The following is a 72,089-nucleotide window of genomic DNA, read 5'->3' as shown; positions in this document are numbered from 1 at the left end:
CAAATTTAAACAAAAAGTTACAGCGGAAATGCTTAAACGACACGAAAGAGTTCCAATAGACAGAAGGGTTGCAGGATTCAAACATTTTTATATTAAATAATTTTAAGAAAACCGAACCTTAGTTTGTTATGAATTAGAAAAAAATAATAGTTGAATAATAAAATTCTAACATGTAACATTAACCAAGTGGTTATTTTAATTTACATGTTTCAGATTTCAAAAAAAAATAAATAATTTTATTTTATTCAATTGATTTTGCAAATATTTATTATTCTTTTGCAAAGCTTTTCAAACGTATCCTGGTAATTTGTAATTTTTTGCAAACTATTTCAACGATTTGAAAATTTTGTACAATTGAAATGCGTAATTTGCATATCTTTTATAAATTTGGGTAATACAGTGCAAACGGAAGAAAACTTTTAACGTTGTTTTATACGATAAGCAAGAGGATTTCTCTCTGTCGAAAGACGCAACTTCTCAATCTGTGTCAAAAGCTAAGAATTGAAAAATTAAATTAAAATAAAGAATGGAATTATGCATAAAATTGAATAAAACTCAATTATTAGCAAAGGAGTGTAAAGCAGCACTATCAAAAAGTTCAAAATATTCCCTTCTCCTCGGCGCCTCAGCTTCTCCAAAAATATGTGAAAACAAATTTGACAATTCGATCGAATTTCTAAAAAGAAAGTTTGAACAAGTATCTTTTCCCAAAAAAAAAATGAAATAGAAAAACAACGCAAAGATTTAAAATTTATTCCTTTGTAATAAACAATTAGAGGACAATAGATTAAACACTACAGTTTAAAAAGTCCCAAAAAAGATCAACACAATTTAGTCTGAAACATACGATGCATATTTTCTTACAAGAAAAAAAACTAAGCTGAAAAGATACGAAAGACATAAAAATTACAAACAAAAGACGAGAAATTTCAATTCGAAAAAATAGATTAATTTGGTGAAACTTCTAATCAATTTCAAAAATATCCACCCTTAAGCAATTATTAATTTAAGATGACCCGCCCTTTTGGTTGAAAGAATTTTGTGGAATTAAATTTTAGATTTAGATTTCTCGGAACGAAGTAAGGCCTGATCAAACAAAATAGAGAAACATGCTCTGAAACGATTGAAAATTGCGTGAAAGTTTTGTCTAGTTTGAGAGTTTGAAATGAAACAGCATTTTCATAAGGGACGCTTTTCGGGCACGGAAGTTGTGTAACAGAATATTTCTTTATTTTGGATAGGAAGTCCTGACTTTCCAACTTTGTTAGTCGACACTGTCTGAATTGCAGAATTAACTTCTGGTTCGAAGGTCAAAAAAATGTAGTTGAATTTGAACTGTTGCATAGAAATGTTGTTTTCAGTTGAGAGTTTTGTCGTCGTTGCAGAAGTAACAGAGAATGGTGTTACTGTTTCAGGACCGATACAGATTACTGTGGCTGTTTCAGGATCGAGAGAGAATATTGTCGCTGTTTCAGGACCCGTGGAGATTACTGTTGCTGTTGCATGGCGGTTTGCAATTGTTGTCGCGCTTTCAGTAATGATAGTGATTGTTGTCACTGTTTGAGGACCGATTGCACTTTTTGCTTCTGTTTCATGACCGACCGATGTTCGTGTTGCAGTTTCAGCCCCAGTGGTGAGCGGTGCCAATATTTCGTGAGAAATTTGGAAAAGAGAAACGGAGCGAACTCTTTATGTTTGGGCAGAAATCATCTCGGTCAATTGAGGTTTAATTGACTGACGAAAAAAGAAATTGGTATCTGAAAAAAAGTAGAGTCAGCACGATCTTGAGATTAAAGAACAATGGGCGATATATTTTTCATATTCATCATTGAGTATCAGCTGTACCTCATTTGCAACTGTTAAATACTTTAGTTCGCCTTCAATGAGCCTATTTTGTGTTTCAATCAATTCGATAAAGCACTTCTATGTTACTGTTACTGGAATAGAACCCACAAAGTCCGATTTTGAAAGAAATTTTTTTCAATTTTTTATTGGGTACATTTTTATTGGGGGAAAAGTTCATTATCGTGCTTCAGGAAAACTTTGTATTTAATAATTACTTCAATTCTGTCAAAAAAAAGTTGGAGAGAAGCATTCAGTATTCAAGAGCTTTCAGTTGACTTCTTTATGTGCAGTAACGAACTTAAAGTTCCCTTAATGTTTTCGGCTAAGCTTAAAAACTTTTTGGTTGTGCAAACGTCCCACCTTAGATTTCGGTCAAGCTGAAATCCCGCAACAGAAGGAACGCTAAGGTCGAGATAGTCTAAAGTCAATCTAAAGGTTTTTCATGGATAGTTTGAGTTGAGCCTTTGATAATTTCAGGCACAGACAACGATCTTATACGTTTGTCTCTGTCATAAAAAAACTTATTGGATAAACTGCCCAGGTTTAGACCTCGACCTATGAAAAAACTTTATAATGCTATTAGGGGGGTCCAATATTGACAATAAATACACAGTCCAGCTCCTAGTTAAAGTCGATGTAAAGTCTTTTCATGGGTCCAGAGATGGTCTTCTCATAACAAAATAGGGTCGAGCATGGTCTTTTCATGAGCCGAGGATTGGATTTTTGTGGGATTGTCAATAGTTAACTTCTCTATATTTCTTTTTGTAAATGTGTAACATCTACCAGCAACACCAAACTAAGGTTGCAACAGGTAGTCTGCCTTTAAAAAACAGGTGGAATTTTGCCAAAAAAATCTTAAGAAAAGTTGAATTCTTAAGATAAACAAGTATGCTCGTTAATGTGCATTCGCATATGATGTTCCGACCCGAGCTCATCTACATATTTGAATAAATTGTCAACCAAATAAAGAGATAAAAAAAATAGAGGTTTGAGTTTTAAAAAACTGTTACAAAGCCTAACTACTAATTGATTTACATGATACAATGCCTCATTACAGCGCTCAAGAGATCTGCCATTAAAGAGACTACGAGAAGAAAAAACCAAAACAAGGATAAACAAGATTTTCACAGCAAAAAACTCAATCTAAAATTAAAATCACCTGTTAACAACGTAAAATGCAATTAAAAAGCCATAACTTTACAAAGTTACTTTTTACTAACTATACAGCAGATTGAATTTTTTTCTAATGAGACAAGATAACAATTCGACATAAAAAAAATAATGATGCAAAATTCAAATATCAATCTTCAATTTTTAAACCAAATAATTTTAACTGTTTAAAAATCATTAGCTTCTAACAAAAAAAATCATGATAAATTTGCTAAAACGTAAAAAAAACCCAGTAGTAACCGTCTTTTAACTAAGTAATAGGAATGGACAAAAGACCCAGAAAAACTAAAAAAAATACCAACAACAAATTACAAACATTGCTAAATCACAAATTACTGAGGCCATTGAAATCATTAGCTGTTATATGTATATTATATTATTATTTAAATGTTCATCAATAAAAATTGAGCCTGTATTATACTGAAACTATAGATAAGTTCAATTGGACCACATTTGAAAATCATTGGGATCTGTTATAACGCAAATGTGCTTCAAGAAGAGAAAAAGACACACAAAGACACAAGTCACAAAAAATTTTTGATGAAAGCGCATATTGTCCAATAATCAAAACATCAGTTTCGTTGTGACATCACTAAAAATGTTAATTTTTTTTAAAAAAAGAAGGAATTGTACGGGACCTCTAAATGATGAGAATAAAATACAAGTTGACGAGAAGAACAGCAAACTGAAAAAAATGAAAAATCTTGAAAAATCTTAAAAATGTATTATGTCCTAATCTTTGAGTATATTTGCTATAAACCGACTACTTCGGGTAAAATCTTCCATTCAATCCTCAATTGCAAGCTAGTGAGACTAGTCAGTTTTTTATGACTACCTGAAGAATGGAAAAAAAAGGGAAAAACAGCAAAATAAAGAAAAAATTGATCGAGAAATTTGTCGAAGCCAATAAAAAATTAACTTTTCAGTTAAAAACTATTCTACTTTAATTTAATTTATAACGACAATGAGATCGTTTTTTTAACAATTTGACTTTAATAAATCAACAAACATGAGCAAATACATTAAAACCACTAAATTTTGGAGAAAGTCTTAGCCTCAACGCCATTAAATTCAATGGCTCTCAAAGGAACATAATGACTACCCTAAGTTACTCCTCGATGAGAGGACAAAGATGTTTGTCATTCGCAAGTCATCGATGAGAATTTACGATAAGTCATTGACTAAGAGAACAACAACAACAAGTACCGACAAAAATCCAAAAATTATGATGAAAAGTTTGAGAAGACAGAGTCGACGCCATTTAAACCATAAACTTCTCTCTGAAAACTTTATCTATGATCCACTCAACGTCTTCTCTAAACCAATGCGAGCTATAAATATCAAGTTAGTGCGATAAGGTTTCAGTGGGAACGATTAATACCAAATTAGTCAAATATTAAAAAACAGTTTTATTAAATCTTGTGGCATTGAAGTCACATAACCATTAGTTCGACAACGAAACAGCCAACTAGATTAATTTTGGTTGAAGTGAAAATGAATGAAAATGTTCCCGTCATTGCTGAGACTGGCATACAATTAATGAACATAGGTTTTTGATCGGGTAATAATGAAAAATTTTCCAAAAATTCATTTTTAAAATTTTAACAGCCATTAGTTGTCCTCTCAAAGAACTATATAGGTTCATTTAATGCTCTTTTTTCGAAACCTATCGCAAATTTAATCACTGAATGCATGCCATAGGACTCAGAAAACTTAGTAAAATTTCAAAAAGAAAATCAAAAATTCATTTAAAATTACGAAAACTCATGAGTCGAAGCCAAAAAAATATGAGCGATTCCTTGAAAGCAAATTTTTTGCTCGTTGGGCTTCATTTGTCCCTAAATGAGGTTTGTCATTAACGTAAACTCGTTATGAAAAGTGACTAGTCTCTAGGTGCCTTAAAAAAGACAAAAGAAATGCGAAACGTTTTCTAAAAAGCTCTCAAACAGAATTCGATTTTTTTTTATAGTGAACTTCCCTATGAGACCAGAACTAGTTTTTTTATAGCCTTTCTTCTATTAGAAACCCAATACTGGTTCAATTTGTGGCGTGAAATGTAACTTTGAATTAATATATTTTTTAAATCGTAATTTGAGGAAAAAATTACACTAAAAGGGAACAAAATCATGCCAAATATCCCTTGTTCACACAAAATTTCAATCCTCGTAACTCCTCGAAAAGTAAAACAAATTTCAAAAAAAAAATTAGTTTTGATTTTTTCGCTACACGAGCTTCTTATTGATCCCAATCACATTTCTCTACGACGAATAAATCGATCGGCCAAAATTGTCCGAACAAAAAAAAACCAGTTGAGTATATAGTTCCTCCCCCACAAATGGGGTCAAAACAATTAGTTTTTGCAAGTAAACTATATTGAAACTTTTGTCGGCTGAATTCAACTAGCTAACAAAGCTCCAACAATCGACTTTTCATTGAGTTTAGTATGTTATAATTTTGTTCATTTGATTCTAAAATTTGTTTGATATGAGGTACAATACGAGAATAACTTATGAGAAACAATCAAAAATTTAAACGCTCAAACATGTTGACTACGTTATAAGCATTAGCCAATATTCAGCGCAAAGGTCAATTCTCTGGGTCCAGTAGGGAAAGTTTAGGTCGAGCTAAAGTCGAGCATCATATTTGGGTCAATCTGAAGTCCAACATAAAAAAGTTTTGGGTCGAGCCAAAGTCTAGTTGCACGATCAAGTCCAGCTAAAGTATTTTTATGTTTAGTTCGCATCGAGCATGACCTTTTCATAATTAGAAGTCTGAACCTGGGGGCGGCTTATCAAATTTTTAAAGATTTAAACCTTTGGCAAGAATCAGGCAAAATCTTATGTGGCGTGGACTGCTAAATGTCATTCTTAACTAAAATAGTTACATCACGAGGTTAGGAATCGTTTTTCACACATACCGGAGGGAAGCTTCCTCCCATTCCATAGAAGTGTCGCTTTCATAATCGAAGGAAATGTTTTTCACAAGCATGACTACCCATATTTAGTTTTGAAACATTTTTACAATGCTATATATAAACTTTACTAAATACTCCGAGACATTTTGGTGATGCATGTTAATATCAGTGCAAACACAAAAACTATATAGTTCGGATATGCAAATAAAAAGGATTATCATTTCTTTCTAAAACTTTATTTAGTTGATTCGTCGAAAAATTCGAATTTTTTGAATAAAATTTTCTGTTTTTTCAAAAAAAAGATTATGACTTATCTGTGTTTGGGCAACAAAATGTTTTCTGCGTCTTTTTTCTTTGATGAGCACATAATAGTTCGGAAAACTACCCAAAGAGAGAAGAGTTGGGGGACTGTGAAAGCTCTGTTCTCAGCCAGAAGCTCTAAAATGAGAAGCGCTGAAATTGAGCAACTCTGAATAGAATGAATTCTGATGGTGAAAGAACCGTCGATTTCCCAACAAAAAATTCACCCATTATTTGTTTCAGGATTTTTTCTTCAGCAAAAACTAAAATGAATGTTTTTGCGCACTGGAAAAACATAGTAATAGAAAAGATTTTTAAAATCTGCGGAAAACCCTAGAAACATACTCACAATTTTTCTTTGACATATATTTCGGTTATTGAGTATTGGTTTTCCTGAGACAAAATCGAAGACAGTTCTTTAATAAATAGCAAAACCACATTGGGTGACGCCTGCTAATCGGAATAAAAAGAGAGCTTTTAGCAGTTATTTTGGCTTACCCGGCAAAAAATGACGGGACTTGAATGAATTCAATTCTTTTTATTTTTTGATTAACAAAGAATAGGAAAACCATTAAGACAACGTGCAAAAATCATGGAGGTTTTTCCAATGAATTCAATTTACTCAATCAGAGCATTTAAAAACCCTCAAATTAAAAGTGGAAACATTGTAAAACCTGAAACGATAGCGCATGATAAATTCAGAAAACTTTAGATCTAAACCACTAGCTTTATTTTCTTCTTCTTCAATTTTGTAAGTAGTGTCTTCAGTTCTTTTACTCTGATCTTTGGCTAATTGTGAACGGACTTTTTCCATGAAAAACCCGGCAACTTTACTGATAGCTCTTTGCACTAAACGTCTCACAACTTTAGCTCCACTACTCCTAGTATCTCTTTTTAGCTTGTGCTTAATACATAAACAAATGAAAAACAAGGAAAAATTTAAATGCACAAACCTGTTGACTATTTTATAAGCATGAGCCAATATTCAGCGCAACAGTAAATTTTTTGGGTCCAGTAGGGAAAGTTTAGGTCGAGCTAAAGTCGAGCATCATATTTGGGTCAATCTGAAGTCCAGCATAAAAAGTTTTGGGTCGAGCCAAAGTCTAGTTGCACGATTAAGTCCAGCTAAAGTATTTTTATGGACAGTTTGCATCGAGAATGATCTTTTCATAATTCAAGGTCTGAACCTGGGTGCGGCTTATCAAATTTTTAAAGATTTAAACCTTTGGCAGGAATCAGGTAAAATATTATGTGGCATGGACTGCTAAATGTCTAGGGAACTAAAGTAGTACACCACGAGGTTAGGAATAATCTTTCACAAAAACAGGAAGGAATTTTCATCCCTTTCCATAGAAGTGTCGCTTTCATATTCGAAGGAAATGTCCTTCACAAGCATGACTACCCATAATTAGTTTTGAAACATTTTTAAAATGCTATATATAACCTTTACTGAATACTCCGAGACTTTTTGGAGATGCATGTCATTATCACTGCATAAACAAAAACTATATAAATTTGATATGCAAACCAAAAGTTTTATCATTTACCTCTAAAATTTTAACTCCGTTGATACGTCAAAACACTCGAATTTTTCAGATAAACTGTTCTGTTTTTCAAAAAAAAAATTACATCTTATCTGTTTTTGGGCAACAATTAGTTTTTCGGCGTTTTTTTTTCTTTGATGAGCACATAATAGTTCAAAAAACTACCTAAAGTGAGAAGAGTTGGGGGACCCCGAAAGCTTTGTCCTCATCCAGAGCCTCTGACATGACAAGCGCAGAAATTGAGCAACTCTGAATAGAATGAATTCTGATGGTGAAAGAACCGTCGAGTTCACAAAAAAAAATTCGCTGATATTCGTTTCACGACTCTTTCTTCAGCAGAAACTAAAATGAAAATATTTGCGCACTGGAAAAACATAACAATAGAAAAGAATACTAAAAGCTGCAGAAAACCCTAGAAACACGCTCACAATTTTTCTTTGACGTTTATTTCGGTTATTGAAGATTGGTTTTCCTGAGACAAATCAAAAAGAGAGCTTTAATCATTAACAAAACCACATTGGGTGAGGCCAGCTTATCGGAACAAATAGAGATCTTTTAGCAGTTATTTTGGCATACCCGGCAAAAAAAGACGAGACTTGATTGAATTCAATTATTTTTATTTTTTGATTAACAAAGAATAGGAAATTGATTAGGACAACATGCAAAACTTATGGATGTTTCTCTAAAGAGGACAATTGAACCAATCAGAGCATTTAAAAATCTCAAAATGAAAATGGAAACTTTATAAAAAAGTAAAACGGTAGCCCATGATAAGTTCAGAAACTTTAGATCTAAACCACTAGCTTTATTTTCTTCTTCTTCAATTTTGTAAGTAGTGCCTTCCCTTCTTTTACTATGATCTTCTACTAATTGAAAACGGACTTTGTCCGAGAAAACCTCAGCAGTTTTACTGATAGCTCTTTGCATTAAACTTCTCACAATGTTCGCTCTACTACTCCTAGTATCTCTTTTTTGCCTGAGTTTAATGTCACTCAGAAATCTTTTAAAACTTTCTTCTTTTTCTGTTACATTTCATTCAGTTACACCTTTAATAGCTAAAATCATTGCGAAACTTTTAATGAAGTTATAGATATTATCTTTCACTCTTATACCGTCGGGTTCTAGAGATACATCCTCATCACTCATTTTGGTTTTGTATGAAGATGCATCAACTTAATTTAACTGTAAGTGAATCACCTCGGTAATCAATTAATGTTAAGGGTAATTTGATTTTTGGCTTTTCTAATGCTTTTAGTGTGTATTTTTGATAAGCTATGCCTTCAATCATTTGAGTTGATTGTTCATCTAGTTTCTGATTTTGCAAATTATCAGTTTAAGTTATAGGATCAAATATTTCTTCTATGTAACCAAAATGTTCTTCCTGTTTTAACTTGTCTTGTAATCTACTCCCTCTGTTTTCTCATTCTAGATTTTTTAGTGCAGTTAGTGTTCATAGTATATTCATAGACACTGCAATAACTTCGCTTATTTTTTTGTGAAAAACGAAAATGTTAACTCATTTTCATTACTACTAACATTAAAATACCTTCGATAAAAACTAATTTATGAATGATTTATGTAACATTAGAAAAAGATAACCTTAAGCTGAATATTGAATCAAGGTCACCTTTCTACGAAGCAGTCTCACTGATAATCGAAAAGACCTTATTGAAATTTTTTGAGAAAAACTACAAAATTAGGCTATTTTATATCTCTTATAACAATAATACTTCTTTCTGTATGAATGTTCATGAGTGTGAATTTTATTATTAGAGAAAAAAAGTAATCTAATTCTTAATACCACATCACCTTTCTGCAAAGCAGTTTCACTGATAACAAAGTTTTTACAATTTTTGATTTACTAAAAAATATCACAAAAGAGCGTTTTAAAAAGTTCGTTTTTATCACTTCAAATAGTAGCAAATCTGTCTGGAGGAAATTTCACTGAGTGTGAAAGATAATATCAGAAAGATAAAATTCTAAGCTTAGCTCTGATACCACATCGAGGACAATAATTTATTAAAATATTTTGAATGAAAAAATAAATACTACAACTTATTGTCCATTCGTATTCTTTATACATTTCTCCCAATATTTCAAACTATTACTGTTATTACCGCTCTATTCCTAACCTTGGTACAAAATTCTTGAGAGATAAGTGAAAAATGGCCATTGGTGAAGTTGGTAGAGTTCATCTTTACCTTTAGTTTGTGAATGTTCTGACATGATTGATAACTTAAAATAAAAATATTACCGAATGATTACTTGTTTTAGAACACGCTAATAACTATATTTTTCTATTTAATTAATCCAACTAGTTGTTTGTTATATTCAACTAATTTAAGGGAATTAAATAACCTTTTATTTGCAAAAATTTATTTTTAAAGACGTTTCAACCTCGCAATTTTCACAAGTGTGAAGTTATGTGAAGCAGGTTCCTTGATCTGTGGAGTTGATATTCACAACTTGGTTGACCCCAGTGTAAACCAATTTCTCACTAAGCCATCCTGGCGTGAAAACATCTCATGACCAATTTCCCATTTCTGTAGTGCAGAACATAACTTGGATTACTCATTGGTTAATGAATATCCTAAAAAAATCTTCATAGTCACTTTGATGGGACGATAATCCAGGATTTGCCCCTAATCTAATTTATCGAGAAATAAGGATTTGTTATTTTATTTCATTTTCTATATTATGAAGACTTTAAGATTTCTAAAATATTTTTGCCCTTTTTTGTAAGTTTTAGTTGCTATTATACTTAGAGCAAAAAGAAAACTATATGAATTTCAATCACTTTCAATTTTGATTAATCGAGTTTGTTCAGTTTCTTCGTTGACATAGATAAACAATTGCGAATAACAGTTTTTACTGCTGTGATGGTAAAATTCACTGCGGTAATGTTCAATTTCTCGTTGTTTTAGATGCAACAAGTGTAGATTTAGTTTTCTTTCTGTTTGTAACAAAGTTTTATGTGGGTTATGTGCATCTTCGTTATCTTAGATTATCAAAACCTTGTGTGTCTCGTATTAACACGGTAAGTTTTCGTTTGTATATTTTTTCAATAGTTAGAACTATGTTTTTATTACTTTATTTAGCCGGAGTAGTGCTTAGAAAGTGCTATTCATAATAACTAGACGAGGTGTTTTGGATGAATTGTTGTCTGCCAGAGTTAAGAAAAAAGTGAATTCCAAAAAATACGCCGAATAGGCGGTTTTTGTTATTTATTTTTTCTTTTTAAAAAGGCCTTAAACGAGACATTTTTCCAGGAAATTTCATTTATTGTTTGAATAGCACTTTCTATACAATACTAACAGTTTATAAGCGAGTCATAAAAGTAATTCAGAAGGTACATGCGTCTTGTTTTGCCCCCCCCCCCTCCTCCCTCTCACCACCACCACCACCACCACCACCACCACCACCACCACCACCACCACCACCACCAACAACAACAACACCACCACCACCACCACCACCATCACCCATCTTCCACCACCACCATCACCATCACCACCACCACCACCATCGCCATCACCCACTTACATCTTTGCAATTTCTTGTGAATTTAAATCAGATTGAGTAACTTTTGGAAATCATATGCGGTGAATTTTTGTAGGAAATGCGGTTAATTTCGCGTTGAATTTTTGTAAGAAATGCGGTGTAATGTGGTGAATTATTTTTTTTCACCGCATTTCTTACATTAATTTGCCATAATAGTCTATGCGGTGATTTTTAAGAAATGCGGTGAATTTGGTGGTGAATTTTTGTAAGAAATGCGGTGAAAAACGGTGAACTATTTATTTTCACCGCATTCAACGCAATCACCGCATTTCTTCCGAAATTTCACCGCATTCACCGCATTTCTTACGAAAATTCACCAAAAAAAGCTCGACCCGGGAAGTCTTTTCATGGGTCCAGCTGAGGTCTTTTCATAGCAAATTAGGGTCGAGCATGGTCTTTTAATAGGTCGAGCAGGGTCTTTTCTTGAGTCGATGACAGATTTTGTGAGATTCGTAAAAGGTAGCTTTTCTATAATTCTTTTTGTAGATGTGTAACACCTACCAACAAACCCATACTAGCGTTGCAAGAGGCAGTCCACCTTTAAAAAACAGGTGGAATTTTGACAAAAAATCTTAAGAAAAGGTAAATTCTTAAGATAAATTAGCTTTCGCAAGTAACCTATATTGCAAATTTGGTCTCGGCTGAATTCAAAAAAACAGGTGGAATTTCGCCGAAAAGTCTTAAGAAATATTGAATTCTTAAGATAAATTTGTTTTCGCAACTAACCAATATAGCGATTTTGTTCGGCTGAATTCAATTAGTTAACAAAGCTATATTTAGTTCATTTGGCTCTAATTTTCTTTTTTTTTTCAAATATATTTATAATAGCAGAGTTCGTTTTCTGAAAAAATATGACAAATATTGAAAAATTTGAACAGTAAAACCGTTGACTGCGTAATAAGCAAAGGCCAAATTTCAGTGCAAATATAAATTTTTTTGGTCCATCTTGAACATTTTAGATTGAGGTAAAGTCGAGCATCATATTTGGGTCAAGCTAAAGTCCACCAAGAAAAAATTTGGGCGAGCCAAAATCTAGCTGAACGATCAGGAGTCAATGATACCAGTCATTAGTTATACTAAGTGATAGGATATGATTAATATTTAAAAAAGGGGCAGAATTCAAATATTCGCTAATTTTTTAGGACTACAAAAAGTGTCAGTCAAAAAAGCTATAGCCGCCCTTTAATGAAGTCAGGCAATTGCATATCGGCGCAATTATGACACAAGTACATCAATTCATTAGCACTCAATGGATGAAAACTGAAAACAAAAGTCAAATTGACGCACGTGAAAAAAAATCCCTCAGAAAAGCTGAAAAGTTGTTCAAACACTTCAATTTCTCACTTCACTTTAAATGTAATTTTTCAAAACATCAAGCCTCAGACCAACTCGTTTTTTGGCACGTTTAGTTTTTCAACTTGACTAAATTCACCACTTTGATTTGCACAAAAATAGGAGCGCAATAAGAGCCTCCTGAGAAGCTGAGAGGCTGAGTTCTGACCTACATCTCCAGCCACGACGGGTTTCTCGACTAATGTCGTTTCTTCATTGATTTCAGAGTCACGTATCCTATACTTTGAAGAAACAAAGCGACGTTAAAAAGTCAAAAAGATTTGCTGTTGAGACTAGTATCTGTTCTAAAAAAGCGGGAAAGATGGAAGAGTCAAGGCAGTTCTCGTTGAAGTTGTGGCACAACGTTTGCATCTTCCTGCACTGATTAACTAACAAGTCATCCAACTCATGAGTCCATCTATCACCCATCACAGAGTACCATAGCACACAGCTCAAACAATTGAGGAAATCAATTGTTTGAGCTGTCAAACAATTGTTTGAGCTGTCACCCATCACAGAGTACCATAGCACACAGCTCAAACAATTGAGGAAATCAATTGTTTGAGCAGCTCAAACAATGTAAAAAAAATCACAATGAATGCTGCGTTATATAAAATTAGTGTCAGTATATACTGATAGATGAATATTTAAAATCTACCCCCAACCCAACCCCCCCCCCCCCTCCAATGCGCCACTGTGACGTTTGTTGGCTTGAGCTCCAGATCATTGGCCTCTCTTTCATGAGATGTAAGAATGCTTTATCACAACAAAGGCAGACACATAAAATACCCAAGTTTAGACCTCGTCTTATGAAAAGACTTTGTAATTTTAGTGGGGGGGGGGGGTAAAATTTTGACTAAAGTTACACAGTCCAGCACCTAACTAAAGTCGAGATAAAGTCTTTTTATGGTCCAGATAAGGATTTTTTATAGCAAATTAATGCAAGCACCGTCTTTTAAGAGGTCGAGCATGGTCTTTTCATGAGTCGAGGATCGCATTTTTGTGGGATTAAAAACAGTTAACTTTTCAATAATTCTTTTTGTAGATATGTAACACCTACCAGCAACACCAAACCAGCGTTGAAACAAGCAGTCCAGGTGGAATTTTGCCAAAAAATTTTAAGAAAAGTTAAAGTCTTAAGATAAATTAGCTTTCGCAAGTAACCTATATTGCAAATTTGGTATCGGCTGAATTCAACTGGTTAAAAACCTCTAACAATCAACTTTTCATTGAGTTTAGTAAGTTATAGTTTTGTTCAATTGATTCTAAAACTCGTTTGATATGAGGAACAATATGAGAATAACTTTTTAGGTTTGTCTTAAGTTGAGCATCATATTTGGGTCGAGGTAAAGTCCAGCATTAAAAGTTTTGGGTCGAGCCAAATTCTAGTTGCACCATTAGGTCCAGCTAAAGTATTTTCATGGGCTATTTGCATCGAGCATGGTCTTTTCATAAATCGAGGTCTGAACCTGGGTGCGGCTTATCAAATTTTTAAAGATTTAAACCTTTAGTATAAATCACGTAAAATCTTTTGAGGCAAGGATTGCTAAATGTCTAGGGAACTAAAATAGTTACATAACGAGGTTATGAATAATCTTTCACACATTCAGGAAGGAGGTTTCATCCCTTTCCATAGAAGTGTCGCTTTCATAATCGAGGGAAATGTCCTTCACAAGCATGACTACCAATAATTAGCATTGAAGCATTTTTACAATGCTATATATAACGTTTAATGAATACTCCGAGACTTTTTGGAGATGCATGTCAATATCACTGCATAAGCAAAAATTATATAGTTTTGATATGCACACCAAACGTATTATCATTTATTTCTAGAGCTTAACTCAGTCGATACGTCGAAAAATTCGAATTTTTCGGTTAAACTGTTCTGTTTTTCAAAAAAACATTATATCTTATTCTGTTTTTGGGCAACAAAAAGGATTTCTGCGTCTTTTTTCATTGATGAGCACATAATAGTTCGGAAAACTACCTAAAGTGAGAAGAGTTTGGGGACTGTGAAAGCATTGTTCTCATTCAGAGCCGCTGACATGACAAGCGCTGAAATTGAGCAACTCTGAGTAGAATGAATTCTGATGATGAAGAAACCGTCGAGTTCCCCGTCGTGTTCTTCAGCAAAATCTAAAATGAAAATATTTGCGCACTGGAAAAACATAGTAATAGAAAAGATTTCTAAAATCTGCGGAAAACACTAGAAGCACGCTCACAATTTTTCTTTGAACTTTATTTCGGTTATTGAGTATTGATTTTCCTGAGCCAAAATCGAAAAGAGAGCTTGAATCATTAGCAAAGCCAGATTGGGTGACGCCAGCTAGTCGAAAAAAATAGAGGGCTTTTAGCAATCATTTTGGCATACGCGGCAAAAAATGACGAGACTTGATTGAGTTCAATTATTTTTATTTTTCGATTAAAAAAGAATAGGAAAACGATTAACACAACATGCAAAACTTATGGATGTTCTTCTAAAGAGTACAATTTAACCAATCAGAGCATTTCAAAATCTAAAATTAAAAAAGGAAACTTTATAAAAAGTAAAACGGTAGCGCATGATAAATTCAGCAGACTTTAGATCTAAACCACTAGCTTTATTTTCTTCTCCTTCAATTTTCCAAGTAGTGCCTTTACTTCTTTTACTATTATCTTCTGCTAATTGCAAACGGACTTTGTCCGAGAAAACCCAGCAGTTTCACTGATAAATCTTTGCATTAAACTTCTCACAACGTTCGCTCTACTACACCTAGTAACTCTTTTTTGCCTGTGTTTAATGTCACTTAGAAATCTTTTAACTCTTTCTTTTTTTCTGTTATGTTTCATTCAGTTACATCTTTATTAGCCAAAATCATTGAGAAATATTTAATGAAGTTATAGATATTATCTTTCACTCTTATACCGTCGGGTCATAGAGATATATCCTCATTATTCATTTTAGTTTTATTTGAAGATGCATCAATTTATTTTAACTGTAAATGAATCACCTCGGTGATCAATTAATGTTAAGGGTAATTGGACTTTTATCTTTTCTAATGCTTTTAGTATGTTTTTTTGATAAGATATGCCTTCCAACGTTTGAATTGACTGTTCATCCAGTTTCTGATTTTAGGCAAATTATCAGTTTAAGTTATAGGACAAAATATTTCTTCTATGTTACAAAAAAGTTCTTGCTGTTTTAATGTGTCTTGTAATCTGCTCCTTCTGTTTTCTCCATCTAGATTGTTTAGTGCAGTTAGTGTTCTTAATATATTCATAGACACTGCCATAGCTTCGCTTATTTTTTGCGAAAAACAAAAATATAAACTCATTTTCATTACTACTAACATTAAAATATCTTCGATAAATATTATTTTATGAATGCCTTTTGTAAGATTAGAAAAAGATAACACTAAGTTGAAAATTATGCTCTTTGATTTCACTTTTAACAATAAAACTTTTTTCTGTATGAATGTTCATGAGTGTGAATTTTATCATTAGAGAAAAAAAGGTAATCTAATTCTTAATACCACATCACCTTTCTGCAAAGCAGTTTCACTGATAACAAAGTTTCTATAATTCTTGGTTTACTAATAAAACATCACAAAAGAGCGTCTAAAAATGTTCATTTGTATCACTTCAAACAGTAGCAAATCTGTCTGGAGGAAATTTCACCGGGTGTGAAAGATATTATCAGAAAGATAAAATCCTAAGCTTAGTTCTGATACCACATCAAGGACAATAAATTATTAATATATTTTGAATGAAAAAAAACTACAACTTATTATCCATTCCTAATCTTAGTACATTACTCCTGATTTTTATAACTATTAATATTTTTACCGCTCTATTCCTAACCTTTATACAATATTCCTATACTCAGTTGATATTCACACCTTGGTTGACCCCAGTGTAAACCAATTTCTCACTGAGTCATCCTGGCGTGAAAACATCTCATGACCAATTACCCATTTCTGTAGTGCTGAACATAGCTTGGTTTACTCGTTGATTAATGAATATCCTAAAAAATCTTCATAGTCACTTTGATGTGACAATAATATAGGATTTGCTCCTAATCTATTTTATCGAGAAATTAGGATTTGTTAACTTATTTCATTTTCTTTATTATGAAGACTTTCAGATTTCTAATAACTTTTTGCCCTTTTTGTTAGTTTTACTTGCTATTACACTTAGAGCAAAGAGAAAAAACTATATGCATTTCAATCAGTTTCAATTTTGCTTAATCGAATTCGTTCAGTTTCTTCGTTGACATAGATAAACAATTGCGAAAAACAGTTTTTAATGCTGTGATGTTAAAATTCACTGCTGTAAAGTTCAATTTGTCGTTGTTTTTGATGCAACAAGTGTATATTTAGTTTTCTTTCTGTTTGTAACAAAGCTCTATGTGGGTTATGTGCATCTTTTGTTATCTTAGATTATCAAAACCTTGTGTGTCTCGTATTAACACGGTAAGTTTTCGTTTGTATATTTTTTCAATAGTTAGAACTATGTTTTTATTACTTTATTTAGCCGGAGTAGTGCTTAGAAAGTGCTATTCATAATAACTAGACGAGGTGTTTTGGAGGAATTGTTGTCTGCCAGAGTTAAGAAAATACGTCTAATAGGCGGTTTATGTTATTTATTTTTTTTTAAAAAAAAAGGCCTTAAAGGAGACAATTTTTGGAGGAACTTTCATTTATGGTTTGAATAGCACTTTCAATACAATATTAACAGTTTACAAGCGAGTCATAAAAATAATAAAGAAGGTACCTGCGTCTTGTTTTGCCCCCCCCTCCCCCCCCCCCCTCACCACCACCACCACCACCACCATCACCCCTCTTCACACATCCTAGCAAGTAAAAACCTGTCTAAGAAGAAACAAATTTATATTTTAGAAGAGATAAAACTATCTCGCTTTCTCAAATTTTTCGTTTTTGAGAAATTTTATTGAGAGTTAACAAGTTGCTCCAGTGGAGAAAAACTTCCGCAAATCAAGTTAGGTTACTCGTCGATAAGTAAACTTTCTAATAAATTTTGCCTAAAAAAACTAAAATCTGATCATAACAAGATTCACATTCTCTAGCATATAGAACAATTGAAATTTTTTTTCCTAAAAACTGTGGAATACCCTAGAAACACTTTCACAACTTTTTGACATCTTATACGTTTATTGAATATTGATTTTCCTCAGACAAAATTGAAAACAAAGCCTTAAGCAAAACCACATTGCGATATTTCAGCTACTCGGAATAATCAAAGAGCTTTAGCTATAATTTTGGATTATCCAGCAAAAAAAGACGAGGTTTGATTTAATTCATCTTTTATTTTTTGTTTACAAAAAGGAATAGGAAAAGGATTAGGACAACAAGCAAAACTTATTTAGATTATTCCAATGAGTTCAACTTAACCAATCAGAGCATTTACAACTCTCAAAATAAAGCAAAATAAAAGCGAAAACAATATAAAAGGATAGCGCATGAAAAGTTCAAAAAAACTAGATCTGTAGGCGCTTAGATATTTAAAAAAACATAATTGATAACCTTTTGCTTCGGAGATTTACCATGGTTGCATTTTAAAAAACGAAGATGCCCATAGTATTGGTTTTTTGTTCTTTTAAATAGTTTCAATTGATCATTAACTAGATGAAGCGCTTCCTTGCAAAATTTTAGCAAACTGAAAAGAGGAAAATTGAAAAGAAAAAAAATCGCACTGAAAATAATAAAAAATAATTTTTATATAGTTTTTAATATAATAAACAAAAAAGGAGGCTAATCAGTTCACAGAGAATTATAGTAAACAGTAAATGCTTTGCAAAAATAACGCAAAAGCACATTTTTACGAGGAAACTTTTCCTCTGAAAGAATGTCCTCAGAATTCAGCAAGCTCTTTAACATTTGCTTAGCTTTTTATTTTTTGACTATGTCAATTACGTCAAATATCCGGGTCAAAAACAGATCGTTGAATTTGCTTTTGAAAAACTGAAGCAAGATTATAAATTGCAGCTAACTTTCGAAACGTTTTCAGGGAGTGTGTTTACCTATGACGTATCTACAAATTTTATACATACGTTCTGTTCTTTCATTTATGAAAATCGTTTCACAGGAATTAATTCTTAATAGTATTTTTGACGATGCTCTGTAGGTAGCGGAAAATCTTAGCTGGAGTAAGTTGAAATTGAAATGCGCGACTGAAACCCGGACTGTACTCACAGACAAAATCAGTACTGAACCATAATATTTCAGTTCTGTATTTTTACCCTGACCACCCGGGTTAACGATCATACAACTTTCTTTGATTTCGTACTAGGTCATATATGATTCTTAGTAATCATACTAGGTCATATATGATTTGTATGAATTCTTGGTAGTCATACAAGGACCATATATGATTTCCTAGAAATCATACAAGGATCATACAAAAAAAAATTCAAAGACTAAAAACTGTATAATTTTGATTTTCCATTGAAGTTGAAAAAATTTCTTGGATTTCATACAAGGTCATATATGACACATAATACATTGACTGGTGCCACAAATTCCCGTATAATGTAGTCAGAGGTCTTATTAAATTATTATATTGCATTTGCAATCCACATATGATTCTTTGTGTGCGCTAAAAGAATAACCTTGTGGTTTAAACGTATTCAGAAAACGAATATGACGGGATAAGCATTTTTTCCTGATTAATTGTTTTTTATAAATGAGCATTTATATGTATAAACTGGCTTCAGAGTATGTCAAAACTTTTGTTATTTGTTTGGACTTACTCTTTTATTTTGTGCCCAACATGCAATGGATATTGTACGTTAGGATCTTTTGGCCGGATCACAATGTGATGCCGGGGTATCATATCTGTGATGCCCTACCGAATAAAAACAAAAAATATAAATGGTTAAAGATTTTCAAAAAATAGATGTATGATTCTTGGTATTCGTACTAGGATCATATATGATTTCTTGGTAATCATACAAGGATCATATATGATTTCTTTGGTTTCATACAAGGATCGTACTAAGAAATCAAGTATGGACAGTATGAAATCATATATGATCCTTGTATGAAATCAAAGAAACTTCAACCCGGGCAGTACTGTGATTTTGTCTTATTTTATACTTTTCAAAGTAATGAACACGAAAATAAAGGTTCTTTGAATTTAGTCTGCTAGCTTGTAAATTTGCAACCGCACAATACTCTGATGAAAATACATCATTATGAAAATTCATTCTGAGCTTATACTGCCAATAATATATTCCATACAATTGTAAGGCAGTGTTTTTGCAACCACCTGTGTGTGTACATAATCACTACCTAAGGCATGGGAGGTAGGCGTGTTTACTATGTATGGCATGGTGTGTACACGAGTTTACAACATTGGACGTCGTGTGTACAGATGTTTAATTACTACGTATAGAATGGGTTGTAACTGTGTTTTTTTACGCATGGCAAAAGATGTATACGTGTTTACTAAGTATGGCTTGGAATGTACACGTATTTACTATTATCTGGTAAATACTTCAAGACATATGTCATTAAAAAGGATAAATGTCATCAAGATTTAACTAAAAATTTGCTCTAATTTTTCTTCGATTATGTGAATATTGTTGATAATTTGTCTAAATTTAGCTAGAAACCTTGACGGTTTAATTTTCGGTGTTTGGAGGATGTTTCAAGTAACGAAATTAAAAGACGTTTAATGTTGAAAGATGTCAAGTTCAAATGGTGAAAGATGATATGTCTCATCAAGGTGTATCATGGTTCGATTCACTGACCCCTGATGTTGGTTATATGACTCATTTAGGGCATTTTGAGCTGCTTTCTGGAACCCAGGATAAATATTCATTGACACTTTTATCTCAAATATTTTCCTCTCTTCTCTAAATTTTAATTGCATCAAAAACAACTGCTTTCAAGGCTATTCTTCTTTTCCCACTATCGGGTTCACTAAGTTTTTTTTCATGGTATGGCTAGTTTTGTCATTGTTTTAGACCTTATTTAGCTACCCAACTTCTTAAGAGCTATGTTATCCGTCATTTTAAATCGGCAACTTGTCTTTTTATTCCGCTATTAGTAAGACGTGGGGACTTTTAAATAATGAAACACAACTTCAAGCAAGACTTCCAATGAAAAAGTTTTCGTTCATTTCTGTTAATTTGGCCCGTCATTGAAATATATGGAAGAGATCTGCGAGCGTAAATACACACAACAAACGCAGCTGTTTGTCACGTATGATCAAATAGATTCATAGGATCTTGCAAGTTTTGATTCATCTTGTAAGAATCTCGCAAGAATTGAATCCGCCTATCACTAAGGCTATCATTGGAATCCCATTCTGATTCAAACTATATCTTATAGAGCTTGAAACACAAGCTTTAGCCCTAGTTGAGAAGACCGAACAAAAACGACGCAAGAAATGTTCGGTATGTTCGGTTTTCTACGTAAGAAATGGTGGGCATGTTCGGTTTGTTCGGTATGATCGGTTTCAAATGAAAGAAATTGTCGGTATGTTCGGTCTAGAAAGTAAGAAAGCTTCGGTATGTTCGGTATTTAAACATAAGAAATCGTTGGTATGTTCGGTTTTGGACCCAAGAAATTGTCGGATTTTTCCATTGGGAAAATTGATATTTCTGTTTATAATGTAGTCAAACGTTACGACAGCGTTCTTTTTGCAGGATTTTCAAACCTACGTTTCAAAGAAAAATTCTGGAAAAGTGTGCAAAACTCCTGAAAATTTTTCTTTAGCTCGTTGGCCAAACTAGTTATGTTCTTAGTTACTAGTTCTTAATGTTTCTCTCAACGATACCGAATCTCTCTTACGTTAAAAAACGACAATACCGAACCTTTGTTATATTAAATACCGAACAAAAACGACAATACCGACGAAAAAATCGTAAGGGCTTTCGTCGTTTATGGCTAGAAAAAACCGACAATACAGACAATTTCTTACGTTTAAAAACCGAAGATTTCTCAACTAGGGATGCTATTTAAAATCAAAGCTCACTTGGGTTTAAGTTTGATTATTGTTTGTTGTTTACAAATCCAGTTTTGATGAAATATCGAACTTGTCAAGGCCAAGAATAGTTTGGGGTTCTAAATGTTTGCGAATGACATATTTGAACAACAGCTGTGTGAGCTGGTTTGGTTTAATGAATATAGCTTTTGACTGAGCAAAATGACATCTTCACAATTCAATTTCACTGTAGTTCTTGCCAGCAGCTGTAAGTTTCCATCTCATTTACAAAGCCATCCCAAGAAAACTTGGAATCATTACCGTGTAACATCTTATAGAACTTTACAAGAGGATACATAACTTTACGTGACTTTTTGACAGAATCTTCAAAGATAAACATTTGTCTCACAAGATCTTACAATAATTAATTTTTGCAAGAGTTCTGTACAAGGAAATTGCGAAATAATACCCAAGCTGATGTCCCAGACCAAAATGACCCGTGATCAAAAAGCTCAGCGCACACCTGTGAATTCTGTGCCCGTTAGTCTGGGTGACCTCAAGAACAAATGATACTCTGACTAGAAGCATAATCATTGACGGTCTGAGCGCACTTAAGCCTGATCAGATGTTGATTCGAGAGCTTGAGATAGATCAGAGTTAATTTTGGTCCGTGAAGGTCTGATCCGAGGCCTTTTCGGTCAGGGAACTCAGCCTGGGTAATCATTCCATTTCGCCCTGGTCCCACTGGTAATCAAAATGATTTCTTTGTAGAAACAATTTCTGTTTAAAAAGAAATATAATGAGCACCCAATTATGATTTGCTAATTCTTAAACAATTTCATACCTAAAACAGATCAAAAATTCCTGTCTTGTGTGAATTTGTGCTGCCGATTATAAAAAATCTGGTATTTCGAGTTTTCCCATCACAAAAAAGCGTTGCATCTCGTTATATTTATTGTTTTCATTGAAGAGTTTATCGATATTTCGCTGAAGAGTGTTACTTGCTTTTGACTTCCTAATGTTCAATTGAAACTATTGTCCTCTTTAAAAACCTGTTACTTTTAACCCACAAACTTTGTTTATATTTTTGTTTTTAAAGTTTAAGGATGAGAAGTAGTGGAAGATCATGCAGCCGCATAATATCGAACCTCCTTGTTGTGTAGATTGTCTTTTTTGCACAGCATCAACCAGTATCTACAAATTTTTTCGAGAAAGAACATTTGTCCTGCATTAAGAAAAAAAAGCCGCAAAAGTTTTTGCAATAGTGAGGTTTAGTGATGAAATTGTCGATAACACATTCAAAAATAGTTAAGGCCGCTCTAGTATTCAGCTCAAACAAAAATATTAAGAATAAATTCTGAGGAGCAATTAAATGCAGGATTCTTTTTGATGGAACCATAATAGAGAAACCGTTATCAAAGAAAGTCTTTGAAACTTGGCTAAATGTTTGGCCACAATTATTAAATAATTTGAGACTTTTTAACCCTCAAAAACCTGCGGTGTTCACTCAAGCTCTATAATTAGTTGACAAAGATTTTTCTCCTAAAGTTGGATTTCCTCAATTATTTGCAGCAAAAGGCTCCCAAAAATGGTCCAATGATTCCAATTTCTTTGATTGAAAAAAAAAATAGTCAGCCAAAAATCTCCAATCAGAACAGAGCACGGCCGAAAAGAGATTGTTTTAGATTAGAAATCTGCTTTCCACTTTTGCTTTTTGTAGCGCCAAGAGAGAAACTGAGGTCATTCATCCGGCTTATACCGATATAAGTTTATCTAAACTTTGGGATTATTGTACATCTTAATAAGATAATGGTAGGGTGCCTTCAATCGGTAGCAAAGGAAGGATTGTTGAAAGTTTCCGGATGTTACTCTAATAATATGAAGGATTTTTTTTTTGGATTTTTTCAAATCATATTTTCACTGGTAATCGGACTTTAGTTTGCTCATGATTGCTCATAATTTCACTCAGTTGTAGCTCTCGTTGCATTTTTCTTCGTTCTAATTGGACATTTAGTTTCTGTTCCGACTAATAAAACTTGATAGTTGACCATTTTCTTTGGAGGTCAGTTGAAATCCTCATTCAGAATAACTTATGAAATAATATTCAGGTCAATTTTGCGCATGAAAATAACCTGGCACACTGCAGTCACCTATTATGCAAATTTTAGCACGAGCAGAATTGTAGCCGCCATATTTTCCAAAGACACTGCATATCATACCAAGATCTCGCCAAGATCTGAGAAACTTTGTTGTGGGTCTGAATTAAAACAAAGAGATACAGCAGTACAGCTGTTTATAGCTCTTGTTGATTTTGGCTGCAATTTGAGTGTAATTTGCACTTTATAACTCTTAAAACCACGTAATATTCAAAAATCAGACTGGCCTGTGTAAATAGTGACATTAACAGAGTACTGGCCATCCTAAAAAACAGAATGTCTTTAGACTGCTTCAGCGCTGATTTGCTCTGCCACCAACCTCCGGGAGTTGACTTCCCAAAACTGTAACAAAAAATCATGCGCACCAAAGCAAAAAGAATTTCATTATTAAAGACAGACAGACCGGTCAAAAATCATATGATCCAATTAATCACCTCCCCTAACAATTTAATATTTTATCTATATTTTACTATCTATTTTAACCTGTCATCAGCAGGAAAATTCACTAAAACACTCACACTGAAGCAGTGTCTCTCCAACTCCTGTAAAACTGTGTGCCTTCTTCTCTTCATAAAAGTTGACTGCCACAAAACATTTGAGTTGTTCGCAAGCTGTATGAAACACATTAGGTAAAAAAACCATTAACTTGCTCTATAGAGCTAATGAACAACACAAAAAGACTTTCCTATTACAGAGGACACTTGGTGACCTCTGAAAACTGATTTGCAGACCTATAATCACACCACTCACAGTTGAGCCTCTCAGTATTAGCCTTCAGTAATAATGATCTTTTCATGGAAATGTATTTTGTCTATTGATCTTCATTTCAGGTGTTTTGATTGTACTGGGCTCATACAGTCTTGTACTAAACAGGGAACATCATATCAGCTTCGTTTTACCCAGTTATTTTGAGTCACTCGGAATACAATGCAACCAATTCAGGTTCAGTTGATTAAACTTCAACTGTTTCTATTTGTTTTTTAGTCTTTAACAAATCTTAATTCTTTTGCATCACAGCTGCGTGCATTTTTTTACAATGCAGAAGTTTGAGAAAGAACAACTAAATGGAAATATTTCACAAGATAATGTTGACCAGTACTTCTAGTTTTTGAACATTAAATTGAGATGGAACACTGCATGAAGACATGCAACACCAAGAGATTTCCAAATTCGAGAGATTAAGACAGTTGGTGTAATGTTTAGATCCTTAGGATTGCTAATGACAGTTGCAGGTTCGAATCCAGTGCCAGTCAATTATCACAGTTGTTGCGCCTGCGTAGATCCAACTCTTCAAAAAGAAAAAAAAACAAACATTGGATCGTTTTCTCCCCCCCCCCCCAGCTAAGTGGGTGCATATTTTTTGAACCTCCGGACGCACGATCCATATCTTTACATAACGATTTACTATGTAGTGACACATGATTTTTACCCGGGGGTGCATAAAGTATTTGGGGGGGGGGGGGGCAACAACGGAACAGATCCCAAACATTTTATTTACAAAAATTAATCAGAAAACAAACAAGGAAGAGTTGTACTGCTCTTTTCGAATGCAGGCTCATTGGTAGAGGATTTTAACCAAAAAAGAAACAGAATAAAATGTGGAAGTGGTGTATAAAAAAGACTATCACCTGATCGTTAGTTCTGCACTTATTAAGGTTGAAGACGTATAATTCTAAAAGTGATGCAATTGTTTCTTTCAGTCGCTACTTTTGCATGTTGGGCTACAAGACCACACTGAACAACACACTGCGGATACGAAAGGACAACGATCTCACCTTTTTCAGAAGTCTCATTGAGTTCACATACCAAGATATCAATTTCTTCTCATTTCAACCTCACGAATATATCAACGGTATGTTCGCACTCTCCTTTCAAGCCGGAAGACTTTTGATGAGCAATGATTAATGGAAAACTCATTAATAATTGAAACAGGGCATATTCTATTCAAGGAACTTACAAAAAAAACCGAACAATGAATAGAAAAAAATCAATTGATTTTCCCAAAAATAACAGAAATCGCCAAACGGACAGATGAAAATTAACGAAAATTGTAGTACAAGTGTGGCTGATGTTCAAAATGACCGTAAGTTGTTGAGAACTCAAACTGACCAAAATCTTTGTTCAAAAATGGACCGAGACAACGTTCCTCTAACAAGATCGCTATGATAAGACCCAATCTGGCCGAAATGTCACATGATCATACAAACCAACCCATTCAGGCCAAAATTCAGATTCTGACCATTCAAATTTCCTGGGATTTTTCAAAGTACGCAGAAATAAGGCTTTATTAGTAAATTTTTCAGGAAAAAAAGAATTACGAATCAAAAAGCGACTATCAGAAAAACAATTAAAAATTTTATTTGGTTTTTTGGCGCTGAAACTAAAAATATTATTTAAACAAAAGGAGCACTTCACGCATCCGCGTCATTCTCAACAATGATTGATTAATCAAAAACACAAGGAGGCTCGCTAAGGTGCGATTCCATAATATAATGTGACCTCTGTGATCCAATATTAGCTCCATTGTCTATAATTTAGGCAAAGATAGACTTCATTAAAAAAAACTCATATTATGTTACTCAAACTCTGATAGATTCTTAACCCAGACGCACGTCTATACAAAAAAAATCATACCAGTGAGGTTTTGTTTTCAATGAATTCAACACTAAAGCAATTTATCCTAAAGAGAAAAGTATCAATTCATCAAGTGAAAAACTTATTTTGACGAAAAGAAAACAAAAAATGAGATCCAAATAATCAGCATCTATCCCATTTTCTAACTGATTCTCAAACTGAAAAGTAACCAGTAAGTAACTGTAAGAAAAAACTGGCTTCATTCAATTTCGACTAGATTTTCAATTCGCAATTAAGAATTATAAGTAAGTACAGAAACAAAAAATAAGCCTCTCCATTCAATTAGAAATTTAAACTGAGAATGCAAACTCTAAAAGAATTTAAGTAGATATAACCACGAGGTAAAAAAGAATTGAAATTAGTCATGTTTGCCCTCGAAACCTAGCGACCGTTCTAGCAAATTGGTTAACAACTCCTAGTGACACACACTCGAAAACTAAAAAAAAGAGGAAGAAATAAAGATCGAAAATCCGATTTCATTGAAAATTTTTGGGGCTTTTTAGAGCAAGCACAGAGGTGTGAGTGAGAAAATCAGCGAAGACATCTTGCTCGTGAGTTAATTTTAAAATTCGCCAAAACAAAGTTTGAGGGCAAACAACCTTTGTTCAATAATTGTTATTTTTTTGAATCAAAAATCAAAAAGAAATCGTCGTCAAATTAACAGTTTCAAAAATTTCTTTAGCGCTCTTAAAGAAAACCATATTTATTTTCTCCAGCCAACAGTAATTGATAAGTACAATTGTACAACAAAATTTTAAATACAGAGTTGAAAAAAAGCCGAAAAGAAACAAAATTTTTCCAACTGTTAACGTAATGAGGGGCGTCACATTTATATGGATTATTAACTATCAAGGAGAAAAAAACAAGATTCAAAGTGTCTCATCTCCGTCCAACAAAAACTGTAAAAGAATGAAAATGATGGGAAAGGCAACAATAAAAACATAAAAATTGAAAACTTAATTTTCACGTTTAAATTTTGAAAAAACTTAGTGCAACCGTAAAAAATACTTTGTTATGAAATCCAGGCAAAAAATTCCTAAACGCTACTACAGCAACCAATGACATCTTTTATTACTCAGAATGCAACAAACCTAGAGATAAATAAATCTGCACACAAATCTTTACAAATAAATCTGTAAAGCTTTGCAAAATTTTTACTCAAACAAATAGTTTCAGAGTAATCAATATCGTATTCCTCAAAAAAAGATATTTGTATATTTTTTAGATCTTGTTCTCGTTAGAACCTTAACGAGACCTTGCACTTTGGGACTTAGTGACAATACAAAATAAAATAAAAACATGCACAACTTTAATATACACATATTATGCCAAAGTTAACGAAATCAGTGGTGCCGACGTACCAATTTAGGCATTAACATTTATGCACCAGTAGAAAAAATAAATTGAATTTGTTAATCTCGGTAAGGCTGTTTCAGTAGATTAAATTTTGGCACATTCTTTTAAAAAGGACAAACGTGTATGTAAAAAAGGTTAGAACTTGTTGAGTTGAGTTTTGTTTCATTCACGAGATTAAGCATTAGAACAAATGGAAGAACAGATTTTCAGTCAATTCTAACGCACTTTTGAAATATGTAAATTGATGAGTTTTTGGTGAGTAATCAAAAACGAGATACTACAAACAACATGTATACCGTACTCGGAAAAATTTCGAAATGAGAAGTTTCTGAAGCAACAATTTCATTAAAATTCAACTTTCTGTGCCTCTAATTATTTTGATAAAGTTCTGGGATTAACATAAGGGAAAAAATTTTAATTTTTAGTGTCAAAAGCAACAAAATCTCTAGCTTTGCACAGACCGACGCAAACAAACGCTCATAACCGAAGAACGTCAAACAAATACCTTTTTCAGAAGTCTCATTGAGTTCACATACCAAGATATCAATTTCTTCTCATATCAACCTCACGAATATATCAACGGTATGTTTGCATTCTCGTTTCAAACCAGAAAAAGTTTCTTGATTAGCAAATGATTAATCGGAAACACAACAATAATTTAAACAGGGCATATTCTAATCAAAGAATTTACAAAAAACGAACTATGAATAGAAAATAATTAAAAGATTTTCCCATTAATACCAGAAATCGCCAAAGGGTCAGATGACAATTAACCAAAATTGTAGTACAAGTGTACCTGATGTTCAGAATAACCGTAAATTGTTGAGAACCCAAAATTTTTGTACGAAAATGGACCCACACAACGTTCTTCTAGCAAGATTGCTATGATAAGACCCAACCTGGCCGAAATGTCATTTGATCATACAAACCGACCCATTCAGGCCAAAATCCAGATTATGACTCACTCAAATTTCCTGGAATTTTTACAGTACGCAGAATTAAGGCTTAATTGGTATTTTTTTCAAAAAAACTTAGAATTTCCTACGTTTCAAAAAACGACTATCAGAAAAGGATTAAAACTTTATTTGGTTTTTTGGCAATAGAACTAAAAATTTATTTGAACAAAAGGAGTGCTTCACGCATGCGCGTCATTCTGAAGCATAATTGATTATTTAAAAACAAAAGAAGCCTCGCAAAAAGGTGCAATTTCCTATTATAATGTGACCTCTGTGGTCCACAATATTGTCTCCATTGTCAATAATTTAAGCACAGATAGACTGCATTTAAAAAATAAGCTCCTATTTTGTTTTTCAAACTTTGATAGATTCTTAAAAAAAACTCACGTTATAAAAAAAATGTTTTCATACCAGTAAGATCTTTTTAATAAAGTCAACGCTAAAGTAAGTTATCCAAATAAAAAGGTATCAATTTATCAAGTGAGGAACTTATTTTGACAAAAAGAGAACAAAAAAAGTGAGATCTAAATAATCAACATCTATCCCATTTTCAAACTGTTTCTCAATCTGAAAAGTAACCAGTACGTTACTTTAAGACAAAACTGACCTCACTCATATTCGACCAGATTTTCAATTCACAATTAAAAAACTATAAATAAGTGCAGAAACAAAAATATAGCATCTGCACTCAATTAGAAATTTAAACTGAGAATGCAAAATCTGGAAAGAAAATCAAAAGTAGATATTATCCTAGGTATATTCAGGAGATAAAACACAGATTGCAATTATTCATGTTTGCCATAGATATTTATACAGTGACTCTCCTAGCAAATTGGATAACAACTCCTAGCGACACACACTCGGAAATTCAAAAAAAGGAAGAATGAATGACATTCCAATTTCATTGAAAAATTTTCGGCCGAATTGGAGCAAGCACAGAGGGTTGAGTGAGAAAATCAGAAAGATATTTTGCCCGTGAGTAGATTTTAAAAGTCGCCAAAACAAAATTTGAGGGAAAACAATCTTTGTTCAAAAATCGTCATAATTTCTGAATCAAAAACCAAAAGCAAATACTCGTCAATTTGACACTTTCAGAATTCTCAATAACGCTCTTACAGAAAGCCATATCTATTTTGCAGCCAACAGCAATAGTAAGTAATAGTAACGATATGTACAATTGTAAACAACAGAATTTTGGAAAAAATGAGTTAAAAAATCCAAAAAAAAACGAAATTTCAAAAAGTTAACGTTTTGAAGGGGCGCGAAAATTATATGGATTAATGAACATCAAGGGGGGAAAAGCAGATCAGATATGTCGCAGCAAAATTTTTAAACTAATGAAAATGATTGGAAAGGCAACAAAAGAAATAAAAGAAGAAAAGTAGTCAATTTTCACGTTTAAGTTTCGAAAAAGTTCGAGTACAACCGTAAAAAAAATTTGGTGCGAAAACCAGGTAAAAAAACGCCCGAATGCTACAATAGCAACCAATGAAATCATTTGTTAATCAGAATGCAACGCGCCTAGAGATAAATAAATGTGTAAGCAAAACTCAAAGTTTTGCCAAATTGCAACATAAAAATTAGTTTCAGAGTAATCAAGACCACATTCCTCAAAGAAAAGATAATTTGTAGATTTTTTTAATCTTGTTTTCATTAGAACTTCAGCGAAACGTTACGCTATGGGGACAGTTGTTGTTGGCGCCACTAAAGAACAGAAACATGAGCCATCAGACCAACCAAAATGAAATCAAAACTCAAAAACTTAAAATTTTTGCCAAAACTCAAAAAAATTGGGACTGAAAATTTGTCCACCCCCCCCCCGATTTTGGGAAGGGAAAACCTGAGCAACCCAAGGTTTAAGAACACGGTTAGGGTAACCCCTAAGCTATCCATGGACCCAACGAACGTTATTGCATCATACCTACAAGTGTGGCTATTAGCACTTATATGGTGCAAAAAGTGCATTTTTGGATATTTTTCATTTATTGTTAAATTTCTTGAATTGTTAATTCTATGATCCCTTAGGTGTTTATTAAAGGTCATTTATCATACATTTGAGGCATCTAGTGTTTTTTACGTACCATCAGTGCTTATGTCCACAAAAGCAAATAGTGCGGTAATTTGACATTTACTATGTAAACATTCACTTAAATCACTTTACTCGATTAACCAATCAGAGTTCAGTGACAGTGATGTTATAAATGATATTTAGCGGATTATTTACATTAACTCAATTGTTTGAATAGTGCAACTATATTGTATTTCGAACCATTAGAAACTGCTACCAAGAGCAGTTGGCTCTCAGATTGATTATAATTTGATTCTTCATCAACTTTAGTCTTTATTCTAAGTTTTGCTAGATCTTGAGATCTCGCGCGTTATATGTTAGTTGAGCTTTCTTATCACAATATTAGCAACAGTACTAGCTTTGGGCTGAAGCCTTACAACCTTCAGCACGAGATTGGACACGGATTATCACTAAGTATTTTCTTAACTTCAATCGCAAAAATTTAAAGTTACAGTCCTTTATTACAACTGAGCGACTAATAGTTATTACGCGAGTGTTAGTCGATTGCAACAGAGTGAAGAACCAGGCCGGCGTAAAACTCGAGAACCAGGCCGTGAAGATTGGGTTCCGCTGAGATTCTTGAGCAGCCGTAACATTTGGTCCGCTGACCCCGACAACAACGACAACCCGAACAGATACCCGGACAACAGTGACCCGGAGAGCAGTAATCTGGATAACAGTGATCCAGACAACAAAGACACAAAAAGAGACGAATCGATTCAATTTGGTGGACCAGAACAAAATCCTTACGATGGCTGGAAAGAGCCCCGATAGACATTGGAAAACGACTGACTACAAGATGTCAGGCCAACTCAAGAAGCTAGAAAAGGAGCAAACCGAATTGCTGAAGACGTTTGACCGGCATGACGCTGATGTAAAAGCACAACTAGCCCAGAATAAAACAGTGACAGCTGAAAGAGTAAATCGATGCTTCTTTGAGACATATGATGAACTGACAGACAGCAACAGAGGCAATTACTGAAGCCGAAATATTTGGAAAATTTCGACGCCGACACTGAGCGAAAGTTGGGCGAAAGGAAAAACGTACTGCAATGGCTCGTCGAGAAGGTACCACAACTGAAAAAACTTGAAGAGTGTCGCATTGAAGTCATTCATTAATTGTAAAGACGCGATCCGACTTGTCTAGCTAAAACAAAAATTCACGTCATTTTATAGAAATGTCCAAACTGGAAGAAGAGTTTTAAAAGGGAAATCTAAGTGACTCCCTCAAACAATCTTTGTGTAACAAATTGGAGGAGCTACTGACGACCCTAGATATAAACTCTGCAGAAGCTATTCAACTTGTGAAGCCTGGCGTACGAGTTGGATGGTTTAAGGTGATCAGTAACAACAGGAATTACTATACAGATCTACTTAAAAAGTACCAGCAAACCGCAGAGAATGGAAATCAAACATCGTTGGTGTCACCCACATCGGTGATACTGGCCCAAACGAGACTGTAGTTGACACAGGAATTGCGGTAACAGAAAATGTCAAAGAGAACGTTGAAGTCTCCTCTAGGCATTCTGAAACACACCGAAGCAGAAAAGAACCCAGTACTGCCAACTCACGTTCATCAAGGAGGCGCGAGATTGACCACTTAGAGCTCGAAAACATGAGAGCTAAAAGGGAAGCCGATCAACGGCTGCGAGAGCGTCAAAGTCAGCTAGAGAAGGAACGTGAGGAAATAGAATTGCGTCGACGGCAAGAGGAATTATGCTTAAACTTGCAACAGCAACAACAAGAACAAGAGTTACGTTTACAACTGCAACAACAAGAAGACGACTTGCGCCTGCGGCAGCATGAGCGAGAGCTAGAAAATGAGAGAAAGAAGGCGGAGGCTGACGAGGAACAAAGAGTTCTAAAACTGGAGCGGACTAAGGGAAGCTCAAGAGCATCTGGATCAGAAGCAGGTGACCTCGAAAGTGTCAGATCCAGACGAAAGCCAGCAATATCGCAGGACTGGCTCAAGTCAGTAGCCGAGCGGTCCGGTCCTAGCCGGCCACTATTACCAAGCGTTGTGGTCGAACCTCCTAAGAATGTCACACAGGACAGAAGTGACAAACGGTTCAGTGCATACCCGAAAACTACCACGCTCTTCCAACCGGGTGTAGGAGTCTTGTCACCCCCACGACAGGAACCAAGCTTTCTAACGAGATCAGAAATCCCTAAATCAATTAGCGTGACAGATCACCCCGTGCATTTGTCCAGGACGACGATTCAACAGCAAGGAACGTCAACAACACAAAACAAGCAGAGAAGCCAAAGTCCCAAACACAACTCTCGCAACAGATCCTTGGAGAGTCGTAACCAAACGACGTTGGGCTAACCCACCCCGCAAGTTATTTATCAGCAAATTCCGAGTGATGGCCCACGAGGATTACCAAACTCAAGTTAACAGAGTTTTCAAGAGATCCTCTAGAGTGGCTTGAGTGGTGTGATCGCTTCGATGTAATTGTTCATCAGAAGAAGCTAAGTGATACTGAAAAGATGCAGTATCTGAAGACCAGCCTCACGGGTCAAGCGAAAGCAGCAATATCTGGATTGGGCTTCAGCTCACAGTCATATTACCAAGCCTGGGATGTTCTCTGCAAAAGGTTTGGCAGACCGAGAGGCATAGTCGAAGCTCAACTGAAGAAGATATACAGTCATCCTCCAGCTAGACACGATGTCTCCAGCAGCATGGTTCGATTTGCAAACTTAGTCACAAAAACACAGTAAACGTTTTGACCGGGCTTGGGATTCAACCTGACCTGGAATTGGAGGGAGTCCTGAGTTCAGCTACCAGAAAACTTTCACTTAAGCTTAAAGAGCAGTGGCTACGTTAACTACAGGATCACCAACTACTGGCAGCAAACTTGATAGTCTTCAAAGACTGGTTAGAATCAACAGCTTTTATACATGAGGACTTGTTAGCTAAGACAAGCTACAAGTTTCAAAGTCGGGAAAAACCAAAAACAAGTACATTCGCATCAATTGCTGAAGATTCTACAAAACCAAAAAATTTGGAATGTCCTTTCAAAGATGGACAGCACGCGATCTGGAATTGTGAGAAAGGAAATCAAATCAATGAAACTGAATGAACGACGAGAGCAAGTTCAGAATCTCAGACTGTGTTTCAATTGTCTGAGACCTGGTCATCGGTCAAGAGATTGCAGAAGTAGAACTTGCAGTGTGCCCAACTGTGGATGACGACACAACAAACTCTTGCACAGTGACTTCTCAAAGAAGGAGACTACAACAAATGTCTCAGACGCTACAACGGCATTAGCGACTAACATCACACAAGGGGGACTACCTGTAGTGCGAATTAAGCTCGTCAAGGGAAACCACAGCTTGAACGTGCTGGCGATGTGTGATACAGGATCTTCAATCTCATTTGTAGGCAAGTCAATCATATCTACCCTGCAACTGCAAGGTAGAAAAGCGTCCTTGTCAGTAGCAGGAATCCACGGATCTGAAAATGTCAAGACTGAAATAGTGCCGATAGCTGTTTCAACACACGAGAAGTCGCGGCCATTGACAACAGTGCAGTTCTATGTGCACGAGAAACTGAAGTTGGTTGACCAGATGGTGGATCTTCACGAATTGAAAGACCGCTACCCACATTTGAAGAACTTGCCGAATCAGAGCTACAATCTAAACGAAGTTCAAGTTATTCTTGGACAAGACTTCTATGACATCCTTCACCCATTAGAGTTTAAGAGGTCAGACAACATGGCTGCACGGTGGGCAGTGAAATCGAAAATAGGATGGGCCTTAAATGGACCCCTACCAGCGAAGCGAGCAGCAACTCTTGCTACTACAGCAACCTCAGTGTCAGAAGACAAACTAGCAAGCCAGTTGAGTAAGTGGTGGGATATCGAGTCCTACGCCTCCAACTGCGATGTCACTGGCCATTCAAAAGACGAACAACGAGCAATCAAGACGTTAGAACAAACTACGCGATTCACGGGTGAAAGATACGAAGTTGGACTTCTGTGGCGAGAGGACGAAGTGAAGTTGCCGAACAACTTCTACTCTGCAATGGGGCAACTCAGGTCCCTAGAAAAACGTCTACAGAAAGTTGATACGTTACGACAACGCTATCAGGAAACAATTGACACCGATATCAAAGCTGGTTACGTTCGCAAAATCGACCAAACTGAAGTGAACGAAACCAGAGACGAACTACAATGGTATTCGCCACGTCATCCCGTCATCAACCCCCATAAGCCAGAGAAATTCAGAAGAGTGTGCAATGCGGCAGCCTAGTAACAAGGTCTGGCACTCAACGATAAACTTCTCGCTGGACCAGACCTGCTACAGAGTCTGGTCGGAATAATTTTTCGATTCCGAGAACAACAAATAGCGCTATCAGCCGACATAGAAGCAATGTTTCTTCAAATTGGTGTCCCAAGCGCTGACAGCCGATGTCTGCGCTTTCTCTGGAGAGACAATCCAGAACAGCGAATAGAAGTTTACGAGTATACACGACACGTTTTTGGGGCGAAGAGCTCGCCAACTTGTGCAAACTACGCTCTGCATCAAAAGGCGAAAGATAACGGCTAATTGAGCAACCGAAGTTATTCGGCTAATTGAGCACCCAAAGTTATTCGGCTAACTGAGCACCCGAAGTTATTCGGCTAATTGAGCACTCAAAGTTATTCAGCTAACTGAGCACCCGAAGTTATTCGGCTAATTGAGCACTCAAAGTTATTCGGTTAATTGAGCACCCGAAGTTATTCGGCTAATTGAGCACTCAAAGTTATTCGGCTAAGTATGTGCCGCCAGTGTAAAATATTAGCACCAAGTTTAAGAGTCTGACAGCGTCTGATCAACTACTAAAGTAGTCCCAACAGTTGAGCTTACAGTTTTGGAGCTCTATGCTCCTCACGTCACTATGAAGTCACCCGACCACGCCTCTGACTGTCAAAGTCACTCCACAGGACACTGACCAACTAGCAATGCTCCACGGACCACTATCACCAACGTTGACCCGGCCTCTGACTATCAAAGTCACTCAACGGGACACTGAACCACTAGCAGTGCTCCACAGAACACTATCACCAATGTTGACCCGGCCTCTGACTGCCAAAGTCACTCTACGGGACACTGAACCACTAGCAGTGCTCCACGGAACACTATCACCAACGTTGACCCGGCCTCTGACTGCCAAAGTCACACTCCGCAACACTGAACCACTAGCAGTGCTCCACAGAACACTATCACCAACGTTGACCCGGCCTCTGACTGCCAAAGTCACTCTACGGGACACTGAACCACTAGCAGTGCTCCACGGACCACTATCACCAACGTTGACCCGGCCTCTGACTGCCAAATTCACACTACGCAACACTGAACCACTAGCAGTGCTCCACGGAACACTATCACCAACGTTGACCCGGCCTCTGACTGCCAAAGTCACTCTACTGGACACTTAACCACTAGCAGTGCTCCACAGAACACTATCACCAACGTTGAGCCGGCCCCTGACCGATAGAAGTCGATGTAAGAACGTAAAATTCTCGTCCTGGTTTTTTCTCACGTGGTGGACCAAATATTCGAGTCCGGGTCGGCGGACCAAATATTCGAGCCTTGTATCCGACAATAAACTCGAATGTAACAAAACGGAAGACGGGAAATCTTTATTCAACAATTACGAATCGAATAAGATTCAAGAAACGGCTTTTTATGCCAACTATAGCTTGTGTACATAACATACGACACATAAGAAGTTCACTTAACAACGTTAACAAAAGTTATTCAAAGAAACACTGGCGGCAAAAAGGCTAGACACTACCTGTTAGCCTTTTGCTAGCCAATATCGGTCGATTCAGTTCATGTATGACGTAATTTGGCCTTGCATTGGCCTTAAAATTGAACCATTCAAAGCGTTTTGATACTCTAATAATTTTATATCTAAGTCATCTTAGTCTAAATCGGGCTGGTTCGGCCCAAAACCGCTCTCTAACAGTTCGTTGCTCAAGGTACATGTATTAGAATACTGATTTTGCTTTGCCAATTTGGTCGTAGTCGGGGGCTCGAACCAGCGACCCTTCGATTCGGAGTCCAGTGCGTTACCGTCTGCGCTATGCCGCCTTGATTGCTTGCTATTCAATTCAATTATATACTCTTACACGCTTACAAACATACGCTGCTTAGTTTATATATATATACGCTTACTTTGCATTCGCAACAGTGACCTAATATTCATCTCTGCAAATGCAGATTTTTTTTCCGCTGAAAGTACTGTATAAATGAATTCCACTTTTGTTGCAAAATTGTCTGAAAGCTCCAAGAAACTCTTTACCATCGTCAACCCAAACTTTTTCAGGCTGCTTATTTCTGATCATTTTTTGGAATGCTTCAGCTGTTTCCGTCGGATACTTTCTTTTCAAGGGTTCCACACGTAAATATCTTGATAGACAGTCAACCGCTACCAAGAGAGGTTTTATGTTACGGTTTTTTTCGCTAGTTTGTCAACGTGCGCCAAATCCAATGACCAAATTTCATTTATGTCTTTTACAAAAACTTTAAGCCTGGGAAATTTTAATCGAATTGAACGGAACTTTGTGAAAGACGGTTTTGTCTCCAAATAGGACTGCAATTTGCCTAATGGCAGCTTGCTCTGAGTAAGTAAGCGTTTTTTGCTTTCATGGGAAGCTGGTCTTTTTAAATAAAGCTGTTCCAAACGTTTTACTTCAGAAGAAAGACCATTTCTTTTGACTGGTCTCTTTTTTGTCTGTCGTTTCGTCACTTGCTTCTCCGTAATCTCTTGTTGGGGTTGATTTGGATCCACTACTGCGGGGTTTTTCTCGGCTTGGGTACAATTCTTGATCACTTTCCGACGAGTTTTCCAAGATTTGCTTGGCATAAGTGTTTGCAACTAACTGTGGTGATAAACCCAGAGCAGTCAAAATTTTTGAGTACTTTTTAATGTCAATTTTTTTTGTGGTTTGCTGTAAATTATACAAAAAAGTAGAAACTTTAACTCCCAGTGGTTTTTATTGATTTCAATTACATCGTTTCATCCATTGGAAAGGACGTCAGATTGCATAATGTGTTCAAGTAAGATTTCAGATCGCTTAATTTTAATTTTTCTCCATTGGTTCAAGTTCAGATATATAGACTCAAACTGAGAAATTTTTCGTTTCTTTAATATTGATTCTATCTCACTGTCTTCGCTGATTGGTTCTGATATTTCTTCCTTAGTAGCCTCTTTGTTTTCGTAAACACTGCTCATAGTTTCAATAGGCGTTTCTTCTTTTTGTGCTTTTTCAGACTGATTTCTTTGAAATAGTGATAGCTGAGCTGCCTTCTGTTAATAATTAGGGTTTTCCAAATTTTTTTTATACGGGTTGATGTGATATAAACAATCGTTTTGGAATTAAAATGAGTTCTTCCGTATGCATTACTCTTTTGTCAAGTATCGATAGCAAGAAAATTCAACAATTCTCACCAACTCTGTTTCTTTGACTAAAAGTTTCCTCTTTAGTTTCAAACTTGTTTGATTAGATAATAGTGTTTTGAATGATTTCTCGTAACCTTCTAATTTGGTTTTATTAACTGGAACGTTTCCATTGACAATATTGAGTAAGCACTCGCAAAAGAATTTAATGAACTTATTTGGAGCCGTCTCGATTAATTTTTCTGTTTTTGAATCCAATGTATCTAGCATCTGCAGCAGCATACTTAGTTCTTTCTCTCTCGTCAGCTAAGTTTGTGATTATAGCTTTAGCTGATGGAAGATAGAAAATTGATGGACCTGGAGGAACAATATTTGAACAGTAACGTAGGACGTCAGATGTTTTTGGACCTCAGTCGATTAACAAATGACCAAATTGCTTCTTGATTGCTAGCTCATAACTTTCCTTCAAAAATTGTGTGTTATTTAGTTGTTGACCAGTATATTACACTAATGTTTCTATGTCGCCCCGCAGTTGCTAATTTAGAAATCTCTTTGTCGTTGAAAATTTCTTCACATGAATTGTCAAAAACAAGCAGACAGTTTTCTAACTCTGAAACGAATTCAAAACCAGAAAACTGTTTGAATTCTATGTTCTGTTTCTTCTCTAATGGCTAAAATTTTGGCTGATCATGCTGATAAAAAATGATTTTTTGAAACTCTGAGGAAAATGTGCCATGTAGTAACATTTTGAAAATCAGCTCAGTTTTTCCGCAACAAGATGGCCCGAAAACAGCCATGAACAACCCGTCAGACGTTGAAATTATTTTCTTCATAACTTGGGATTCGGAAGAGCGTAACCAACTGTGCACGAGAGTAAAGAAAACCAACATGTTGATTCTTCGCAATCAAGTTTGAGAAACACTAATTTGATCAGAGGAACAGTTATGAGAAATATTAATTAAAAAATTTGTGTAAAATATACCACTTCTGATCGAGGTAATCTCGAATTACAAAACATCTAAGACTGTCTTTCTTGGTGCTCGGCGTCAAAAACCAATTCAGTTATGCCTCCGCCCGAATCTAACTGATCTTCCGATTGACTCATTTTAAAAATTCATTTGTGAAAATTGAATTGCAAATTTATTACAAAATTATTCAGCAATATATTTTTCATACAACACATATTCAGAGTCTTTGTCATCATTTCTGTAAGTGATTGTATAGTTTGCATTTATTGAGTCTACTTTATCTCTGAAAACAATGGACTCTACATCGTTCTCTTTCGCCCGCTGCTTGATTTCTTTGGGAAGACTCTCATCGTCCAGAGACATCAGAATTGGTACTGCACGCTTGGGCATAGGTAAAGGGGTTAGTTTCAGTCTTTGCATTTTCTCTTGCATAGACATGGTACAATTGAAAGTACTCCACGAGAGAAAGATATTTCTTTAAAGCTTCTATTTCAGCGCCGTCACACACAATCTGCTGTTTTCTCAGAATTGTTTATCCAAGAGAGTCAATTCTTTCCTCGTTGACTAGTGTTACAGTCAATTGATTGTCGGGCGCTATGGAACTGTAGACTGTCAATCTTGGAGATAAACTCACTTGAAGCAGTGATGGATTTGTCTTCTCTGGACGTCGATTCATTCATCAACCAGTGATAGAACAACAGGGCTTTCTTCCTCGCGCAATGCCTGCTCTTCTGTCTTTTTGGGCAACTCAGTGCATTTAGGTTGCAAATAGGAGTTTCTCGATACAACTTCAAGTGTTCAACTTTTGGACAATACAATGTCTCTAAATTTATTACGTTTTTCTGAAGTAGCTCCTTGAGAGTACTTGTTTTCTCTTTGCCCTTGGCATAAAATACCCCTAATGGAAATCAAAGAATAAAGCTGTCTATGATTTGTTGCAAATAGCAGTACGGATATTCTCCCGTTTCCCACAGAAGACCGTGCAAAAACTTAGAAACATGGGAAAACTTTTGATCGCCTGAAGAGAGCGTTCTGTATGAATTGGGAGGTAGAAAGGAAATTATTTCGATAAAGTTCTCAGTAGCAATAGCAAGTTCTTTAACTATGAAGCCAGATTTATTCCAAAAACTTTCAAAGTCGAAAACAACTGCTCGTGATTTTAGCATTCCAACAAACTGAACAATCGTCCTTTAAAAGTTTTCACGTAAAGACAAAAACAAGGTCGGTCACGTGACCAAGATACTCGTTTGTGACTGGACAAGGTAAAACGTATGAGTAACCCGGTCCTTTTTCGCTAAATTCATGAACAAAACCGGCAGCGTCGTGGAGAATAGCGAGAATTTTGAAAGACTCAGAATGTTGAAAGACTTGAAATATTTGTCCAGTGATGAATTATCAATACCAATTATGCCCCCAAATGGACGTAGTTTGAGCGCAATGTTAAGATCAATGATAGGATCCAAATGCAAACAAGTTGCTAAAAAGCACAAATATCTCTCACTGTACTCAGGATAAACTTCCCTCACAAACAAATTATTTTCGTGTATTATTTTTAAATCTATTGTAGCAATAGTAGCAACCATTTCGTTCTATCACATCTCCGAAAAACGAAAATTTCATCAGTTGATTTATGCCGAGAATTTATAGGCTCTCGTTAATAAAATTGACAATTCCATATGCTCCGATGCGATTTCATATTATCCTCAGAAAATAACCCATTCCATATTATAATCATGGGATATATCATAACCTATTATTCTCACAGGATCTAACATTCCATATTATCCTCATAGGATATACCATTCCATATAATCCTCATGGGATATACCACTCCATGTTATCCTCATGGGATATACCACTCCATATTATCCTCATGGGATACACCACTCCATATTATCCACATGCATTCTATACCCTATTATCCTCATGGCAGGATAACCCCCCCCCCCCCCTATCCCAATACAGCTATATATTACTACTCACCTTTTTGTAGATTAGACACACATCTATGTAAAATCATGGTTAAAACCACTTGAGTTGAATTTTGTTTCTTTCACTAGATTGAACATTAGAACAAATGGAAAGACACATATGCAATCAAATCTAAGGCACTACTTTTGTAATCTGTAAATAAATAAGTTGTTGGCGAGTAATCAACGTGTTTTACAAAACAACGAAAAACGCGATACTACAAACAGCGCATCCCGTTTCCAAAAATATTCATATCTAAAAGGTTTTAAAGCAATTATTTCTTTATAATTCAACTTTCTGCGCCTCTAACCATTTTCAAAAAGTCTTGGAAACAAGAGAAGGGAAACAACTAGCGAAAAAGTACAAAGTTTCAATGAAAACTTTTGTAGGCAGAAAAGTTATCTGGTAACAACTTATATTCAAAGAACTTATATATCAAAAGTTTTACTTGTAGCAACCCTACGAGTGTAATGGTTAAGATTCAAGAGCCTTTTAAGTCAAAGGGCTAACTTGTAAGAGCCTTGTAAGTCTAATGTCTAATGATTAACTTGTTGGAACTCTCAATTCAAATGGTTAACTTTTAGGAACTTGCAAGTTTTTGGAAGAAAAACTTGCAAGGCGATCCATCATCGCCTTGTAAGTTTCTACCAGAAATTTACAAGTTCTTACAAGTCAACCATTCGGCCTCGACCCGGGAAGACTTGCACGAATTTGGATCCGTTTCGAGATCCAAATTATCGCCAGCAACCCATCGCTTATTTTAGCAAAAACAGTAAAAGCGATACAAAAAAATAATATTGTTATTATTGATAATATAATATTAATAATAATGACAAGATGTACGCAAAGAGGTGAATACACCCATTTACAAAGTGCTAAATTTATATAAGACATGTGTGTTTTGAGAAAGTGTTGAGTTTTTGAAAAGTGCACAATAATTGTATACGAAATGCGGTGAATGTGTTCATTTTATCTTAAAAATCTGCTGAAAAAAGTGCGGGCGAGTTTGTGTATTAATTGTTTCAATTATGAAAGGAATGTACTGAGTGCTGATTTCGGGAAATTTGGAAGTGCTGAAAATATTTGCAAGATGTGCTGCAAAAGCTGTTGATTTTCTGTAAGAAATGCGTTGACAAGTGCTGAAAGTTATTTATTTCAGCTCTTTCAACACCTGGAAATTATCCATCAGCTCATACAGCACATTTTCTAAACAAAATTTCACCATATTCAACGCTTTTTTTTTATAAAATTTCTTACTGACACGCGTTTACACCTCAAACCAGGGAAAAGAAACTGGAAACTCCATTTTTATTTCACTATCATCATGTTTAATCTATACGCTAGAACAAATCTTTATCGGTTTGTTAGGCTTTATTTGATTTATTTTAGGGGGTTGCTGTGAATTCCAAGTGGATGCGTACAGAAGGTTTGGGAGAGAATATGGAGTGCCACCATCAGAATATATTCTCAATATATTTGACCTCAGAAACAGATCAGAGGGTAGAGATCTCGTTTATGTCAAGGTAAAAATAACTCTTACATTTATCAGCTAGACACTAAGGTACCATCAGCGCATAGAAATGGACAACCTGGAGCAATCTTAAAGAATAAACCAGTACTGAATATCACAATATACCAATTTTGTGTTTTTACACCTGCCAGAAGTAATATGAGAGCAATTACTCCTCCTGCCTTAGTATGGTTATGTTAATTTTTACCCTGCGCACACACAAATTTGCTTCCATGTAACTAATCGGTTCAGTCAAAAATCGCAATCTCAGTTTTGTGTTGAATAGCTTAGGAAAACAATGGCTAACGAAATTTACAGTCTGTGGATATCATGAAAGCTACAAAAACACGAGTTGAGATATTGCGTTTCGGAAAGATAAAAAAAAATAATTGCTTTTCTTCGGTTTTGTCTAGCAAAATCCCATCAAAATCCTTACGTCGGTTTTTTTTCATCGGTTTGATCGTTTGTCCTTGGATTTTAAACGTAAACACGTCGGTTATGATGTATATTGAGAAGCTTCGATTTTTTCAATATTAAACGTAAAATTAAACGTTTTCTGTCAACTTTTAAACTTATGAAATGTCAGTTTTTGTCTGTTTTAATCGTAGGAAGCGTTGGCCTTCAAATAGCTGGTATTGTTCCTAAAAATGAGTTTAACATCTGTTCAAGTTTCAAAAGCTGGGATTAGAACGATAGGATTTCGGACAGTTGACATCGTTATGATTTGTTTCAAGTTTTGAAATAAATTCAATTGCGTTTTTTCGGCCCGTTTCTGTCTTTCTCGAATTTTTTTGAATCATTAATACAACGCAAAATAATGATCAGTTTGTCATATTAAAAAAAACTGAAGAAATCAATATTTTTTAAGTGTGACTGCGATTTATCATCAGTTGATTAAAGCCCCTAGCTGATGCAAATCATCTGCTTACGTTTGCAGGTTTAACACTTACCATGATAAAATTCTTTTCAAATTTTTTTGTTTCGTTCATTTTGTATTTTGAGTACAAATAATAGGAATGTTGTTATAAGCGAGTGATGACAATCGAAATTTTAATGGGTACTCAGAAAAAGAAACCAATGAGACAAACATTTTATAAAAGACCAGCAGGAATAATATTATTGCAAAAAACTTCGACTGAGAGCAATGAATTAGGTGGCAGGACTAACAAAATTGCTGCAAATTTCCTTTGAGAGCAACTAATTAGATAAGTTATGTAACCAAACAACAGAAAAGAGCAGTGGAAAGTTCGAAAGTGTGAGTCGCATGTAGCAGGTATACCAAAGCATATACTTTGTGGGTCTAACTATAAACGGACCAAGTTCCCATTCAATCGAAGCGAGATACACTTTGAAAAACTATGCATGACCTTCACATCTCCTGCCTGCAAAAGTTGCCAAGAACGTGAAAAAACAACATCTCAAAGTGGATCTTGCTAAGTTCTTGGAAAAATATTATCAAGATAAACAACGAAAAATTCTTGATAGCTCTCAACAAAATATTGACAAGTCTTGATAATAATTTTGAACATTTCCTATTGCTGTTTGTTTTGCCTCGTCCAAAGAAAACAACAAAGAATCTATTGCGAACTTAAAGTACACTGTGAGGGCAAATCGGATCAGTGCCAAATTAGATTATTCTATTTCATTATCAAATAAATAACGCAAAAATAGATGCCAGTGGACATCTCTTATATTGGCAAAAAATTTGTCTCGACTTCAGATCACTTTGTTTTACGTAAATTTCTTGTCCTTTTTTGAAATAGAGATTGTCCTCTTTAGAAATTGTCCTCTTTTCTACATGAGAAAGAAATAGAGGGAAATATTGAAGGCCCAACCGCTAAAATCGCCAATAGCAGGTTCCCACTTGATCCCTGGTCTGGTAGGGGGGACATTCTGTAAAAAAAAACGAAACATAAAAGCGCTAAGAGGCTTTAAGTCAAAAGTTTGAACTGCAAACTAATTTTTAGTCTTAGAATATATAAGATATATTTGGTTTAAATTGTTTTTTCTGTCTCCCACCGTTGTATTAAATGTGTGAAATGTGACTTTTTGTGATATTCAATCAAAAGGGAATTGCACAAAACCGCTAGAAAAAAAAACATTTTTTATATCTCTAGTGTACTTTATTTGATACGAAAGTTTTGTTTGCTCATCAGTGAAAAGTTTCAAAATTTATTTAGATTTGTTTTACTGTGGTGTTGATCAATTTATTAGATTTTTACAAAGCTTTTTATGGAAACCAAGCGGGAGGCTTCCGAGTTGCGTCCCGTATGAGGCGTTTATTATGCAGTTAGGTAATGTGTATGTGGGTACCTCCGCAGCATAGAGCCGCGATACGGTACCCATATACACATTACTCTAATTCCCTTTATATATCCACTACTCTATATTCACTTCTTTTATATTTAAAATATATCATTTCTTGTCTCACTTAGCGTAGTGGTTAAATCATCGAGTCTAGTTAAGTTGCTTTAGCAAACGGAAGGTTTGGGGTTCCTTCCTCACTGACTCCAGTAAACGTCCCCCGATTTAATGAAATACTATAAAACTAAGTGAGATAAAAAAAACCAAATTCACAGTTCTTAAAAAAGATGATTCCTGCTGTGAGACTGTATATGGGACACACTGTGACGAGTAAACAGTCAAAAACACTAAGACCGGTGGAAACACAGTGAGAAGTGTTTTTTTCACTGATAGAACCTAAATTCAGCATTACTATCTGTAATGCCCTTATCATCAAATGGATCTATAGCTATCTTATACTGTTCCTTAATTTCTAAATGATGCCTTTTGCTAATCTTTCAAACTAATTTGGTTTCTAATAGTAGCTTTTGTTATTCCTTTTAACTTCTTTTCGTCTTCTCCATTAACTGTATTAAAACAATATGCTTTAGATTTAAGGAAACAAGCTTCTATAATAGTATCATTAGGTATTTCATCTTTCATCTTACCTAACTCATTATTATGTAAAATATCTTTTATCTTATTCATTTCAGTTTCTCTATTACTATCTGAAGGAACATTTATGTTTATAAATAAACTATCAGTATCTGTATAATGATAACTACAATCTAACTCTTTCTCAAAATAATCATATATAGCTTTATACATAAATAGTTTAGCTTTCTCTAATATAACAAAACCAATATAATTAAACTTATCTAACTTAGCAATACCTCTTGTTTTATGTGCAACCACTAGATCATCATCAAACTCTACAAAATATTTAAAACTAATATTTTCTACTAATTTAATATATCTATCCACTTCATTAACTGACTCTACATCTTGTCTATTGTATACATTTTCTATTGTTTTTTCATAGAAGGCATTATTCATCAGTTTAAAGAATACATCTGCAAACTTATCACCCTTAGCTTTAGCTTCTTTTCTTTTCTGAATATTAAACTCAATCTAAGGCTTTAACCACTCACTCTTACTATACTCTAACTTTTGCTTAACTGTAATATCTTCCAACTTCAAACCACTAGCTAAATACCAATCTAACATCTCACCATCAATTACATAATCTTTTCTATCCGTTAACTTCAACATTAACTTCTCATTGGGTTTACATCCTTTCTTTTATTTTCATTTTGATAGTCTCTAAACTGATCAATGTTAGCCTTTGTCTTTTCTGGAAAGAATGGACATTTCTCTGTCTTTTGTTTCAACTCATCATCATACTTTACATCAATGGTGTAGATATAACCTTTTATGGAGCTAGGTTGTGTATAATCATTGCCGTCACATACTTTGATCTCACCAGTAGATAAAGCTTGAACCATATCAGAAGCGTATAATGAGTTGAAACCTAAGTATTATAGATAATTCTCTTTCCCTGTATACTCAGGATCTATCTGTTTATTCATACTTTTTACATGACAATCACCTGACACTGAAGCTAACCCACCCCTAATACCATGCTGTATTGTATCATAAATATTAACTGTATTTTCTTTATAATATTTAAGTCTAACGTTAGTATATTTCAATCCACATAACCAAGTTAATCCTGGAGTAGAATATGTAAAACAAGGATCTATTTCATAATATTCTAATTACTTACCTCTTAACCTTTCAAATACATCTACCGATAATAATACATCTGTTTTAAGATATAATATCATATAGTCTTTTATTGATCTACATCCAGTATTATTCCAACAATCTACTGCTCGCTTATATTCTTTATCTGTAATACCATTTTGTTTCAACTTAGAATAGAATGCTTCCTTAAGTGGTAATGATGTTTCATCTATTTTATCTATACTATCTAACCATTCATATGGGAATATACCTTTTCGTCTCTCTAACCCAAATTTGTTTAATGTTACACATTCTTCATTACTCAATGTTTTACTTAAAGCATCTAAGCTAAGTGGATAGAAGAACCTAAACATATCTAATGCTTTTGCGTAACCCATATCAATACTAATACAATTCTCATCAGTTTTAGTTAATACTTTAAGTCTAATTTTCTTTGATAGTTTAGTTATAAATAAGTGATTATCATAAATAATAGAATTAAATGCATATATTGGTACGAATGTATTCTTAGCTTGGAGGTTACATTTATTGTGAGCATTACCTCTAAATTTACTTTTTAGATGATCATGATCTCTAACAATATCATTACCTAAGTTCTCTCTACAATAGAAACACTCAGTAGTAAGTGGAGTAATAGTATCTTCATTAAGTGGAATATTAATTTCAAATATATCTTTAAATAATTTATCATAATAATTTAATCTACTTATAAACCAATCATCTATATCTTCACCGGAATAACTTTCATACTTATCTTCTAATATATCAGGATAGTCACTTTTTATATATAAACAACAAGCAATAGGAATGTGTTTTTTGTTTTTTATTATACATTCAAAATCATAATACATAGCAAATGGTACTCTGTTTTTATAATGGAACTTATCAAACTTTAGATATTCATTTTTATGGAACGTTCTCCTTCCCACATGTTTCTTTTTATTACATAAAGCCAAATGTTTAATTAATGCAACTTCCGTTCTAAATGATATACAACATTTTAGACATGGATAACATTTACGTTTAGATGATTTTCTTAAAAAGAATGATACATCTTTACATAGGATGTAAAAATTATCCCAGTAAAATATATTACATCCTTTAGGATAATTATGATTGATTAATACAGGATTAATAGTTTTATATTTATTTAGATTAAACACATTAAATAATATTTTATCTTTATTCAGTTCTTGTATTTTGTGATAATAAGTGATAATAATCATATGGAGGTGGAAGTTTTGGCAATTTTATCTCATTAATATACTCTGGTTTATTATATTTACTAACTCTATTTGGATCACGTGATGCAGGATGTAGATAAGCAATTAAACACCACAATAAACATTTATTATCAGTCTTATGTATATTAAGTATATATCTAGACGTGAATGGTAACTCAGTAGTACAACCACCAGGAGGATAAAACCTATGTATATACTCTGTTCTTTTAACAAGTCTCTGCATGCTCCAAACAGATTGATTCATCTCTTGTTGTTGCATTCTAGTTTCTAGTTCACTATTCAACATATCCAAGTCATGAGGACCATTATATTGTCTAGTCATTATTTTAAATGTGAATTCGTTTTCTTCTAACTTATCATCTGTAGGTTTTGTATACTTAACTACATCAAAGGTGTTAAACTTGATATGAGGATGTATATTATACATTTCCTCTAAAACATTCAAGAATTTAATATCTTCATAATTGCTACTTGTTATCATTATTTGACTATACTTCATATTATGACCTAATCCCAACTCATTAATTTTATCTCGCCACTTATCTTTTTCTTATCAACAAGTTTTCGCCACTTATCAACAAGTTTTTTCTGTTTAACTTTTTCTTTATGTTCATCTGATTCATTGTTTTCATTTTTATTGTTATATCCGGTGTTACATATATTGCAATATCCTGAATTATCTTTAGATATGGTACTATTGGTGTAACCACTTCGTGGATCTTCAGTTATATGCTTATCTTTACCACCGAGGAAACCGCTTCGCGGATTAACATTATCGAGATGCATCTTTGTTTTCAAATGTTGATCCAAACTATATTGACTCAGAGTAGTCTTACATATTACACATTCGAACTTACTCCCATTCTTTATTATTTCCCCATTAACTAATCTTACATTATTCCTATGTTTTAATGTGTCCATATTTTTAGCATGTTCAGTATTATTATCCAAATACATATCACAACTATCACAATCCTTTATTCCCTCTAGTTCCAGATACCGATTATTTATCTTTTGTTCTATATCTTCATTAGTAACTTTTATTCCATCCTCATTAGCACTCTCAAAAACTTTATTTCTATTATATAATCGCTCATCTTTTTTAGGTTTACGTGATTGATTATGCCTATAATAATTCTTTTGAGCTAACTCTTGATTGCAAGCTTCACATTTAAACTTATTTGTTTTAGGCTTCTGGACATAGACAAAATCATCAGATGAAGATGATTCTCTATCTGAATGTGAATTTTTAGATTGATCTAAGTCTTTAGATGATTCTCTATCTTTAGTTTGATCTAAATCTGGATAATGTTTTGCTTCAACCTTTCGCAATGACTCACGCATATCTTCTTCTTGTTGTTTTAATTTTGTAACCTGTTTATCATGCGACACTTTTCTTTCTTCATTTATTTGATTAAACCTTCTGATTGATTCTAAAGATTTTTCCATTTCTAGTTTTTGTCTTTCCTTATCTAATGGTTTGATTTCTTCTCTTGATTTGTCTTTATTTTTTAACATTTGGATTGCCATGCTAGTAGAACTAGATTGAGCTTTTCCACCACCAAATTGGACTTGTCCATGAGATTGAGCTCGCTCACTTCCAGATTGGACTTGTTCATTCCTAGATTGAACATTTCATTAGGACCTTGATAACTCATTTTTATAGTGCAAATTTTGAATTAATATATATATATATATATATATATATATATATATATATATATAAATATATTCACAATATAAAAACGAGTTCTAAGTGTAATAAATGTGAAGATAAAGCTTGGTGTTGGAGTTGTGATGAGTCTCAAAGTAAACCTTATTTATGTTTCATATGTAATGAAACTATACCATATAGAGATAGTCACTCTCATATGAGTAAGCAATATAATGATCCCAATCAATATTTAACATGTAGAATGTGTAAGATAAATAAACATAATTCATACTATAGATATAAATGTTTAGATCTAGATTATGTATCCATCTCCATAGATATAGATTTGGTCATACAAAAGAAAGATTTAGAGAACATGTAAAGAAATAAAATTTCCACGAAGCGGTTCAACGGGGTTGTTTTGCAAATTCACCGATAGTTGAATCATGGGCGCAGCCCTATCTGCGAAGCAGTTCCCTCTGATTGAGGTCTAATCAGATCAGAATTTCAATCTGAAGTATAGTACAATAAAACGTTATTTTTGTTCCTTATATAATGATTTATCTATGGTAAACCAAAAAAAATGGGAATGGGCTAAGCCTATGTTTCACCAACCAAAGACTTCGTCTCTTCCCTGATTAATTGACTTTAAAAAATGGCTAAGCTAGATAAATTTATAGAATTAAACAGTCTAGAAAAACAAAACAGAAGAAATAGATTAGAAGATAAATTAAAACAACAAGAATATTATGGTGAAATAGAAGAGTTATTTCATCCTATAACTAAAACACTAAATGCAAATAATGAACACAATCTAGCATTAAGTGAACAAACAATAAGAGCAATAGATTGGCAAAATCAAGAGTTAGATAAACAAACTAAGATGATAGAGCAAACTAGAAACAGGGCATTAATGAAGCCCGATTTGTCCAATGAAGCTGTGGAGGAAACTCAAGATATAGCACCAGTTTATGTTGATACAAAAACAGCCAAACTTCTTCATGACATGGGGGCTCAAACTAATCCTCAATTAAAATTAAATCTTGTAGATTTGCTTACAAGAAGATGTAAAATGAATGATGTTGATATAACCCTAGAACCGGGTGCATTTTTAGTTAAGGATAATATATATGAATTTTCAGATGGATTTATTAACTTTCATACTAAATCAAATGTAACATATGATGATAATATTGAGGAAGATGAAAACAAAAATTAGAGGTTTTTAAAGGATATTAGATATGATATAGGAAAAGGGGATAAGAAAAGCACTAGATATAGAACAATAAAACGTATAATGGGGGTAAAAGATGATAGCAACACTAACCCAAATAATTAAGTAGAAAGACTAGAATTATTTATACTAGAAACCAAAGCTGGTCATGATGGTTTATATGATGAAATGCTAGATATATCTAAGCAACTATTATCTATGAATATTAGTAATCAAGAGCAACTAGATAATTTTGTTTTTAACTATGGTAAATAAATAATGATGGAAAAAGAACAACAACTATAAGCTAAAGAAGTATTCAGTCCTCAAATAACAAAGTTTAGAAGAGAAAGAATAATACCATTATATAAAGATGAAACATGGTCAGCTGATTTATTTGATAAGTCATCTCTAAGTAAATACAATGATAATTATAAATTTATATTAACTGTTATAGATATATTCACAAAACATGCATGGGCTATTCCATTAAAGAATAAATCCTGTTTATCTATAACTAATGGTTTAAAAATAGTTTTAAGTGAACATAGAAAACCAGAAATGTTATGGGTAGATAGAGGTAGTGAGTTCTACAATAAAACATTTAAATCTTTACTTAAAGAATATGAAACAAAACTATATTCTACTTATAGTGATTTAAAGGCTGTGTTTATAGAGCGATTTAATAGAACATTATTATTATACAAAATTAATAAACCAATTTTCATCAATGGTGATGGTAATTGGGTAAAAATACTAAATGGTTCAGTCATAACATATAATAATAACATTCATTGAACAATTATTATGACACTAGTTGATGCTTCTAAAAATCCTGAAAAAGTTAGATATATCAAAGAACCTGCTTAACAGATTATATCTACTTCTAATAAGATTGAACCAAAATTTAAATTTCGTGATTATGTTAGAAATGCAGATAAACGTAATATCTTTTCTAAAGGTTACACTTCTAATTGGAATAGAGAACTATTTAAAGTTAATGGAGATTTGAACACACAACCACTTACATATAAGATAGAAGACTTGAATGCAGAGATAATAGAAGGTAAATATTATGAACATGAATTATTAAAATCCGAGTTTGACTTTGAATCTAATAGTAAAGTTTTAGAATCATTAAATGTATTTCTTAATATAAATAATGACAAGAAACAGATTCAATTAGGCTAAACACCAATTGGGGAACCTGCTTCTCGGGTCAACAAAAACAAACAACTAAACACTAAGTAAGGCTCGTGGGTTATTCCTAGAAGATAAGGATAATATTGATATGAAGGATACCTATAAAATTACAAATGTACATCCTCCGATAGAAGAAAAAGATGTTCTTAATAAAGAGTATTGTGACAATAACTTATTATCTTCTAATAATAAAATAGACATTTTAATTAAAAACGAAACTGAGCTAGGAAAAGTTGAGTTTGATAAAGTCACAACTAAAACGTTACAACTAAATGAAACACGAGTAAATGATGAACTAATTAATGAGTTTATTGAATCAGCAAATGAAGTCACAAATACTGTTAAGTTTTGTAATAAACTTGCTGCTGATACTATCTCTAAATGTAATCAATTAAAACAAGAATTTGATAATAAAAAGTTTAATCAAAATATTACTAACATACATTTAGATGATATGTTTATTAACGGTCTAAGAGAAATGAAAAAATACAATAAAATTTTAGAAAAGTTATAGTATAATATATTATTGCTATACTTTTACGAAGTACGTTAGTTGATAATAAAGAGCAAGCAAGACTTGAGATGCATCATGGTTTAAAACAAGAAGATATAATGAAAGAAATAGAAAGAATTTTTGCTAATGAAAATAAGCAGAGCTATGACGGAGTCCATGACCAATCCAACAGCACCGAGATTACTATATCCAGATTTGTCATCAGTATCAGAACGATTAATAAATGAAAAGATTCAAGCCAATAATAAATCTAACAACAATATTAACATTATATAAGATAATAGAAATTACAATGAAACTGAAACTAATAACTATAATAAGAAGTTAAGTAGATATAAAAAATATATTAACGTAGCTGAGATAACAGAAAAACTATAATCATCAATAGCAACAACGGCAACAATCACATCAGTTGCATTAACAGGTATAGGATTACCTTATTCTATACAAACAGCTTTTGCTACAGCTACTGTTTGTGGTTCATTATCAAAAACAATTAATTCTAAAATCGGAAATAAAATTATAAAGTATTCACAAATGTATATTTTAAGTAAACAATTTAGCGACAAGTTAATTAAACTATATACTAAATCAATGAAAGGTAATAAAATAGATAATGATGAATATAATGAATTAGTCAAGGTATATGAAGAATATAAGAAGAATTGGCGGAGCCGCAACTCGGTTGTTAAAAAAAATAAGTTAAGTGTTTTTTTAGATTAAAGCTATTAGTGCTTAGTAATAACAATGTTTTTAGTAATAATAATATTAGTATTAACATTTATAGATAAATATAGAGTTTTAACTGAAACTATAGTCTTAGTCTTAGCCATAAATAAATTATCTTTTCTTTGTACCTAAGTATAACCCTCTTCCTTTTTGTACTACCTTTATAGCTTCACCAGTAGTTGCTTATTTAATTTAATCAGGTTTGGCTGATAAACCAGCTCTAGGGTTTCTCGATGCAGCTGCACTTCCTATTTTACTTGCTATTTCTAATGCTCTTACTGGATTATTAGCGACTTTCTTTCCGAGGTTAACTGTAGCTCTACCAACACTTTTAAAGAAATCTTTTGATCCCTCTGCCTCTATTAATATACTGACAGTCATTGAATTTTTTCTCTTACATTTAGCACAATTACCTTTTAACATTTTAGTACCTTTTGAAGTAGTAAAACCTCTTATGTTATTAGTACCACTATAATGTCTACCTCCATCGCAATATGAATTAGTTTTAAATTTCTGTAAAAAACTCATTTCTATCTATAAAAAATAAAGGAAGTTAAAAAGTATAATCCTTTTTTCGTGTTATGAATAAACATAAACCTAAAGCTAAGCCCAAGACAAAGCTTGAAGGAAAAGGTTTATCTCTAGAGAATAAAAAGAAATTAGATATTATTTATGCTAGGGGCTTTGTTAAGAATAGTAGGAAATAGTTTAGAGCTGTGGGGCTTCACACATGTTTCTTCATAACTATGACTATAACTATAACAATGACTATAATTAAGAGATTATATCAATCATCTTACTACCATCACTATTAACACTAATAACCTTTCTAGTTAATACTAATGCATGACATATAACATCGGCAACAGCAGCACTAAATTTAAAATAAATTTGTATTGGTTGTGGACCTATATGGTCACTTTGTTATCTATTATGAATACATATATTCTATAATTACTTTTGAATATTCGATGATTTATATATGGTTTTATATTATGTGATAGCCCATTATAATCTTTATTAAAGCTAACAATCTCTTTAAAAGACTCATTATAAGTATTAGTACCATAATTAACACTCATTCTAGCCTCGGGATAAAACTCACTACCAATCTTACAATAACATTCAGTAACATTCATTAAATCAAATGTACTTGCATCATGAGTTTGTTCATTAACATTTTTATTTTCAAAACCAACTATTATATTTTGTGGTCTTTCCATGCCACTTTCCATACCTAAATCAAGCAAGAAATTAGTAGCATTGGGTACATTCATATAAAATGTCTTTCTTTCATAATAACTAAAGTCTACATTATTCCTTTATCTTAAACCGTTTTGCACAATAATTCTATTGTCATTACTAGGGTCAATACCGGGCACACAACATGATATATCTCTAGCATCTATATTACCATCATTAACAACTGCATCAGCACCAGCATTAACTCTAAATAGAGCTCTATCATAATTATTTCTTTTTAATATTAGTTTAAATCCTAAACCATATATAATCTTTTCTAAATCATTTACGAAACCAAATAGATCACTCATCTTAATCATCATATACATATGATCTCGTTCTGCAGCAATATGGTCACCTTTAAGTTGACTATCTCTATTACCTTGATTTCCAACAAAAACCCTCTCATATTCATCAAAAGTACTAGTTAATAACTTATACATCAATAGATTAGGATGGCAATGATCTATATATTCAATAGTCCTACCACCACTAGTTTCAATTTTAACTGAAATAAACAATGGCATCATACCATAATAAACTAATCTGATATTAGCATTATTAGCAAATACACCACCAGCATCATCTGATTTAACAAACTCTATCTCTAGATATGAATCACGCAAATTTAAACGATTCTCTTCTCTATTGAGAATGATATTAATATTAGTTTTAACCGTGTTCATTGCTGATACATTGTTAGGTTTATATTTTATAATCTTACTTTTGTTTATATCATTAATTTAACCATAAGTTGTATCCAAATTAAAATCCATTTTTATAAGTCAAAAAATGACGGATAACTTAATCTTATGGGAACTACATGAAGCTTTGACTAAAACTAAAGAAGAACATACACTTAACTTTAGAATGATAAAGCCAACAGAAAAGTTTATTTTTAATGAACCTATACTTAACTCATCAAAATTAGGTTTAAATAGATTATCTGTTTATAATTCTGTGTTTAATGTGAATAGAAGGAACAATCAATTCTTATATGATACCCAAGGTGAAACATGGTCGGATACCCGTATTTTAGCTGTTATAGCAGGTGCATATGGATTCATAGGAATAGCACAATTAATTAAAGAAGAAACTAATGGTAATGTTATAATACAACCTGATAAGAATACAATGAAAAGTTTAATGGAAATAAAAAATGGTGCAATTAACTTTGACATAGAAAATTCAATAGCCCCATTACTAGGATTTAGAAAAATAGTTTATAAAAAAAGTAAATATGCATCTCAGAAAATTGTTGATATTATGGGTTTTAGTACTTTTAACATTCATTGTAATGTGATATAACAGAACCACCAGATTACTTGATAAATATTATACCAACTAATATCTTGTATCAAAATGTAACTAAAGATAGAATAGAATTTATAGATTTTCATATTAAAGATGAGCATGGAAGACCTATAGACTTTAATGGTGATGTATTAAGTTTTACTTTACATCTGTGTTAACACAGCTGGTTGAAGACCCATCAGTGAAGCTGCTTCGCAGATCTTGTGTAACCAGCACCTTCGTTCCAAGTAATTCTTATTTTACCATTAATATTTTTATTTTTAGTTATGTCAATGACAATATAATTATAAGGCTTTTTACATACCTTATTACATGTATTAGCAAAATCGTTATAACTAAGTTCAACATTATTAAAGAAATCTTGATATATAGATGTGAGGACTTTACCTCTTTGTTTAAATAAAATAAATAGATTACAATTCTCTCTAACACTCTGTCTGTCTATTGTGAATAGATTTTGATTAAGATATATCATATTGACATTATTATGTCTAGCTCTACAAAAGTATTCATTAATAACTGGTTCTTTGGCTCTAACATCATCGAATATCATAAGTTTCTTTAAGTCTTTGGGTATTTGATCGGGAGAGGGTAAATCTGTTATATTTTAACAAACTCAACATCTGCTTTATCGTTTATCCACTCTACACCTTCATATTGATCACCAGTAGGACCCGTAATGTATAGCTTGTCAAAGTATATTCTAGCCAGAATTAGTTTTTTTAATAAGAATTTCTTGCCGCATTCACTAGGACCAGATATTATACATCTAAATTTCTCTGGCAGTGTAGTTTCTGTAATTTAATTATCATCATTTAGCCATGACTGTAGATCTTCATTTATGTTTACAGAGATATTGTTACTAAGACATTCTTTTTAATTAGGTTTACCCCTTTGATGTTTTTCATCAAATAGATATATAAAATTATCATTAACATTATCATTAACATTTTCAATAACATTATCATAAACATTATCATTATCATTAACATTATCATTTTCATTATCATTAACATTGTCAATAGCATTATCATTATCATTAACATTATCATTATCATTATCATTATTAGTAAAGCTACTTCGTAGATCATTATCTTTATCATTAACATTATCTTTATCATTATCATTATCATTAACATTATCATTAACCTTATCATTAACATTATCATAATCATTAACATTATCATTAACATTATCATTTTTAACAAAACTACTTCGTAGATCTTTACTACAACCTAAACAAAAACACTCATTATAAATTCCTGGATATTTACATTGATTAACTAGAATATTCAAAGCATTGTTAATACTAAATCCTCTATCAATAATTTAGATCATATATAAACAATAAACCCCAAAATAAGATTCATCATATTGTTGTATTCTTTCATTAGAGCCCAGATCAACGTTTTCTTCTAAAAATAATTGTGGGGTCTCAACACCAAAACTATCAAAGTCATACGCAAAACCACCTTCTCTTCTTATAACTAAAACCCAATTTGTACCATTAGTTTGATGTAGATTGACAATAATGTTGACGTTAGGTTCACTTGTGTTATCTGGAGTTTGATCTCTTATTACAATTTCAATTGGTGTTAGACTTATATCTTTTCCTATATCTTTTATTCTGATATCACTCATAGCATTTTTATCAGTATTAAAATTATTATTGAAATCCTCAAGAATTAGGATAGACATTTTTAATAGGCATAAAAATGGAGACAGGTAGCGCAGTTATAATTTTTATTTTCCTAATTGAAATTTGTTATATAGTGTATGATTCAATACCAATTAAATATACCAAACTAGAAGAAAGCTTTGGTGGATTTATGAATAGGAGTCTAGTTAGATTTGAATATGAAAAGTCAACATTACATACTATTGTTTATGGTGGAACTGGTACATGCAAAACAAATTTTATTAGACAATATTTAAAATTATACTTAGATCCGCGAAGCGGTTACACCGTTCAAAACCAAAACCAAAACCAAGACCAAGATCAAGCTAAAAATATAATCTTAGTATGTAAAGATGATAGAGATTGGATAGATCCTGAGACTGGTGAGTTTTATATTGGATTTAATACATGTGATATAAATATGATCACATCAACAAATAAGTCTAAATTCAAAGATGGTGTAATAGTACTTGATGTTATGGGTGATAAGTTAAATAAAGGTATAGCTTATTTTTTCACAGAGGAAAGACATTATAATATTAAAATGATTGTAATGTGTCATAAACCAGCTAAAATAATTAATACAGCAAGAATAAGTTGTGATACTATTTATTTAACAACTTATAATGGAGCTGATCTATTTAACAATATTAATGAAATATATAAATGTGAACATAACTTCATTAAATAAATTAGTGAGTTAAATAATAACTATTATAATTGTACAGATGGGATGACAGATGAACTTCGTTATGGTATGATTAATTATAATAGGAAAAAGAATGCTTTTATTATTATTGATAAGAATAGAACTATGATATATGATTCGAGAGTTCGTTTCCTTGATTTAAAAGCTCTGAGTTTAAAAGATAAATTAGAAAGTGAAGATAAAAATAAACTTATAGCATATATGAAACCACTCATGATAAATGCTAAAGATAGAAATACTATTAATCATGATAATTATCAGTTCTACTTTAATAAATTTCTTAAATTTAAAGGTATTAAAAAACAGAATTATGTTTCAACACAAGAAAAAATTAAAGCGGATGGTTTTAGATTAATATCAACTATTTTAGGAATTATAAATCCGGGTTTTATGATATATAATTATATATATATATATATATATATATATATATATATATATATATATATATATATATATATATATATGTATATATATCCTGATACAATAGTAAAAACTGCTGGGGTGGTAGCAATGGGTGCAAGTAGTATGTTAAATAGGGCAAGTACATTAGTTAATTATGGTTACGGAGAAGATCTGCAAAGCATGTTGGAGATCCATGAGCAAAGCTCGTTCGCAGATGATACAATAGAAAAGCTAGAAGAAGAATATATAAATTAGGAGATGGGAACTTTAAATAGAAAGAGACAAAATTGTTTAAACAGACTATATGTAAATAATGAAGAATTTAGAGAAGAAATTGTAAATTTTGTTAGAGATAAAACAGAATTAGACCTTGAAGTGACTTTAGATAGAAGATATAAACTAATACACTCAATACGTAGGGAAAGGAATATTTAGCTAACTGTATACTGTTTAAAGATAATACTAAAGATGTAATTGAAATCTTGGCTAAATTCACGGATTTTGACCAATTATAAATGGTTATAAAATTGTTAGAGTGTAGTCATAAATGTGGACCCCCTTTTAATTTAGCTTTTCATTATTCAATATATCGTGAAGATAAAATTTGTAATTGTGCATGTGGTGATAAACCATTAAGTGGTATTTGTATGAAAACTGATTGTTCTTTTAAAGATGAAGCTGGATATAATTCTATCTCTAGTATTACCTCTAGCTCTAGTATTAACTCTAACTTTAACTCTAACTCTAACTCTAACTCTAACTCCAATTCTAGCTCTAACTCTAACTCTAGCTTTAGCTCTAGCATTTCCTCTAATTATAGCATTAACTCTAACTATAACTCAAACTCTAACTCTAGCATTAGCTCTAACTCTAACTCTAACTCTAGCATTAACTCTAACTCTAATTCTAAATTTAACACCAAAGTCTTAACTAGAAGTTGTAATAAATGTAATTCTGTAAAACCACTAACTGATTTCGATGAGAGTAAGTATACTTGTAGAAATTGTACTTCAGCTAAACTTAATTGTCTATATTGTCCTTCTGTTGTGAGATATGATGGGATAAGAGCTCATGTAAAGAAACAACATCCAGATGTAGAATTAAATAGAGGATTTAGTAGAAATTTAACTGAAAAATCAGCGGAGCTGGTTCCCAGATTAGGGTACCTGCTTCGCAGATCAGTGGAACTGGTTCCCAGATCTGCTATTACCCAAACTGGGGAAAGTTGTTCGTGTAAATATTATAATTTTGTATCATTTCTTATTAATAATGGAATAAATATAGAAAAAGTAAAGGAGAATATAAATTTATTGAAGAGTATAGATAATTTAAAAAAATATAGAAAAATGAAAAAAAAATAAAAATTTATTAAAAAATTTAGATAATTTTAAAAATTAATTAAAAGAAGGAAATCACTCTTTAAGCATGATAAATAGTGATTTTGTACTGGGGCATCACTCCGATAGGGGCGATTTCGCTCTTAAAGAGTGATTCGCAAAGTATTAGCAAAATTAAAAAAAAAAATAAAAAAGAGTTAAGCTGGTTTTTTTATTCAAGTTATTTTCGCAAGTTGGTTTCACGTGCTTGTTACACGGTCTCACTAGTTTTATACTAGTATCTGGGGACGTCCACTGGAGTCAGTGGGGATCTGCGAAGCAGTTTCACTGATAGAACCCAAACTATCCGTCTGATAACGGTTAATTACCAGCTTAACTCGACACTAGTGGTTTGCACTAAGTGAGACAAGAAATGATAGATTTTGAGTGAATATAAAGGTAATATGTAGTAGTGGATATATAAAGGGAATTACAGTAATGTGTATATGGGTACCGTATCGCGGCTCTATGCTGCGGAGGTACCCATATACACATTACTCACTTACCGAGCTTGAATCCTCTCAAAAATTTCAATGTAGTGGGAAAAGTAGGTTCAATACCTGGTCAATAAATAACAGGAGCCAAATTTTCCGGCGATTCCCGTTAACTCTTGATGATTTTTATTAGATTTTAGTAATTCGTGCTTTCTCATATGATTTTGGGCTAAATCTTGTTAAAAGTGCCTTATAATTCTTTCAACTTAGTATGTCTATTCAAGTTATGGTTAATAATTTTCGGTTAGTTTGCCAAAATCTAGTTTCTTGAAACCGAAGTTTGTAACAAATCTCGATATTTTCATACCAAGTACACGTCAAGATCTTGGCAAGATTTATCATATTTTATTATGTTTCTTATCAAGGTGTATCGATTTTTGGATCACTGCATTAGTTATCAATAGTTTTCATTGAGATGATGTAGGTCAAAGGTCAAATTGGACGTTCTCTTTTAGTCGGAATATGATTCGGCCACCTGTATGAACATAATTGCCCAAGTCGGTTTCGGACGAGGAAGGTTCAGAGATGTGGGTGGTGAAGGTCTCGCGCACCCGTACTTGCTGCCCCCTTTGGGTCTAACTGGTGACGAAGTGATTGTGTTCGAGGGGGCAGAACTACGAAGCCAATTGACTTTTGGGTGGTTTCTAGAGAATGTAATTTGTCCTGAGAAACCCGATATATGCGACCCATTTTACCAAAACTTACACGATCAAGACCTTTTAAAGTTTCTCAGTGGTGAACTTGATGTTTAAATAACAAAAAGAATATCTTCACAGTTGCGAACAAAAGGATAATGGAAGACGAAAGAATCAAAATTTCGTAACTCATTTACTCTGCTACCTGGACCCAAAATACTCAACTCTACAATACTTTATGAAGATAATATTCAATCAACTCAAATTGTCGTAACAACAATCTCACAAATTGTAGAAGAAATAAATTATTAAATAACGCTAAACAAAATAACAATTTTTTGTACATGACGTAATAATGCTTCGTTGATGAGAGTTCAAACATTCGCCAAACTCCTCACTTTTGTTGCCACTGTTTCTTCAAAATTACAGCAAAGATTTTTGTCACTATTTTCCCGCCGCTGACTTTTTAGTAACATTATGCCATAATTACTCCTTCCAGTACCTAACTCAGAGTGCGTTTCAGTACGGGGCCAATGTATATGCAATTCCTCATCAGTACTGAATCAATGGCTGATTCATGCCACTTTTTTGACTTCATCCTGATTTTACAATGGCCAGACTTGCGCCAATTCTGATTTTTCACTTGCCAGACTGCCACCAATTCTGAATTTTTACTTGCCAGACCGCCACCAATTCTGTTTTTTCACTTACCAGATTGGCAACAATTCAGATTTTTTACTTAAAAATACCTCAACAATAGACATAAAAACGTCAAAAAAAGCCGGAAAAAAAGTCAAAGTAGCCAAAAAAAGAGTACATAACAACTATCTGAAACGTAAATTTCGTGGAATTCCGGCCAAAAACTGGCTGAAACGGCTACAAAACGGACAAGAACGCCTGAAATACCGTCAATCGGTCCAGATTTGGGCAAACAGACTCCCCGGGAGTGCTAACGTACTGTTTGGTATGCCCCTGGCATCATTTCATAGCACCCCAGAAAATCGACCAAAAATAAACGCGAAAATCGTCGCACGTCATAAAATTTTCTGGAATTTGAAATTTTCACTTTACTTTTTTGAAATGATAATTTACCCTTGGGAATCACTTGCCAAGTGTAATTCAAGTATGACATGACTAAAACACATGATATTGTTATGATTCAGTACTTATTTTTGTAGAAAGACTTGCATTTATACTGGTCCAGTACTGAAACTCACTCACAGTTAGGTACGAGTTGTTTTGAATATAACAACATAATTTTCATAACATAAATTAATTGATTAGTTGTATTATTCATATTAAAAAATGTTCAGATTTTTTTTGTGAATTAATCCCTAAATCCTTTAACTTTTCAATCATAGATTTTAAAATCAAGCTGGTTCGTTTTGCATCGTTTGCGGTCTAACTTTTTTCAAGAAATTGGTTTAAATGAGTTCCTTTGAATCGACCAATAATCAAATAACAATCAAATAACCAATCAAAATAAACGTGGAAAGTTGCGAAATATCATGTCAAGATCTTGCCATGATCTTTGAAATCTCGGTAGCTAAAATTTTTTTGCATCACTGTCAAGCAAATTCATGCTTACAAAACTTTCTGATGGCAAGATGACTTTTGCTGAACAAATCCAAAAAACGATTTTATATTTGGCAGTTCACGAAAAACATATAAAACAAGAGGATGTTAATGATATTTTGTGGTTTTGACGTGAGCGTTGTTGGTCCGAGCATTAGATCAATTTCCTTAACTTTTTGTCAATGCTATGTATAAAACGTGTTATAATGATCATGCTACGTATCTGACTAACCATAAGATGTGTTGTTTTATTTCAAAAATTTTAATTTCAGGAGCTCTGAAACAGTTTGTTTAAGATATAGTCGATATATAGGAAAATTTTGTGGGTCTTTCCCATTATACTCCCCTCCCATGAAAATATAGCACCCCCATGATGGTATTTTTACCATGATTTGGGGGGCTATATCTGACCAATAAGCTGGGGGGGGCTATAATGAGAAAGACCCAAATTTTGATTTGCAGCATAATTTTGATTTGCAGCATAATTTTGTTTTGCAGCTGTCGTACGGTGATAGATACCTTTCTTGTATCTACACTCGTACTTTAATCTATGTATGTCTGAATGCTCCATTTGAAGGGCGAATGCCTATTTAGTTCATTTTGTTGCTAACTTCTTACTAACTTCCTCCCACTTTGCAAGTAATGTCTGTTCATGCTGTCTAATGATTTCATACTGTAAACAAATCTAATTTTACTTCCCGGATGTTTGATCAAATGTTGAACAAATCCATTTCTTCATTTTGTTTAACTCTAGTTGTCACTCTTCTCATTTTCAGCGCTATCGCTTAGTTGAAATAAATCTTTGTCAAACGCTTCTCAATTGAACTAACTAAATAGAAATCAACCATTCGCGACGCGATTGCCTAATCGCAACGTAATCAACAAAAAGTAGATAACACATTCGCCATTCGCGACGCAATTGCCATTTTCTATTTGGATAATACCAATCGCAACACAATTCACCCAACTCACACTGATCGAGTACAACATGGCGCAGTCAGCAGCGGACTCAAAGAAAACTCCACTGCACATAGAAGCCTTTTGGGAGAAACCCACAGCAACACCCACTCTAACGTGGGACAAATGGACACAAAATTGGAAACTTGCTCTTCTCGCCAAGGAAGGAATACAACTTGACACTCTCTTAAATGATCCTCCTGCATCAGTGAACTATCCACCCGAACCTACATATGAAGAACCAGTAGAAAACCATACGCAGGCCACAGAAAGAGATCGTAAGGTTCGAAACCAGCAGTTGAAAGTGAACTGGCAAAACAGATGCAAGAAGGCTGATGAAATTGGAATTCTCTGTGGAGACAAACCATGGACACTCTGTGAGCAGAAGACGATATCGCTGCTGTATCTAAGCATTGGCACAGAGGGGCGTCGAATCTTCAAGAGCAAATACCCACACTTTCAAGTAGAGAAACAACCTCTAAAAGATTTGTGGCAGGCAATGGAGGAGTCATTCACAAATGTTCGTAACATAACCTACGATCGTTTCGTATTTTATTCATGCAAACAACAAAAGGGAGAGTCAGTAGAGAGTTTCTATGGTCGTCTCATAGAACTGGCAGAAAATTGCAACCTCGGAAGCGAAGAAACAACACTAATTAATGATGCTTTCATACTCAATATGCTTGATCACGAAACTCAAAAGGAGTTGTTGAAGGAAACTGTGGAACCACCAAAAGCACTAGAAATTGCCATACAAATGGAAATGGGAGCACAAAATCAACAGAAAATTAACCAAAACTTAATGACAGGTAATACATCTGTAAATTACATCAACAATAGCCATATTCGCAATCGCAACGCGAATGCACCTCCAGCAAAACGTGACTTCACACGCTATCCAACTGTCCCTACAAACTATCAGTATACAAGTGTTTGTACCGATTGTGGTCTTCGCTGGAGTCACAACCACAAATAGATTTGTCTTTTGAATGAAAAAAAATGCCACAATTGCGGTATTTTGGGTCATTTTGCTCGAAAATGTCGAAAACCAAAGAAGCAGCGGAATTCAACACAGAAAAACCAAAAAGCAAACGTAAATCAAATTGAACAATCATCAGAGAAAAGTGATGACGAGGAATCAGTAAACTATATAACAAGCTATCAACAATTGTACGAACAAGTATACGACTCAAACTACCACAGTGACTCAGACGACTACGTGGCAGCTATATCTTCAGATTCAGTTCATCAACTGGAGCCACTGAATGTGGAAGTACAGATTGGAGAAATACAAACATCGGCAATGATTCGACTGTAGCAGGACCATCTGCATCACAAACAACATCACCGACACCAATTTTGAAGAAAACTTCAAAACGTAATTTAACCATAAGCGATACGTCGGACTCTGATACTTCATCTGTCAGAAGAAGTAAACGAACTCTAAAGAAAAAGAAGACCCAGACAATAGTTGAGAAGGTTCGCAATACCGAAGGATATGTCGACGATCAAGACATAGAAACTGTAGGATATTCGTATCAGAGCATTGATGACCGACAAGAACAGCCGAGAGAGATGACCGTATTACAAGCGGAAACGGCTGGACAAAGTGACAGCGAATAAAAACTTTATTAAAACAAACTTCCTCTCTCAAACTTATATTTTACTTATTATTTAATATTTTACTACTTACTAACCGGTGAATATTTATTAATTTTCTGATTTTAATTAATAATTTATTTTCTTTCCAAGAGGGGAGAAATGTCGTACGGTGATAGATACCTTTCTTGTATCTACACTCGTACTTTAATCTATGTATGTCTGAATGCTCCATTTGAAGGGCGAATGCCTATTTAGTTCATTTTGTTGCTAACTTCTTACTAACTTCCTCCCACTTTGCAAGTAATGTCTTCTCATGCTGTCTAATGATTTCATACTGTAAACAAATCTAATTTTACTTCCCGGATGTTTGATCAAATGTTGAACAAATCCATTTCTTCATTTTGTTTAACTCTAGTTGTCACTCTTCCCATTTTCAGCGCTATCGCTTAGTTGAATTAAATCTTTGTCAAACGCTTCTCAATTGAACTAACTAAATAGAAATCAACCATTCGCGACGCGATTGCCTAATGGCAACGTAATCAACAAAAAGTAGATAACACATTCGCCATTCGCGACGCAATTGCCATTTTCTATTTGGATAATACCAATCGCAACACAATTGACCCAACTCACACTGATCGAGTACAACAGCAGCATAATTTTGTTTGCAGCATAATTTTGATTGCAGCATAACTTTGATTTGGATTGTTTTCTACAATGCGACCTTTTTAAATCTTTACATAACACTATTTCGAGGAGTTTTAATTTTGTCCTGATCACGTTGTTTAAGATCATTTTTAACACTTTAGGGACACACGTGTGATGGGTTCATAATACATGGGAAACAGGCACTTTGGGTCAGAATAAGAATCAATATTTGTCTCTGTTTTCCACACAAACAAGTGAATTTATCCTAAAACAGCCTAAAGCAGAGAAATTGGTTAATAAATGATTATGATGCGTGGGTAGGCAATATTAAGGGTAGGTATTAATCACAAAAAAGTTTCTTAAAACCAAGGTTAATGATCTGAGAGACATTTTCTTAATAGGTGACTTATATAGTCATTTCATTCATTTCTGCGTAATAAACATGAATTGTGGAAAACAGTGACAATTGAGAGTATATATCCTCACCCCAAAAAGTTTCTTAGTACAAAGATTAAATGTTCCAGAGTGCCAAAACTTTCATAGCTAGTGATAACATTCATAAGCATAGCGCAATGACAACAATATTTCATTTTTTCACTTTTTTTCCCGCAGTTTTTTCGTTATATATGCCATCTCAAACTGGAGACTAAACTAAACATTTTACAACAGATGCTTATCTATTATGCAAATTCTCCGATACTCACAGACTGGGAAGATTCTATTCTCCCTTAAATAGAGCAATACAATCTTCTATAACAAGTCTTCAAAATTTATCCACTATGCATGTGTTCTCTTCCAGTGTTTTACTGTTTCGGTTAGTCCGGTAGGTAGATAAGTATACATTGCGCGAATAAATAGATTGATCTATCCCTTTAAATCTTAAAACAATAAATAGAGCCCAACTAGACTCTGCCTGCAACCAGTGATTTTGCAAAATCTAACCATAAAAAGAACTCACCAACAGTAAACTCTTGAAATTTACATTCCTAAGCAATCTATAAAAAAAACTAGACGTATTAGTAATAGTTACAGCGCCCTAATAATTTTTGCTTTCGCAGTGTCCACAAGAAAATAAATCCTTTAACTGTTAGATATATCTCTCAAAATAAATACTTAAAAATTTTTATTTACAGGGATGCATTTATTGCAGAACAATTATTTTGTTTTCCAAAAAAGAAACAACAATTATTGGAATATCTACAATAATTTTTAATGATCAAAACTATTCAGGCAAAACTCATCTTTAGTGAGTACAGCCTCACTGTTAAAAACACTATTGCACCCGAGAACAACAACCCTTTTCTTCAATTAACAACTCTTTCCTTTAATTGAAGATAAAAGTTAACAACTTGCTAGAATTGCATTCAACTGAAATATTAAGTAAACTTTACTGTGTACCCTTGCGAAATGAACGATTTTAATCATGCGCGATAATAATAATCACCACCACTCCTCTATAATATAAGTCACTCTGTTGTGCCCTACATTACCCAGTGAATCGAAACTTGGTACATCTTGATAAGAAACATACTAAATCTTTGTAAATCTTGCCAAGATCTGCCAAGGTACTTACCAAGAAAACATCAAGATATGTACGAACTTGCAAGTTTTTTGCATGGCTGTAAGGAAACAAGATCTTGGCAAGATTTCCAAGAAAGATTAACCATGACATGGCAAGATATATCCAGTATTAAAAATTCAATAGCACCCAAAAACAAGATGTAGCAAAAAATCATAAGATTACGCAAGAATTATCAAGAAATAGCAAGAATTATCAAGAATTATCCAGAATGTCGGAAAATACTGCTCCCGTTATTTTATTAACCAACAAATGAGCCGCTTTTTTCCAGTATAATAAAATTTTTAAGTGGATGCTAGCTCGGTATGTACATAGTACAAACCTTATACAGGACCGCCACAGTGAAGGCCCCCACTAAGGTCCCAAAAAATTTAAAAATTTGTAACATGACAAAAGACAAAAAAACAAGCGTTAAAAAAACAAGACAGCAAAAAAGCAACACTCGGCAAATTGAATACATACAAAGCAACTACAGCATTTAAGCATCTAACATCAAATACAAAAAACAAAAAAGTCAGCTTAAAAACCAAAAATTTTCATAACTCCATTTTTGTTCAAAAACAATAATTCTGACAGTTTAGGCTCATCGACATTCTTTTTGCAATTGAGAGTAACAATTAAAATCCCAAACGAGCAAAAAAAGAACTGAAAAAGATGAAGTATCAAGTTTTAAAACTAAGAGCCATTTTGAGAGGTAAGAATTTTTGACAACGAAAGACAACACTTGATTTACAGAACCAAAATTCGAAAAAAAACTGTACTTCTTTTTAGATTAAGAAACGTCTAATAGTAATATCTATCGGGTTTTGAACGATAAAAGATACAATATAATCAAGCTGGAGAGGTTTAAACAAAAAACCAGGCTCAATTTTTGAAGACGAACTGTACATATTGCTTAACAGATAAACTTTTTGAAAAAAAAGCAAACAAAGAGCCCCTTAAATAAAAATCGGGTCAGTGCAGTGGTCTTGTATAGTCAGTAGTTCAACAAAAAAGGCCAAAGGCTAACGCATTTGGCTCTGGACAGGGCAGCTAAATGCAGTTAATAAAAAGTTTCCTCAAAAAATCAAATTTCTTTAAAAAAAAGTTAACAACCCTTTAAAAAACCAATCTGCCGGTTTAGGCACATCAGCACACTAAAAACAACTGGTAGCAACAAATCACGGTCCAAAGAGCAGAAAAATTAAAAGATTAAAAAGTTTTAAACAAGGATTTTAAAAGGAAAGTAATTTTGACAACAAAAAACACTTGATTTACAGAACCCAAAATAGAAGAAACTGCATTTCTTTTTAAATTGGGAAACGTCTACTATTGATCTCTATCAGTTCTTGAACGATAAAAGACCCAACATAATCAAGCTGGAGAGACTTCAATAAGAAAAAAATACGAGGCTCAATTTTTGAAGGAGAAGTGTACATAATTCTTTACAGATAAACTTTTTGAGAAACATATATAAAGCGTCTCTTAAATCAAAATCAGTCAGTACAGTGGCCTTGTACAATCCGGAGTTCAACAAAAAAGGCCAAATTCTTTAAAAAACAAATTTGCCAGTTTAGGCACCTCAGCACAATATGAACATCTGGTAACGACAATTCATGGTCCATAAGAGCGCAGAAACTTAAAAAATAAACATTTCTAGGTTTTAAATTGAGAAGCATTTTGAAAGGAATGACTTCTTGAAAACTAAACGCAACTCCTCATTTATAGGAACTGAATTAGAAGGAACTGAACTTCTTTCAAAATTGGGGCAACTACACTGATGTTCTCTGTCAGGTTCTGAACCATTAAAGACGAAACAAATTCGAGCAGGAGAGATTTTAACCAAAGAGGAGACTCAGTTTTTGAAGACGAAGTGTACCTATTGCTTGACAGATAAAATTATCAGAAAATTTTAAACCGCATTTTTAATCGAAAGTAGTAACTAAGGGGATCTTGTTATTTCAGTTGTGTAACAAAACAGGCCAAATGCTAACCGATTTAGTTCTAGGCAGCCAAATGTAAATGAAAATATTTTCATCCAAAAATTAAATTAACATTTTTAAAAAATCAAAACCATTCAAAAAAAACGAATCAGCCGGTTTAGGTACATCACTACACTCAAAAATCTGTGGATGAAATTTGAGAAGGATTTTGAAAGGAAAGAACTTTTGACAACGAAATATAACTCTTCATTTACAGCAACGAAATTAGAAGAAACTGCAATTCAATTTAAATTACTTAAACGGGTAATACAGACGAAGTGTAGGTATTGCTCAAATTAATTTTCCAGAAAAAAACCGCCTCTTAAATTAAAATCAGGAAGCACAGTGGTCTTGTATCACCAGTAGTGCATCAAAAAAAGGCAAAACAAACCCTTTTTGGTTCTGGGCAGCCAAATGTAGTATAAAGAAGAACAGTCTCACAAAAAAAATTTGCTCGAAAAAATTTAAACTCTCAGACAAATCTGCAGGTTTAGACTATCAGCACACTACATACAACTGGTAACAACAAATCATGCTCCAAAAGAGCAAAAAAAGAAAAAAAATTAGTTAGGTTTCGAAAAGAAGAATTTTGAGAAACCAGTTTTTGACAACGAAATGCATCTGTTCACAGGAATTCATCTCTTCAATGAAATTCATCTCATCAACAAAATTCATCTTTACAGGACCCAAAACGGAAAAAAAACTGTACGATTTCAATTGCTATTCAGCTTCTGAACGCTAAAAGTGACGAATAAATTAAGGTTTCGTGATCTTAAAACGAGTCTCAAATTTTGTAGACGAAGTGTACCTGTCAATTCTAATATTTAATCCTACACAAATAGTATCAACTGCCTTTAAAATCAAAATCGATCAACACACTGGCTTGTAAAACTAGTAGTGCAGCAAAAACCAGCCAAAAACAAACACATTGTTCTGGACAGCCAAACCTTGTTGATTTTCTCAAACAAACTGAAAATTTCACCATTTTCAAAAAGAACAAATCTGCCGGTTTAGGCTCATCAAAACTCAAAACTTCACAAAACTGCTATTAACAAATCAAGCCCCAAAAACAAGACAAATATAAAAGTAAAAATAAAAGTAAAACAAATAAATATATATATATATATAAAGATAAAAATGCAGATATTATCAAGTCAAATCAGAAAAAACATGAAGCTAAATAACACCTATGCTAAAAACAATTAAGTTCAATTGAGACACTATTCTGCAATCAATCAAGATCAATTGCTTTGCAAATAATCACACAATATGCAATATTGCTCTGGTTATACACTACACATGGTTTAACCAAAGAACTCAACGGAACATAAGCGCGTTTTAGATTATGAACTAACTGCACAATAAAACTTTGATTCCTAAATTTTTTCAGGTCGTCGGCAATGTCCTTGTTTACATTTGTTAGAAATCCATAAGCACCATATGAGAAGTCAAGGACTTTCAGGGCTTCATTTGATCCAGCAACATTATAAGGATTTTTTTCGAGCAGACCGAATTTAATAGCATTACCAATAACAAACTTGACAAAATGACAGCAGCTTCTGCTGACGGATAACTCACAGTTTTCATCGTGACAAGAATAGTTTACGTTACTGAAAACGAAATGTTTTGAAGTTTTCACAATCATTGTATTAGTTAGAGGAGCAAACGGATGGTCCAATGGCAGCGAACTAACAGTTTTGCAGTTTTTCAAAGTTAGAGAGGACACCGTCAGATCATTTGGGGATATTTTTGCGACAAGTTTTCTATAGAAATCCCGTACAAAACGTTTTACCACAACCTCTGTGAATTGCAATGGAGGAACAGACTTAGGGGATTGGCGCATCAAATTGTAATGTGCTGCCTCAAAAAGTAATGCCAAGTACAGCGTGAGGGAACCATGAGTGCTTACCTAAATTACAAATCAGGAGGTAGGTTTCAGAAGCTGACGGAAAACCACTTCACATAAAATATTAGAACTGACAAACATTGGAGCATTTTTTTTAGGAAAATGTCACAAAGCGCGTACATAAAACGAAACTTAAATTTGTGGAAAAAAATAAAAGCAAAGTAAACCCCAGCAATACGAGATGCTTGAACGGAAAGCAACAGAATTGATTTTTAAAATTCTACAGTGACAAAAGAAAAATACTTACATCTTCCTCTAAGTATGACAGGGCATGCATATTAAACACCTCTGAGCTCTCGCCATAGTATTTAGTAAGATTGCGCCTGAGGGTGTCAATTTATTTTCCTGCAGCTACACATTTTTCCACATCAGAAGATTCCTCGACTAGAGCTCTTATTGCCAGAGACAGGCAGAACAAATGAGAGAAGATGTCATGGCTCAGAAAACCTGACAATGAATAAAACCGTAAAACGAATACGATTTAAACTCAGAAGTTTTTCAATACTTCAGAAACTCTAAGATTTTGACCTGCCGCGAAAAGTCTCTGTAAGGAAGTCGAAGACGGGACAGTCGGGAGTTTACAATGGCCTGTTTCTCTCTTGACAGCAAGCTGTTTTGTATGTTAAGGAGCAGAGTTCTGACCACACCCAACAAAACCTCGTGCATGTAGTCGAAAGGCATGCAGTCGGATAAAACCACGACAGGTTCCAAGCACGAGTAGCCTGCAAAACATGCAATAACCAAGGATTGGAACAGAACGAGATAAAAGCATTCAGTAGTTTGTGTCAAATTGAA

At 33.6% G+C, this 72,089-nt stretch overlaps 1 protein-coding gene across 1 annotated transcript; it reads left to right on the top strand.

Moving 5' to 3' along the window:
- The first annotated feature begins 21,757 nt into the window (after window positions 1-21,757).
- LOC142349307 (uncharacterized) lies at window positions 21,758-61,609 on the top strand. Its single transcript, XM_075400778.1, has 5 exons — window positions 21,758-21,865; window positions 24,584-24,695; window positions 25,454-25,605; window positions 42,486-42,619; window positions 60,887-61,609. Exons 1-5 carry the CDS (start codon window positions 21,820-21,822, stop codon window positions 61,181-61,183), a joined length of 741 nt encoding a protein of 246 aa, XP_075256893.1. The 5' UTR covers window positions 21,758-21,819; the 3' UTR covers window positions 61,184-61,609.
- The last annotated feature ends 10,480 nt before the right edge of the window (window positions 61,610-72,089 follow it).

This window comes from Convolutriloba macropyga, chromosome 11 (genome assembly GCF_964194025.1).
Source record: "Convolutriloba macropyga chromosome 11, txConMacr16.3, whole genome shotgun sequence".
Classification (NCBI taxonomy): Eukaryota; Metazoa; Xenacoelomorpha; order Acoela; family Convolutidae; genus Convolutriloba; species Convolutriloba macropyga.
This window is presented reverse-complemented; position numbering and strand designations above follow the sequence as displayed.

Excerpts from the sequence above, each read along its gene's own strand:
- LOC142349307 (XM_075400778.1), top strand. The coding sequence starts at position 21,820 with ATGACATCTTCACAATTCAATTTCACTGTAGTTCTTGCCAGCAGCT. Across the intron at positions 25,606-42,485 it reads ACCTCACGAATATATCAACG|GGGGTTGCTGTGAATTCCAA; the intron begins GTATGTTCGCAC and ends GATTTATTTTAG. Across the intron at positions 42,620-60,886 it reads GAGATCTCGTTTATGTCAAG|TCGGAATATGATTCGGCCAC; the intron begins GTAAAAATAACT and ends GTTCTCTTTTAG.